Source organism: Spinacia oleracea, chromosome 2, assembly GCF_020520425.1.
Source record: "Spinacia oleracea cultivar Varoflay chromosome 2, BTI_SOV_V1, whole genome shotgun sequence".
Taxonomy (NCBI): domain Eukaryota; kingdom Viridiplantae; phylum Streptophyta; class Magnoliopsida; order Caryophyllales; family Amaranthaceae; genus Spinacia; species Spinacia oleracea.
In genome coordinates, this window is record NC_079488.1 from 87,286,768 (window position 1) to 87,358,856 (window position 72,089).

The 72,089-nt window shown below is 37.3% G+C and overlaps 4 protein-coding genes across 6 annotated transcripts; 1 reads left to right on the top strand and 3 right to left on the bottom strand.

The window, feature by feature from the left end:
- Positions 1 to 19,672: 19,672 nt before the first annotated feature.
- LOC110777400 (uncharacterized) lies at positions 19,673 to 21,387 on the bottom strand. 2 transcript variants are annotated; one of them, XM_056837219.1, is made up of 2 exons: positions 21,191 to 21,387; positions 19,673 to 20,999 (listed from the first exon to the last, which is right to left on the bottom strand). In XM_056837219.1, exons 1-2 carry the CDS (start codon positions 21,322 to 21,324, stop codon positions 20,300 to 20,302), a joined length of 834 nt encoding a protein of 277 aa, XP_056693197.1. In that variant the 5' UTR covers positions 21,325 to 21,387; the 3' UTR covers positions 19,673 to 20,299. The 2 variants fall into 2 exon arrangements, with proteins under 2 accessions (XP_056693197.1, XP_056693198.1); XM_056837220.1 differs by having other exon boundaries at positions 19,673 to 20,987; positions 21,191 to 21,386.
- Positions 21,388 to 24,374: 2,987 nt separating this feature from the next.
- On the top strand, positions 24,375 to 25,592 carry LOC130467612 (uncharacterized). The gene has a single exon (XM_056836168.1). The coding sequence runs from the start codon at positions 24,375 to 24,377 to the stop codon at positions 25,590 to 25,592; it is 1,218 nt and encodes a 405-aa protein (XP_056692146.1).
- A 2,178-nt stretch (positions 25,593 to 27,770) lies between these two features.
- LOC110777395 (B3 domain-containing protein At2g36080) lies at positions 27,771 to 33,031 on the bottom strand. Of its 2 annotated transcripts, XM_056837221.1 has the most exons (4): positions 32,132 to 33,031; positions 31,006 to 31,244; positions 28,307 to 28,349; positions 27,771 to 28,143 (listed from the first exon to the last, which is right to left on the bottom strand). In XM_056837221.1, the coding sequence occupies exons 1-3, from the start codon at positions 32,895 to 32,897 to the stop codon at positions 28,308 to 28,310; spliced, it is 1,047 nt and encodes a 348-aa protein (XP_056693199.1). In that variant the 5' UTR covers positions 32,898 to 33,031; the 3' UTR covers positions 27,771 to 28,143; position 28,307. The 2 variants fall into 2 exon arrangements, with proteins under 2 accessions (XP_056693199.1, XP_021837692.1); XM_021982000.2 differs by lacking the exon at positions 27,771 to 28,143 and having other exon boundaries at positions 28,231 to 28,349; positions 32,132 to 33,029.
- Positions 33,032 to 38,868: 5,837 nt separating this feature from the next.
- LOC130467613 (uncharacterized) lies at positions 38,869 to 45,845 on the bottom strand. Its single transcript, XM_056836169.1, has 9 exons — positions 45,437 to 45,845; positions 44,316 to 44,505; positions 42,601 to 43,633; positions 41,442 to 42,085; positions 40,836 to 41,013; positions 40,625 to 40,747; positions 40,386 to 40,529; positions 39,351 to 39,563; positions 38,869 to 39,228 (listed from the first exon to the last, which is right to left on the bottom strand). The coding sequence occupies exons 1-9, from the start codon at positions 45,582 to 45,584 to the stop codon at positions 38,869 to 38,871; spliced, it is 3,033 nt and encodes a 1,010-aa protein (XP_056692147.1). The 5' UTR covers positions 45,585 to 45,845.
- Between the last annotated feature and the right edge of the window lie 26,244 nt (positions 45,846 to 72,089).

Sequence of the window (72,089 nt, forward strand, 5' to 3'; positions counted from 1 at the left end):
ATTTAGGTCAAATATTGATGTAGTGTTGTAGATAAACTTAATGAATCTTTTCACTTTTATGGACTACATTTAGGACAAATATTGAGCTGAAAAAGAATCTCGAAGTTTAATTATTCAAATTACGGGGCATCACCAGCCTATGTCAAAAAAAAAAAAAAAAAAAAAAAAAAAAACCCCGAAGTATCGCCTGAGCTACACACTAATTAGTAGTCTATTGAGAATCTAGACGCACTTTTGCCAAAAGAAAAAGAAGCCTCGCATAAGTAGAAGCGGACACATGCAAATTACAAACATGAAAGTATGAAACATCTAACAGTTCACTTAATAATTTTAGCCCAATGGGCCTCGTTAAGTGACACACAACACAACTATACAAGTCCAAAAAAGATTATATAGGAGTTGGGCTGGTAATTTCAAACCGATTTATTTTTGCAGTTTTGCCAATTCTATTAACTACGACGCACTTCGTATTAAAAATGGGCATTATTCCCAGCTTCCAACAGCGAAGACCATCTATTCATATATGGTGATCAACCTTGTCATCAATGGATTACTCAGTACTGCATAGTTTGATCATTTTGTGATGTATGCTTTTCAATAAATTTATCATAATGATAACATAATTCCTTCGCCCTAAACAATAAGCCATACATTTGATTAAGTTCATTCTAGAGTAAATAGTTACATTGTATTCCACAATATTTTGGCATGGGTTCAGTCCACTTATTCCACAAGTCCGTTGTCTTGTGCTTATGAGCCTAAATATTGGATTATGTTTTAAGTCCACAAGGGGGCTAAATGGGTTTAGCTTATCTTAGAAATCTTTGAGTTTTTTTTATGTATGTTTATGATCTAAGAGGGAGTTAGGTCATCTTAATAAATCATATCTAAAAATACACACACAAAAAGAGAAGTTGGTTGCTCGTTTTTCAAGGACATCTTCCACGAAACTATCGTTTTCCATGATTTCAACTGTTGGATACTGCTTGTTTGGGCTCCCAATTGGAAACCAATTGGGCCTCTAAGTCCAAAGCCCAAAGACTCTATACAGCAACATCAACCCACGACCAACTCCTTTGGCTTGTCAGCCACCCTAGAGGCCCAAGGCCCAAATAGTAATAAATGAACTATGGGCACATTTACTACTCAAACACTATAAATAAGCCGCCAAGGCACACACCCCAAGGTACGTCCATTTCACGCCTTAAGACTACTCTTCTAGAGAACTTCTCTCTCTAGAATCCGAGCATTGTTCTTACTTAGGCATCGGAGGGGCTTTCCTCGGAAACACCCCCGAGGCTAGTAACTTGTTTATTGTGCAGGTTGATTTGGACACGACACATTCGAGCTAGCAATATCTTCAACGCACACAAAAGAGCCTTCATTCGAAGCCCATTGTTTCATCCACTTCAACACCGGAACAATTTGGCGCCGTCTGTGGGGAAGAACACTTGAAAGGCTCCGAAAAACACTTCACTTCTCACGTAAAAAATGGAAATTCCCAACAATGACAACCAGGTGGGAGATGTCCTTGTCCAAACGGATTCGGAATCCGATGGAGGGGAACAACTGCACTCAGTGGCGAGATCGCAGCCAACAAGGGCTACCGCCACAACCAGCAGACCACTCCCTTCTCGAGAAGAGCTCGCTGCGGCCATGACCATCATGCAGAACTTCCTCTTCAACGAGAAAGAACAAGCCCATGCAGCAGCACGACGAGAGGCGAGGAGAGCTAGGCGACAGGTCTTGCTGAACATGCCCTCGACTGACGAGGACAATGTGAGGCCCGAGCAAGATCTCTCCACAATGTCAGGAACACACCTGATGACAATGTGGAGAAAGAGCACGTGGGACACGCAGCAGAGAGCTGCACAGCAGCCAGAGTGGTTCGCAACGCCGTCTCCAACACCGCAAGCTCTCCAAAGCGGGGCAAGTGATCGCACTCGGATCCGAAGCTCGGTCCATAGCAGACTGCGACCTTCAGTTCATGATAGGCTGGGTAGCCCCTGTGGGTCCAGTAGACAACCCGAAGGCAGTGGCCAGTCGAGAAGGAGAAGAAGAAGTGACCGAACTCCTAGCCCCCTACACGCCCCCGAGCAATCCCTTAGAGGGAACTCGAAGAGTGAAGGTATCAGGGCGAGGCTAGGAAAGAGGATCATAACTCCAGCATCGTCCCCATTCTCGGATGACATTGTCATGGAGACGATCCCCAAAGTGAGGCTGCCAGCACACTTGACATACAGCGGGATTACGGATCCGAGGGATCACGTCATCTCCTATGAACAACAGATGTTTCTAAGTCCCTACTCCGAACCTTGTTGGTGCAAATACTTCCCAACCACGCTGACAGGAGTCGGGGGAGAATGGTTCAGATCGCTGCCGAAGGGATCGATCAAAAGTTGGAAGAAGCTGAAGAAAAGGTTCTGTGTGCAGTTCGTGAGTGACAATCACCCAGAACGAACCACTGCCGAGCTAACTTCTATACAGCAAGAAAGGGACGAGAGCCTGCGAGACTTCATGGCCAGATTCATGAAAGAATCCACCAACATCCCGAACCTGCAGCCAGACGTGGCAATCTTCGCCTTGAAGCACGCGCTACGGGAGGGAAAATTCCGAGACAAACTGACAATGAAAAACCCCTCCAAGATAGCGGACGTGCTCCAAATGGCATATGCGTTCATCAGAACAGAAGAGTTCAACAAGACCGCAGCAAAGCTAAGAGGATCCTCGGATCCGAAAGATAACAAGGCAAATCAGAGTAAGCCCGAGGGCAACTCGAGAAAGGGGAAAGAGAAGGTGGGTGCGAGAGAGGCGAGCCCAAAGAAGGATGGGAAAAAGGGTGAATTTCAACCCAAATACACCAACTACACTCCACTCGCCATACCCCGAAGAGAAATATTCAATCTCCACAAAGATGATGAAAAGTGGAAGCTACCAGACAAGCTCAGATCCAACCCCCTCCGTAGGAACAAGAACAAGTGGTGTGAGTTCCACGATGACTTCGGCCATACCACTGACGAATGCAACTCGCTGAAGGACAACATCGAGGACCTCATTCGTCGAGGTTACCTAAAGCAATATTTGCTCGACCGTAGGACGGAGAGGGAAGAAAAAGAGAAAGCAACATCTGGAAAGCTACAAGAGCAAGCCCAGAAAAGAGTCCATGAGACCGAGGGGCAAAAGAAGAAACCAATTCTCGTGGTGTTCGGAGGACAGAGGTCCGGCCACGCCAGCAAGAAACACTTAAGATCTCTCTCCCACCGAGTCAACTTCGGCAATGTTGGGGAGAACCAGCCTACCCCCCCGAACATGACCTTCACTGCTGATGACTGCCTCGGGACCCAGTACAAACATGACGACCCGTTGGTGATCGAAATGGATCTCAACAACCACAATGTCCACAGAGTACTAGTCGATGGAGGAAGCGCCGTCAATATCATCTTCAGGAACTGTTTCGAGCAGCTCATCCTCGAAGAGGGAGAAGAGTCACTGACCAAGGTCAGCTACCCACTGATCGGATTCAATGGATCCGCAGCTATTCCCCGAGGAAAGATCACCCTACCCGTCACAATCGGCCAAGGCCTGGTGGCGAGAAACGTCCGAGAAGAATTCCTGGTGATGGACTGCGACTCAGTGTATAACGTCATCATGGGACGAACCATGATCCACAAAATACAAGCAGTCCCATCCACATACCATCAGATGATGATGTACGTCTCGGATGCAGGCTTCGCCGAGCGGATAAAAGGCGACCAAGAGGTGGCAAGATCAACCTGTCACACGGCCATCCGAAAGCCGAAGCTAGGAGGCAGGCCTGAGGACGAAGATGAGAAGAGCCCTCCCCCAGGTGGAGAAAAAGAGGCCAAGAGGAGAAAGGCAGAGCCGAGCAGTCTGGTAAAGCCCGCAGAGGTTGATGCTCGACCAGAGACCCTTTCCCCCGAACCAGACCAAGAAATGGAAGATATTCCCCTAGAGGATGATTCAGACAGAAGTATCCGAATAGGCAAAGGCCTAGGCTCAGGACTTCGAATAGAGTTGATTCAATTGCTGAGGGATCACAAAGACATTTTCGCGTGGTCGGCGGCTGACATGCCAGGGATAGATCCAAAAATGATCTGTCACAAGCTGGATGTCAGTCCCGAAGCTCGGCCAATCAAACAGAAGAAAAGAAACTACTCCTCGGAGAAAAACAAAGCTATCGCCGAAGAAATAAAGAAACTACAAGAGGCAGGCTTCATCGAGCCATGCATGTACCCCAAGTGGTTGGCCAATGTGGTCATGGTCAAGAAAGCAAATGGCTCATGGCGCATGTGCGTCGATTTCACTGATCTGAACCGAGCCTGCCCAAAAGATTTCTATCCCCTCCCGAGGATAGATCAGCTAGTGGAATCAACCAGTGGTCATGCATTGCTGAGCTTCATGGACGCCTTTTCAGGTTACCACCAAGTGTTCATGCACCCTGACGATAGAGCGAAGACCGCCTTCATCACAAGCGCGGGAGTGTTCAACTACAGAATGATGCCCTTCGAATTGAAAAATGCCGGAGCCACCTACCAAAGACTAGTTGATCACGTCTTCGCCGATCAAAAGGGAAGGAACGTCGAGGTTTATGTGGACGATTCCATAGTAAAAAGCGTGAAAGAAGAAGATCACATCAAAGACTTGGCTGAGACCTTCGCCAACCTGAGGAAATACAACATGAAATTGAACCCAAAGAAATGTGTCTTCGGGGTAAAGTCAGGGAAGTTCCTCGGATTCATGGTGAGCGAAAGGGGAATAGACGCAAACCCGGACAAGGTCCAGGCCGCGCTAGATTTGCCCGAGCCGAAGACAAAGAGAGACGTGCAAAGGCTAACAGGCAGGTTTGCCGCACTGTCAAGATTCATATCGAAAGCTTCGGATAAAGGGGCACCCTTCTTCAAAGCTCTCAAACCTAAGACCCTCCCAGGAGGAGAAGCAGAACCCATAAAAAAGAAAGGCGTCCCGAGGAAAGTGGACCCCGAGTTGACATGGGAACAAGAGCAAAGAGACGCATTCCAGCAACTTAGGGCTCACTTAGCTCAACTGCCGACGCTAGCCAGGCCAAAAGAAGGGGAAACTCTGTACTTGTACGTCGCAGTCAGCCCCGAAACCGTAAGCGCAGTGCTCCTCCGGGAGGAGGAAAAGAAGCAGCAGCCAATCTATTTTACCAGCCGACCCCTTGACAGACGCCGAAACTCGGTACCCGCTTATTGAGAAACTAGCATACGCGGTGGTGGTAGCAGCTCGGAAACTGAGACCCTATTTCGATTCCCATCAAATAGTGGTGCTAACTGACCAACCACTGGAGAAAGTGCTAGACAAAATAGAGAGATCGGGAAGATTGGTTGCATGGGCTTTCGAGCCATCTGAGTTCGGGATCAAGTATCAGCCAAGGACAGCCATCAAAGCGCAAGCGCTCGCAGACTTCTTGGCCGAATGCTCGTATCAGGAAATGCTAGATGACACCAAAAAGACATGGGAGGTCTACACTGACGGATCTTCCACTATGAACGGCTCGGGAGCCGGAGTAGTACTGATACCCCCAGTGGGAAAGAGCATAGAGTACGCCCTAAAGTTCGGTTTCAAAGCAACCAACAACGAGGCCGAATACGAGGCCGCAATCGCAGGAATAGGGCTGTGCTTATCTCTGGAAGCCGAACATGTTTGTCTCAAGACTGATTCTCAGCTCGTAGCCAACCAGATCCGAGGGGAGTATGAGACCAAATGGCCAAGCATGACAGCTTACCTAGCAAAAATCAAATCCTTAACGTCAAAGTTAAGATCCTTCGAAGTCATACTCATCCCCCGAGGTCAGAACGCACAAGCAGATGCACTATCCAAACTTGCAAGCTCAACGCTCACCGACCTAAACAGGTCAGTCCATGTGGAAGTACACCAAGAAAGAAGCATCGACATGCCACCCCCAACAGTGTGCAATGTGCGTCCAGAGCCGAGCTAGATGGACGCAGTCATCGCATACAAAGAGAGAGGAGAACTTCCCGAAGACAAGTTGCAAGCAAGGAAGCTGAAAAGGTTCAACCAGTGGTTCATCATTGACGCCAACGGAGAGCTCAAGAGGAAGTCATTCTCAGCCCCACTGCTGAAGTGTGTAGGCCCAACCGATGCCGATTATATCCTAAGGGAAATCCACCTCGGCATATGTGGAAATCACATCGGAGGCAGGGCACTGGCACACAAGGCACTAAGGGCCGGATTCTGGTGGCCCACCATGGTCTACGAAGCAAAGGCGCTGACAAGGAAATGTGAGAAATGCCAAAAGTTCGCACCTGCAATCCACCAGCCAGCCCAAACCCTGCAAGCAACACTCTACCCCTTACCATTTGCACAATGGGGCTTGGATATCATCGGTCCATTCCCTTCGGCTGTGAATCAGAAAAAGTGGCTGATTGTAGGGGTAGACTACTTCAGTAAGTGGATTGAGGCCGAGGCAGTCTCATCCATCACGTAGCAACAGGTCCGCAAATTCATTTGGCACAATATCATCACAAGGTTCGGAATACCGAGGCTAATGGTCTTTGACCACGGGAAACAATTCGACAACACACCACTGCAAAGATGGTGTGAACAGTTCGGTATCCGCCTCGCCTACTCAGCAGTGTGCCATCCTCGGAGCAACGGCCAAGCCGAAGCCGCAAACAAACTCATCCTCAATGCACTCAAGAAGAGAGTCGAAGACGAAAAGAGCAAATGGCTAGAGGAGCTCCCTGGGACACTCTGGTCCCTTCGGACCACCGAGAAAGAGGCCACAGGACAAACACCCTTCCACTTGGTTTACGGTTCCGAAGCTGTCATCCCTGTAGATATCGGAACAGAAAGCCTAAGGGTCCAAGCATACAACAAGTATGATGGAATCCATAGGCAAAGCAACAATCAACTTCTGTCCGAATCCTTGGATCTACTAGATGAGGCTCGGGACGAAGCTAGGACTCTCAACGCAGCCTACCAGCAAAGAGTCAGCAAGCACTACAATCGAAGAGTCAACGCCAGACCTCTAAAGGTGGGTGACCTAGTGCTTAGAAATGCTGCTGCAGTTCAGAAGGGAAAGATCCACGGGAAACTCTCGGCAACATGGGAAGGACCATACATCATCCACTCTGAAAAGAGGACTGGCACCTTTATGCTTAAACAGTTAGATGGAACAATCTTGAAGAACCATTGGAATGCCGATGTTCCCAAGAAAGATTTTGTATGATCTCACCCCTCCTTTTGTACTCCAAGTAAGTCGTTTAATGAGAAGAGGAAAGCCACTGGCACCATGTGTTTCATTAAACATATCCCTATGTCTTTTTATTTTTCTATCACTATGTTTTTATACGAATACATGCAACTTCGGATCTGATCAATCCGAAGCTAAAATCAACCCGAAGTAGCCATTTCCTGGGGTCAAAAGGCCCAAGAAATAGCTAATTCGAAACAGCCCGCAAGGTACCGTCCAGAATCCTCGGATTCGCGGTACCCACGGACATTCCGTTCGCAAAAAAGTCTTGAACAGTTATAAAGAGTTCGGCTCAGATCCACGGATCCCCGAAACTCATAACTAAATCAGACTTGCGATTTCTTGCCCAGGTTTCCGAACCACAAGACGTCGGAAGAACAGAAGTGGACATCAAAAGAGCTCAAAAGCAGACTCAACAGATCCACGGATCTGAAGAGCTCAGAAGCAGACTCTAAACATGTCTACAAACATTAAAAGAGCTCAAAAGCAGACTCAACAGATCCACAGATCTGAAGATCTCAGAAGCAGACTCTAAACATGTCTACAAACATTAAAAGAGCTCAAAAGCAGACTCAACAGATCCACGTATCTGAAGAGCTCAGAAGCAGACTCTGAACACGTCTACATACGTTAAAAAGCTCAAAAGCACTCTTAAAACAGATCCACGGATCTAAAGAGCTCAGAAGCAGACTTTAAATACGTCAACAGGTGTTAAAAAGCTCAGAGTAGCCTCCTAACAGCCCCTCGAATCCGAGGAGCTCGGAAACGAAACTCCAAGGAAATCAAAGACAAGTCTAAAGCTATCAAATCCACCCGCAGAGCCTAAGCAAAGCTCGAAACGAGTCTCAGAAAATCTACGGATTGGGAGAGCTCGCAAACAAGGAAACAACTTAGCAAAATGGTGGATTCAAAAGCAAAAAACAGATGCTTCGGTAAAAATACGAAACAACAAAGTCATTTTTTATTCAATATTTGGGGGGGACAAGTATAATCATACCAACTAAAGCTCGGCACAGCCCGATGAGCCCTCAAAAATTGAAAACAAAATGACCTAAGAGCTAAAATCGGCAGCCATCAACAGACAAAATGTCGGCCTACCGAAGTACTAGGAAAGCAAAAAAAGAAATTATTAAAGTACAACGCAGAACCGAGGCAAAAGGGGAGAGTGTTAAGCACAAGTTCGGAGAGCCTCAACTGGAGCCAACCGACTCTGAAGAAGACGGCTGCCCGAGTTCCTAAGGGACTTCACCAGCAGGCCCCTGAGGAGTAGCTTGGGAAGCACCACCAGCAGTGGTGTCACCTTCCGAAGCAACCTCCCGAGCTTGCGCCTCCTTAGCAGCTGCCTCCTGAGCTTTGGCAGCGTCATCCCTGTCAGCTTGGCACTCCACCTGGTTGTCCTCGGCTGCGAGCCACCTGGGCACATTCTCTGCCCACTTAAAATCAGGCATGTTCTTGGCGAACATCTTGCGGCAGCCGAGGATCCCCTCCTAGTACATGTCTTGACACTGCTCGACAGTGTACATATTGGAGCCCCTCTGCTCAAGGTCACGAACCTGCTCCTTCAGACGCTTGATGTCATCTTCGAGAACAGGAACTCGGTCGACAGAGGCCTGAAGCTTCGTGTTACTCTCCCGAAGACCGACAATCGTGGTATCTTTACCTTGGAGTTTGCTCTCCATGTCAGCCTTCTCAGCAGCATGCTTCTTCGACTCGGACTTGTACCTCTCAGCGTCCTCCTCTACTTGGAAAGCGAGAATGCCAACCTCCTTTCCAATCTCCATCAGGGCATTCCCCCCTTCCTTGGTGAATTCGGCAACCTCCTCCCTTGCCTTCGCAAGTTCGGAGACGACCAAACTGAACTTTTGGTCAAGGTTGGGAATGTCCCGAGCATAGAGCGCCTCGAACCTTTGGAGCCTTCTCTTGTCATGAGATTGGCATACAGCAGATAAAGAGCTCCAATAGGCGACCTAAAAAGAGGAAACGAACTCAGCTGACGACAAAAAAAGAGGGAAAAGCAATAAGCAAAAATAAGCAAAGTATAAATCACCTCGTTGAGATGGTACTGAGCCATCTTGGTGGGATGGTTCGACACTTCCCCGGGAATGCGAAACTGCGGAACCCCGCGCAGCAAGTTCTCATGGGCCGCCTTGGGGCCAATCATGGAGGTCGCATTGGCAGCAGGATCTTCACCCAAGACCACAGGGCGAGCGTAGCGGGCCATAGTCTCCCGAACCTCCAAAGGAATCCTTTTTAAAGGAACTTCGGAGCACGGATCGCCATGAACCAACCCCTCCAAAACAGAGGTAGAGGTGGAGCCCTAGGTCTCACGGCGCCGCTTCGTACCACGCCCCTCCGAAGCACCCCCTTCAGAAAAAACCAGAGCTGAGGGATGTTCAGCACCCTCCGCCGCCGAAGGGACATCCTCAGCAGCATCTGAGGCGGTGAGATCCACGAGCACCCTTGGAGGAGTCTTAGGATCCTCCTCCAAACCTACTGCATCAGCCTCCTCAGAAGCATGCACCTCGGCGGAAGCAGTCGGAATATCCTCCTCCTCCCTCTCCATTTCAAGGGTGATGTCCTCAACGATCACCCCCAAAGGCTTCAGCGGCGAAGGAATGGTAGCTTCCTCGGCCAAAGGTTGGTCCACCTGTTCATTTGGCACCAACACAGCAACGCTCTTCAGCTTCTGGCCCAGAACAGGGATGAAGCGACGCAAGTTCTCAGGAAGAACCATCTCCTTCACTTGCCGAGCAAGATATCGCTCTCCTGGTTCAGCGAGACTGGGATCCGAGGCAACAACCTGTTGAATCCTCTCCTTAGTCAAAAAAGGTCGCTGGCTCAGAAATTCGAGAACCTCGGGGCCGGGGGTTACCTTAGAGAACTTCGAAGACTTCTTCTTCTTCCTCCTTGGAGACTTCTCCTTAGCAGCCGACTTCCCTTTTCGAGAAGCTTCGTCCTCCGAAGACTTCCGCTTTTTCAACCTCTGCGACTCCTGGAGAACACAAGAAGGTAAGAACGCAAGAAAACCCGCAGAAGAACGAAAAACGAGAAGTGGACACTCACCTCGGGAACAACGAAGGAAGGAGGAGACGAAGCAGATGAGACAATTGGGGCAGCAACTGTCCTTTCGGGACCCTACACGAAGATAAAACGAGATAATCCCCCACATCGGAAAAAAGGCGGAGTACCACACAAACAAACAGCAAGAAAGTTACCGGATCAGAAGTACTTACCAGTTCAGGGAGAACAGTCTGTCTCGGAACCGCTTCACCAGGACGATCAGCAGACCAAGGATCGGCCCGAACGTCGTCGATATGGGCCAAGGCGTGAGCCGAAAACCGGGCGTTCTCTAACCTCGGTTGCCGAGGGTTGCTAGCCTTGAAATCGTAAGGAGGGCAGTTAGAAAGAATCTCCCCACCTTCCAACTTGTATCCCAACACCTCGGGATCAAGAGCGGCCTCACCAAATGCTGCACGAAGAAAAGGAAAAAGGTCAGTCACAAACAAGCCAAGAGAGAGACGAACACCTCCGCCGAAGCACGATCTCAGCACAAGAATTCTCACCCCTATCGTAGATCCTACTGAGACCGGCAGCAGCAAGGATAGCCTCCCGAGTGATATAATGAAAATTAGGAAGCCAGTGCATAGGCTCCCTAGTTGACTTCGCTCGGAACCACTCCAACAGAGCTACGTGATCCGGATTTCCCAGATCCACAGGACCGACCCTTGTCATCTCCGGGTCCACCCTCACGAACCACTTCGGCTGGGAATAGTAATGAGGATGCTTCGGATCCACAGGCACCCGCACTAGAAGCCATTGCTTCTTCCAGTTGTGAACCGAGGAGACATAAGGAAACGCAGTTATGTACTGTGAATCCCCCTTCCGAAGCCTTTTGTTGCTAATCGCCCACCAGCCGTGCTCCGCGTTTTGGTTCCTCACCAGCTCGTGCATTTCCTTGAAAACCTCGATAGATGGAGGGTAACCGAGGAAATCGCACGTCCAGCGGTAAGAGATTATGTGACGCATGGACTTCGGCGTCAACTGGGCCAAGGAGATATTATACTCCTCCAACACGCGGGACACGAAGGGGTCCAAAGGGAACCTAAGCCCGTAATCAAAATGGTGGAGATACACCGCTATCCTGCCTGGAGGCGGCCTCGTCACCCGAGCATGTGGCTGAATAGGAAGCTCGCACCAGTAGCCCAAGGCATACTGAATGCCGTATAGATCCTCGGCGAGCCGATCATAACGCTCCCGCCAAGCGGCAACCAACCACTCCCCCTCAAAAGAAATACCGTCGGGACCAGCGATCTCGGTAGGGTCGTTAAACAAAGCTGCGAGCTTACCCTCGGGATCCGCCTCCTCCCACCTCCTCGGGAAGAAAGGATGAACCACAAATCGACCAGTGGCCCCAGTTCGTTGGCTCGACCCGGCTTGGGCTCCGCTTCCCGAACGTTCCTCAACCTCGGAAGGAATGTTCCTCACATCCTCCTCCGAACCACTAGAGGAGGACGCTGTGTTGAACTTCCTCTTCCACCTTCCTCCGGCCATGACAAGAACTTCGAAAAGGGCAGAATGCCGAAGATACAGAGAGCGGGGGAACGAAAGAAACAAAAGGGAAACAAATTACCTTTTTTGGAGCGGAAATTGCCGATAAATCGAACTGAGTGAAAATCCGAAGCTGATTCTCGACGAATTCACGAAGATCTGAAGAAAACTCACAAGAGATGTCACCGAATTTCTGGGAAAGCTTGAGAGAGATTTGGGTGAATAAAGTTTGAAATGTGGTTTGGGTCGAGTATTTATAGACCTTGGCACGAAAAACCGCCCAACTTCCGCTTTATCTTGGACCGTACGATGGACACCGCATCTGAAGCATCCTTTGGACACCTGTCCCACTAGCGCACGGATTCAAACGCCCCTTTTTGAAAAAAAGAGGGGGAAATCTTTCGACTTCTGGAACTTGGAAACCCGTCCATTTATTCCTAAATGGACCAGGTCTGGGGAGCATGTTGTTTGGGCTCCCAATTGGAAACCAATTGGGCCTCTAAGTCCAAAGCCCAAAGGCTCTATACAGCAACATCAACCCACGACCAACTCCTTTGGCTTGTCAGCCACCCTAGAGGCCCAAGGCCCAAATAGTAATAAATGACCTATGGGCACATTTACTACTCAAACATTATAAATAAGCCGCCAAGGCACACACCCCAAGGTACGTCCATTCACGCCTTAAGACTACTCTTCTAGAGAACTTCTCTCTCTAGAATCCGAGCATTGTTCTTACTTAGGCATCGGAGGGGCTTTCCTCGGAAACACCCCCGAGGATAGTAACTTGTTTATTGTGCAGGTTGATTTGGACACGACACATTCGAGCTAGCAAGATCTTCAACACACACAAAAGGGCCTTCATTCGAAGCCCGTTGTTTCATCCACTTCAACACCGGAACACTGCTTATTTTTGGTCATCTTGTTGGGGATACATAGGCCCTTGTTTTGAATAGTTGGATTGTTGTTTTGAGCTCTAGTTTTCTATGGTCGAAGCTGGACATAACTTACGAAATTGAGTGATATTCTTCATCTTTTATCTCTCAATTGTTCTTATGTATGGAAGTATTCGTGGGTTGTGAACTTTTGCATGAATGATTTGGGTTCTTTTTCCCTCAACTTTATCATAATACAGAAATTGACAAGGGTGGACTCATCACAAGTCCCGTGGTTTTTACTCTTCACTTCGAAGGCATTTTCCATGTACAATTCGCGTGCGTTGATTGTGTTTTATTCTTTTGCATTTGATTATCAATTGTTTTCCATTGTTGGTTTTTTTCTAGGTTGTTTGTTTGGGGGATTATTTGTGGTATATTGGAGTTGTATTGTTTGGTTGATTGTCTTGGAGATGATCCTTGTGGGTAGTTGATATCTACTCGGGTCCTATCAATTGTTATCGGAGCGAAGGCTCAATAGGAGTGAAGTAAGTCTCGGGCGAGCAGGTTTAATTTGATCATTGTTATCGAGTCTACTAGTGGGTAGTCAAGGTAGTTCAATGGTAAATTTACATCAACCAATTATCCATTTGGAGACTGGTGATAGAGGATTTGCTATATTGCAAAAATTTGCATGATCCAATTAAAACAACCACAAAAGTCGATGGCACCATTTATAAACTTGCAAAACCAGAGAAAGTGAAAGAGAAAGATTGGGGAAAGTTAAAGAGGAAAACTGCATTGGGTTGATATTAGAATTTTAAACCAAGTGGCTCAAGAGTCTGACCAGTATGATTTGTGGAAGAAATTGGAAGATCTTTATGAAAGGAAGACCGCACATAACAAAGCTTTATTAATCAAGAGACTTGTTAATTTGAAATTAAAAGGTGGAAAGTCTGTTTCTAAGCATTGAGTGACTTTCAAGATATTTTTAAGAAGCTGACTACTATGAAGATTGTTCTTAATGATCTATTGCAGGCTTTGTTCTTGTTGACTTCTTTGCCATATAGTTGGGAAACCTTGGTTGTGACTATTAGTAACTCTGCTCCAGAAGGTGTTCTATCTTTGTATGTGATCAAAGAAAGCATGTTCAATGAAGAGATAATAAGGAAGGATATGGGAGTTAACAGTTCACATGCTTTTGTTGTTGAGAATCGTGCAAGAAGAAAGATTAGGGGTCTCAAAGGTCATGGTAACTCAAAAGGGAGGTCCAAGTCTAGAGACAAAGAGACTAGGACATGTCACTACTGCAAAAATCCTGGCCATATCAAAAAGTTTTCTTAAAGTTGGACGAAAGAAAAAGGTAAGAAGCATGACTCGCAAAAAGAGGGAGATGATAAAAAAAAATACTGCAACAACCATTTCTAAGAGTGATCATGAGGTCAATTTGATTTGTACAACTAGTGAGTGTCATTATGTAGAGAGTTCAGACACAAAGTGGCTTTTAGATTCATGTGCTTCATATCATTGTGTTTCCAAAAGGGAGTATTTCACAAACTATCAATCTGGTGATTTTGGTAGTGTGAAGATGGGACACACTAGTGTGAAGACAAGTGATGGGTGCATTCTTACATTGAATAATGTGCGTTATATTTCTCACTTACGCCTTAACTTGTTGTCTGCAAATGTCCTTGATCAATAAGGGTTCCGGCATACCTATGGTGATGGTAAGTGAAAATTCTCTAATAAGGGCTCGATGAGATTTTCTCGTGGCGAGTTGTGTTGCTCTTTGTATAAAAAAAACATGAGTGTATGTTCTAGTGAGACGAATGCGGATAAAGAAAAGAATTCTCCAAATTCGTAGCATCGAAGGATAGTGAATATGAGTGACAAGGGAATAAAATTGATGTAAATCTCTTATTCCTCTTGATAATATAGTTTCTCTTGACCCTTGTTATCATTTTTTGGTAGGTAAGCAACATAGAGCTTCTTTTTCTAGGAAGTCCACTAGAAGGTAAGAAAAGTTGAAATTAGTTCACTCCGATGCTTGTGGTCCTGCATTGAAGTGGAGTCTCTTGGTGGTAATAGATATTTTGTCACTTTTACTGATTATGCTACTCGAAGAACTTGGGTGTATATGTTGAAGACAAAAAGGCAAGTGTTCAAGATTTTCAGAAAGTTTCATGCCATGGTATAAAGGGAGACCGAAAGAAAGTTGAAACATCTTCGATCTGACAACGGTGGTGAGTATACTTCGAATAAGTTCAAGTATTAGGTTTAGGTCCCTTAGAAACAGGTTTATTGAATTTCTTCTTCCCCGAATTTCCATGCCCATAACTCCCACAGGCTACTAACCCAGCAGCCTAGTTATCTGTACCTATACCAGTCGTCGTATGGCTCAACTCTCTAGTATGGAGGGACGATCTAACCTCCTCTAGAGAAATAGTATCTCTACCAACAATAAACGATTGCACGAAATTTTCATACGATAATGGTAAAGAAACTAACAGAATTAAAGCAACATCATCATCTTCAATTTTAACATCAATATTACGCAATTCTAATAAAATTGTGTTTAATTGATCTAAGTGATCTCGGAGAGGCATACCTTCTTGCATTCACAGACTTAACAGACGTTGCTTCAGAAGCAACTTATTGGTTAAGGACTTTGTCATATACAGACTCTCGAGCTTAACCCACAGACCTTGCGCGGTTTCCTCCTCCGCGACCTCGGTGATGATATAGTCAGCAAGGCACAATAAAATCGTCGAGTGTGCCTTCTCCTCCAGAACGACCATCTCATCGATGATTGGATCTACCGACTTCCCAGCAAGCGGCGCCCACAACCCTTGTTGTTTCAACAAGGCTCGCATCTTGATTCGCCATAAACTGAAACTATTGCTCCCGGTAAAATTTTCGACCTTCACGTTAATACCAGGCATCTTTCTCCACGAAATTTCAAACCCTAGAACAGATCCGGCTCTGATACCAGTTTGTTATAACAGATGGGGGGAAAAAGGAGGAAACAAAAGCTCACTAACATAGCCCAAGTGAGGTTACATCCTAAAGCCAATTAGGGGAAACAAGGAGGAAACAGAAGCCCACTAACATAGCCCAAGTGAGGTTTCATCCTAAAGCCCAATTGATTTTAGGATGGAACCTCACTTGGACTATGTTAGTGGGCATCTGCTTCCTCCTTATTTCTCCCGTCTGTTATAACATCAAGTGTGGCTAAAATTAATTTGACTATGATGATCATCATAGTAAGAGTTCATAATGATAACTTGTCACTTTGTCGGATAGAGAAAAACTAGTTACTCCTTAGTTACTACTACATCCGTTTTAAAATGATTTTTTTATTGTTACTATTTGCACAAATATTAAGATAAAGTAGGAAAAATATGTAAAAAGGGGTAGATATAATGAAATATGGATAAGGTATGGTACACAGGTAAAAAAAAGATAGACGAGTGTAAGAAAAAATGAATAAAGTAAGAGAAAGTGAGTGGAAAGTTGTAAATGTAGTAGGGTAAGAAGGGTAAGATAGTAATTTTTTATGTCCAAGAATAGAATAAAATATACCCCCTCCGTCCCTTAATACTCACACCGGTCAAACCGGTGCGGAGGTTAAGACACTTGAATTGACTTATTAATTTAATGGGTGGTAGTTGATAGTGATGTATTTTTTTAATATAGTTAGTGGAAAATGTGTAGGGGTAGAGGTGTGAATTTTTAAATGATTTTTTGTAGGGAGTGGGTTAGTAGGTAAGTGTAAGAAATAATATAATATTGGTAAAAAAAGTTCTATTTATAGAAGCGGTGCAAGTATGAAAGGACGGACCGAAAAGGAAAACGATGTGAGTATTAAGAAACGGAAGAAGTAACAAACATTATGAAACATACTAAAACGAAAAATGTAAATATCATTTTAAAAAAGGTACTCCGTAGTATTATGTATTTATGTACTCTTAAGACAAGGTGATCTACATTATTCATTTATTCCTAGTAAGTACGGGATAGTGCAGAAAATTGATGGCATCGTCAAACTTTTGTTTTTATTTTTTACATTAATTAACTCTCAGTTTCATTAACAGTAACTTGACAGAGTACTTTCCTCTTTTTACCCCATTTGTTACTTAGTTTGTGGGAGGGGGCAAAACATGTGTCGCATGATAACAAATGATACACTACCTTAAAATGCATATATTTCAACTAACTATACTTTTTTACTTTACCTGCACATGAATCTTTGTTTGTTCATCTTCGTATAAAATTCACTATTCACTTTTACCATTACTTGTACTCAAATTAATGCAGACATCAGGTCAATTTTATTTTTTTCTTTAGTACAATCGTAGCAGTTTAAAGTAGGTGGTTTTTTCTCTGTTACTGCAGATCAGATCATAATTTCAGTCTTCTCAAAAATCACAGGGATTTCGGTACTCCCTTAGTTCGAAAATTATAATTTTTTTATTTATTTTAAGTGTACTAAATTTATAGTCTTATTTTTTTTTTACATTGTTTTTCTTACTTTCTTATACACTATATTCCACTTTTTACACTTATATACTCCCTCCGTTCCTAAATACGTGTCCAGTTCCCATTTATGGCGTTCCATTTTATGTGTCCACTTTCCTTTTTTGGACATACACCTTTCCCACTTTTTTATACACTTTTCCCACTTTTCCATACACTTTTCCCACTTTTCTATACATCATTATTACCTTTTCTTACACATTCTACACTTTTCCCACTTTTCAATCACCACCTCCACTTTTATTTATACTTTATCAATAAACAATTATCTACTTTTTCCTTTCCAAAAAAAAAACATTCTCAATCATTACCTATTACATACCATTCAATTTTATTAATTACCGTGTACATGTCCAAAGTGGACACGTATTTAGGAACGGAGGGAGTACTATACTTCTTGTAAATCATTACGAAGTACGTATCTTATTTTGAACGAATCAGCATGAATCAAAATAAGCAAGTGTGACACAAAGGTCACGGGTTTAAATTCATCCACTCCCCTTTTCAAAGTAGAATATTCAGAGTTGGGCATGGGGCTTATGATGCATTCACACTTCAACCTCAAATGACTTTCATGTAAGGGGGTGTGATAGAATATAAAACTAATTTTGAGGCTTCAACTATCAACTTAAGCTTTTGTTTGAATTGGTCATCTGATACCAACTTCAACCGACTTGACCAAAATGAACTGAATTATAGTGTTAAAACTAGTCTATAATTATCCGTGCGATACACATTTTATAATGTAAATGAAAATTTATATAAAATCTAAACTTTATTGGTTGTCAATTATAATCAAAATAAAGCTTATAGATAATCTCCTAATTAAAATTAATGATGGAGCAAGTACTACGTGGATATGACTATTTGACACTGTAGTTTCCTATTCCTACACAAACTTATATTAGGAAACATAATATCTCTATACTCTAGTAATATACGATAGAATCTATTACATTGTATTAAAACCGACATTAGGAATGACACGTATCATTTCCTGATGCAAATTTTTTCCGCTAATTTTTTTTAAAAAAAAACCTACATTACTTTTTTTTAGGAAACTAAGATAAAAATGAAATAAAAATGTAATTCAATTACCATAAATGTAAGGAAAATTTGTCAAAAAGGTCCTTTTAAAACACAAAAATTGTGAGAAAGGACCTTTTTAAAAAAAAAGTTGTCAACCAAGGCCCAAATTGGATTTTTTTTTTTTTGTCAATCAGGACCAAGTGTCAATTTCCGGCAGTCAACCATCACTTTCCGGCGTTGACTGGCGCGTGACAAGCACGTGATTGACTTTTACCCCCTTTTTTTTTTAAGATTTTCCCTCCAAATTTAATTCCCCACCCCACTTGCCCCAACTAACTTATTAAACTTTTTTTAAAAAAAAATCGATCCTTCTCTCTCCTGCTGAACCCCTTCTCTGCCTCTTCCCCCATTTCTTTCTTCCTTCCAAGCTCGAATTTCTGGTGGAAATTAATCAAATTCGCGAATCCCAATTGTTATTCGGTGATTTTCGTACCAGGTAAACCTTAAAGCCCTAATTTTTTTTTTGTCTCAATTCTCCAATTTTTAGAAACTTGAAATTAGGGTTCTTTAGCTTAATTTCTTACCTACTCTATTATACAGGATGAATGTGACCAAGAGAAAGGGTAAGACATGTGGATGTGGTTTTCCTGTAGTTCAAAGAACTTCATGGACCCATGAGAATCCTGGACGAAAATTCTTGGGCTGCAAGTTCTATGATTTCGCGACTGGGAAGGCTTGTTGTGATGCGTTCGATTGGGTGGATGAAGAAATTTTGGAATGGCAGAAGGATGTGACTAATGTACTCATTGCTGAGAAACAACGATTGATTGGTGAAGTGAAAGCCCTCGAGGCAAGGATTGATTGTATTCAACGTGATAATAACCGGGTGCACGAGGAGCATGGGAAGATGAAGGTTAAGTACGTATGAGAAGATGAAGAAGATGAAAGAAGGTGGTGTGAAGGAAGGGATTAGGAATGATCATTTGTTAGTTATGATATGTGTTTGTGCTATCGTTTCAATTATCGTTAGTGCAATGTACGTTAAGGTTGTTGGTTAAGCAATGCTTAAGAATGTTGTGGTCACTAGTTGATTTAGTTTGTTGGTTAAGATTAAGATGCTTGAAGTGCGTAGTTGTAAAAGTTTAATGAAAACTTTATGTAAGCGTTTGTGTTTTGATGAATAAATTCTAGAAATATTATCGTAAAGTATGTTTTTAATCCTAATTCTTAGAAAAAAAATAAAACTAGGAAAATACAAAGGATGAATGGTCTTGGGCAAGCATTTACCAAAAAAACGAGAGCAACAAAATAAAAAACCGATGACAACACAAAAAACCGAGGACAACATAAAATATCGAGAACAACATAAAATACTGAGAACAACATAAAAACCCGAGGACAACATAAAATATCGAGAACAACATAAAATACCGAGAACAACATAAAAACCCGAGGACAACATAAAAAACCGAGAACTTAATTAAAAACCGAGAACTTAATAAAAACCGAGGACTTAATAAAAAACCGAGAACTTAATTAAAAAACCGAGAACTTAATAAAATACCGAGAACTTAAAAAAAACCCGAGAACTTGAATTATAGATGGAGTAACCAAAGTTGAATTTTACAAAGTCACCACAAAATAACTTAAAAAGTTGATTGTTTTAAACTAACCAAAAGTACACAAAATAAGGCAAATGTTGACTTTTACTACATAACTAAAGTTGACTTTTACAAACTTAGATGTTGTTTTGAGAGATGCAACTCTTTTGGGAAGGTTGTGAGCCTTGTATGGCATTCACAGAGGCTGTTTTCTTCTTTTTAGGGACATATGCACTCTTTCCTTTGTTTTGGGAGGTGGTAGCTGTTGTGGCCTTCTTCTTGCCTACAACATGCTTCTGCTTCATTGGCCTTGGTTGTGGCCTAGGTACTGCATTTGTGGGTTGGGGGCTAGGTGCTGCAGGCTGTGATGGATGTTGCTGTGCAGGCTGTGCTGGCAGTGGCTGTGCTGGCAGTGGCCTTGTTCTTGGCCTCCCCCTCTGTTTTGAACAACACCATCAGCCATGGGGGGGTCTGATACAGCTCTTTTGGTAGTGGCCCAATCCACCACACCTCTTGCACATGTTTTGCCTCTTAGGTCTCTTCACCCAACTGCTTCCCTTCCCCTTCTTTCCTTCCCCTGGATCCTTTCTTCTCTTCCTCTTTGATGGCCTACCAGGCATAATCTTATAAGATGGGGGGAGAGGTTGTGGATATGGTGTTACTTCCCATTGATTTTGTCCAGGCATTGCATTGAATTTGGGTGCATAAGTTCTGGCATAAGTTGCAACATGATAGGCTTGATGAACATAATCTTCATAATCAAGTCTCCTTTGGGCTAAACAAGCCAAGGCATGCCAACAAGGGATCCCCATCAATGTCCACCTGTAGCAACCACATAATTTGTTCTCCAGATTCACCACAAAACAGTCTCCACCATGTTGAACCTCAAAAACATGCAAATCTGCTTGTATCAGCCTCATGTTGTATATTTCCTTCTGCCCCCTTTCTATCATTTTCACAACTGAAGGCATGATTGTACCCTCAAAGTTTTGCAAGCCTTGTCTCTTTGCACAGCATCTCATCATCACATATCTCCTGATCCATTCCATCAGAGACAAGATAGGTTTTGTCCTTGCATCCTTCAACACATTGTTGAAGCTTTCACAACAATTATTCAACAGCATTCCTGACTTGGCCCTAGGACTAAAACCATGCCTAGACCAATTACTAACAGGAATTGCAGTGAGGTACGTAATTGAAAGCATCAACACTAAGCTTCTTAATCTCAGCCATGTTTGCTTGGAATTCATGTTGTACATTAAAAAACAAAAAAAATCCAGAAACTAAGACCAATAGATGACTCACTAAATCTCAACAAAAAAATGGATGTGAAGGTATTAGTTTACCTTGGTTGATGACCTTGCTGCCTTCCAAAAGAACTCCTTGTAAACCTCCCCTGGGAATTTAAGTATGAAGTTGGCCCATATATGCCTACAACAGAACCTTGTTTCAGCATTTTGGATGACTGTTCTGAAGGCATCAAGCAACCCCTACATTGTCACAGAGATGCATTAGACATATCTTTAGTTAAGTTGACTTTCACATTATCATAGTGACCTAAGTTGACTTTTACAAAGAACCATTGATACAAGTGTGAGTGAAGCAAGTGTGAGTGAAGCAAGTGTTAGACTTTTACAAAAAAATGGATTAGTTGAGACATAAATAGTGAGTGAAGCAAGCAAAGTGTAGTGAAGCAAGTGTGACTGAAGCAAAGTTGACTTTCACATAGTGACCAAAGTTGACTTTCACATAGTGACCAAAGTTGACTTTCACATAATCCCAAAACCAAAGTTGACTTTCACATAATCCCAAACCAAAGTTGACATAGTGAGTGAAGCAAGTGTTAGACTCGGGTACGTGTCCAAGTGTTAGACTCGGGTACGTATCCAAGTGTTAGACTCGGGTACGTATCCAAGTGTTAGACTCGGGTACGTGTCCAAGTGTTAGACTCGGGTACGTGTCCAAGTTTTATACCATTATAAGTCCAGCTAATAATAATAAGAAATAACTTCATCTAATAATAATAAGAAACAACTTGCTTCACAACTGAAAACAATAAGAAACAACACAACCAGGCATCAAGTCAACAAATTTAAGAACAAAAACAACCACATACCTTCTGCCTGTCAGATATGAAGGCCACAGTATCATCTGCTCCTTCCACAGCTTCATCTCCTTTCTCATGCACCCAAGTAACTGCATCTGCTACAGAACCAAGATCCTTAACCAGCAGCTCCAAAAACCAGATCCAAGTTTTTGAGTTCTCTGTCTCAACCACAACCCAAGCAACTGGGAAAATGTTGTTGTTCCCATATTTCCCAACAACAGTCAGTAATATCCCTGGGTATGGACCTCTAAGGTGACACCCATCCACACCCAAAATTGGCCTACAACCATCCCTGTACCCTTCTTCGCAAGGTTGTAAGCAAATGTACATCCTTTGGAACAGGGGAGAGGGGTTATCAAAGCTCTCAAGCTTGACCACAGCTGTGCTACCTGGAAAGTATGTTCTAATTGCCTCAACATAATCCCAAACCCTCTTGTACTCATCTGCTGCACTACCATTAATCATGTTCCTAGCTAATCCCCTTGCATTGTAACATTTATAGTATCCCACATCTGACTTCACCTCCCTCCTGACTCTCTTGATAAAGTACTCCATGCTCATTGAAGGTTCATCCCTAAAATCTTCCAAATATCTCTCTGCTAAATACTCAGCAGTCACCTTATCATTGTCATGTTGATGACCACATATATGCTTTAGGTTTAAGCTTTTGATTTGTATGTCTCCTCACCCTTCAATTTCCTACAATGAACCTTAAAGGGGAACTTCTTCTTCTGCTTGCAAGTACATTTCACTATCCTACCAGCTTTCCTAGGGCATCCACACTTCTTTTTACAGTAAACACTCACTCTGTGGCTCTTGTTATGCAAAAGATAATAATTTCCACCAGCATATATCTGATGGTGCCTCAAAGCCTTCCTAAAAACCTTATTTGAAGGAAATTTTAGCCCAACAGTTAGGTTAATCTTGTGCTTAAAAATCTACATCTGGGTTAAAAAGTGGGTATTTCCCCCCTCATCATCAGATCCAGCTGGACTATTTAGTTCCTCATCAGTGTCATTCAGATCCTCATCACTGTCTAAGTGATATTCCTCATTATCACCTTCCCCTACAACTGGATCTTGCACCACTACCTGCTCCACTGGCACCTCTCCCTCAATTGGCTGTCTGTTTTCAACCCCACCAACTAACCCACTAGACAAAACCTCCCTCACTTCTGTGTCAACAAACTCAGCAAACAAGTCATCATCACTCTCATCCTCATAGTCTCCCTCACTCAAATACACAGACTCATCAGTGCTAGACCCAATGTCATACCCAAAATCTAGGTCAGACCCAAAACCACCTGGTTCATCAGTTTCTGGGATTGCATCAAGCCCTAGATTAGCCCTACTAGGAACAAATTTCCTTTTGCTTTGATTTGCCTTAGAAGGTGCAGATGTTTTTTTTAGTTTCTGGGATTGTTTGTGAGGTGGGAACTGAATCTGCAGGGGTTTGAGTTGTCTGTGGGATAGTTTCTGGTGTGGGAATAGGGTTGGTTGGTGAAGGAAATAATGCCCTTGGTCCAAGTATGCATTCTATGTTAAGTCTAATAAATGCGGTTCAGTATTAATTAACAAGTTAATAATTCAGTGAGATCAAGTGAGCTGAATGCCTAGCTAGAGGCCGCTTCAGTTCAAGTGGAATTAATGATATTAATCCACAGCTCACTCTTGACTGAACCCGTAGGGTCACACAAATAGTACGTAAACGGATCAAGTATTTAATGTCATTAAATACTCCATCTATGGATATTCGGAATCGACGGATCTTGGTTTCAGTGGGAGCTGAGATCGTCACAGGCAAGAAATGAATACTCCGGAAACGATGATATTGCCGAAAACGGAAATATGGATCGTATCGGAAATATAAATATTATCCAAGTCGTAGATGTTGCCGGAAACGGAAACATGGTACGTATCGGAAAATATTATCGGAAATGGAAATATTGCCGGAATCGGAAATATTGCCGGAAACGGAAATATTGTCAGAATCGGAAATATTATCGGAATCGGAAAATAATTCCGGAAACGGAAATATTAAATATTTGTTCGAAACGGAAATTAATTCCGGAATCGGAAATATTAAATATTGTTCGTATCGGAAATGAATTCCGGAACCGGGAATTTAATCGGAAGCGTATCGTACGAATAAGCATCGGACGAGGCCAGCCGGACGAGGGCCCAGCACGAAGCCAGGCCATCGCCCTCTGGCGTGGCATATGCTCGTCCTTCTTGCTGCACCCTAAGGCAAAACAACTAGCCTTAAGTGGCATCCGCAAAAGAGTGGGCGATGGATCAAACACCCTCTTCTGGCATGAAACTTGGCTGGACTCAACCCCCTTAAAAGCCCGATTCCCTCGTCTCTTTCGAATTGCAATAAACCAAGATGCAACAGTGGCCTCCTATGCGGCCTGGGATGGCCTTATGTGGGCATGGAGTTTCTCATGGACTCGCCATCTAAGGCCAAGTGACATTGCTGCTAAAGAGGAGTTGTTATTCCTTCTCCAACAGGCACATCTATCATTGTCAAACTCCGATATCTTGGCCTGGACACATGACAAATCAGGCACCTTCTCATCAAAATCCTTCACAAAAGAACTGGCAAAGGCAACCCCTCACCCCCAGGGGGATGCAATTAAAGGCATCTGGTGTGGACTAGTACCCAATAGAATCGAGATCTTTGTATGGACTGCCCTCCTTGGCAAAATAAATACAAGAAACAAGCTTGCTAGATTGGGTATCATCCCAAACTCAGAAAACGTATGCGTGCTCTGCAACTCCAATGTCGAAAGCCACGACCACCTTCTCCTTCATTGCTCGTTCTCCGGGCAATTATGGGCCGCTTGGCTCGACCTATGGAATATCAAATGGGTCCAACCCAGCAGCATTAGAGTTGCTTTTGATCAATGGAACTCCCCCATCAAGAACACATTTTTCAAAAAGGTTTGGTCAGCCGGTTTCTTCATAATCATATGGACCATATGGAAGGAAAGGAATGCACGAATATTCAATAACTCGACCAGCAACATCACAACCTTGCATGACCTAGTTCTTTTGCGACTAGGATGGTGGATCAGTGGCTGGAACGAACCCTTCCCATATTCCCCCTCTGATGTTCAGCGAAATCCACATTGTTTACTATGGGGTGGAAACAAACCATCCTCACAAAGCCACAATATCACTGCAGCACAACAATTATGGACTCCTCCAGATAAAGAGCAATTGAAATTGAATGTCGACGCTTCTGTTGACCCAACCTCATCAAAGTCGGCAATCGGGGGTGTCTTACGTGACCATCAAGGCAACTTCAAATGCTTATTCTCTTCTCCAGTCCCCCCAATGGAGATTAATTGTGCCGAGGTTCTGGCCATTCATAGAGCCATCACCATTACGTTAGCAAGCAGTCAATTCTGTCATTCCTCTTTCGTGCTAGAATCCGACTCCGCAAATGCGGTGGCATGGTGCAATAGAGACACGGGCGGTCCATGGAACCTGAATTTTCACCTCAATTACATCAGGAACACAAGCAAATATGGTCCAACCTTTGCTATTGTCCACAGGGGACGTTCATCAAACATGGTAGCAGACTCCCTGGCCAAACAAGGCCTTCATCGCAGCTCCGAGTTCATAGCATGGACTTAAGTCACTATTCGTACTAATATCACATGATTTACATGATTTTTGTACTATAGCTGCTAGTTTGCTACTCTAGCTTCGTTCCCTTGAAACTCTGTAATCTTATCATTAATAAAGATTACAAATTATCAAAAAAAAAATACAATTACACAACTATAATCCTTAACTTTGTATTGTAATATGCAAATTTAATTCATTTAAATATTTATTATTTTTTACACTTGCGTACTATTATTTGGAATAAGAACATGAAAACAATATTCTATAATTATTCTGGTCCTTTTGGATGTTAACAAATAAAAAAAGTCTACTTAGTACACTGAAATCATGCTGGTTCACATACACACAAAATACAAACTCGACTTAGTACACTGAAATCTTGCCACAAGCCAGCTTAACTAGTGCGCGCCATGCATCTTTAGCACAATGTATATATATTATCTAATTAATAACCTCGCTCCTTAATGTATATTTTGGTTTGTAATATATAAAAAAATATAAGCAAAAAATTGACATAATGAACATGAATAATGAGAAGTTTAGGTAAAGAGTTAAGAGTATGCATGTAGTCCGTACCAATCTATACTACAAGGATCGAACACCAAACTTTTTTTGTTAAAAGTTACACTTCTTACCCTCTTAACCAACTACAACTTATGTCATATCTTTCTATATAAACCTATATATATTCTTTTTACAATGAACAATACATTGAATAAAAGTGAATGCAAAAAACAGAAATGATTACTTAATTCATAAATTTACAATTATTACTTTGAAGAAAAGGATCCGACTTTGTTTATATTTTGGATGTGGGGTTTAATCGGGGAGGTTGTTGATCGGCCACTAATCTTATGTCACCACCGTAATTCGATGATGACACCATCTCTACGTGCACATATTTTTAAAAAAAACCCGAATAAAAGTCAAACCCGAGGCAACACCCGAATTACATACTAGTTGTAATTAAAACTTGGCAAGATAGAGAAATATAGAGATGGATCAGAGCACAAAAGGGACAAAAGTTGTCCAAATTCTTTGGTTGTAGGATAAAAGAGGAACCCTACAAAAATAATCCATAAGAAGGAATCCATATCTGATATCTGAAATAGTGGTGATTGGTGAAGATAATCAACCAGCAATCATGATTCATGACTTGTATTGTTGTATGTATTCATGCTTTAGTGCAAATTATTCATGTATATTCTTTGAAGGGCCGGGTATCGTATATTTTAGGGACTTTCGAGTCTCCTCACTACACCCAAATTAATCTCAAATCTATTGATTTTTGCCGACAAATGTATTTGCCATCCTTTAACAGTATTTGGATTCGGACAATGCCCCGAATTATTATGTGTATAACTAATATATTTTTTAGGAAAATTATGTTTGAATTCTTTTTCACAAGATAATTATTTAATATTATATTAATAATAATTTTGTAAAGATAACATGAAAAAAGGTTATATCTCAATTGGTAAAGCTCTTATGTTTGAAACTAGATTGAGGGAAGAGCGACACGTGCTATATAGACAGACGTTTGTATAAACACCTTTTAATATATAGTAATATATGGGCCCTCGTCGATAATCAATCACGTACATGCAACTATGGTAGTTGAACATTACCAACCGATCGAGACACTGACTATTGCTACTGTACTATACACTTACACCTCAGGTTGTAATCATTTTCACAAAGATATCACATCTCTTTCAATTTACACCACATTTTATTTACATTCACAATAACCATACTTTAATATATTTTCAAACAAATTCCGATCATTTTTTCTTAAACATCTAAGCCAACTCAAACTATAGATATGAATTACAGAGGATAACTTTCTTATGTGTTTAAATAATAACACAGATGTTAGTTGACGAAACTTGGCTGTAACCTTTTATTTGAAAGAAAGAACAAGTTCAGTTGCATGATAATCAACTCTTAAAACGTCAATATTATGTGGTTTTGCTACCCAGTGATGTAATCTTTTTTAGGAAAACCGAGTGATATAATCTTATCGAGTTAGGTTGATGTTTTTCTCAATAACTACATATTCAACACAAATCGAATTAGTACCCGTAAACTTTAGATGAATACTCCACGATAGTTCATTTTGAAAATTCCTATATCTTAAAACTAAAATAAAAATGATAACAGAAATAACAAAAACAAAGTGAATCTACAAGATTACTTCTCATTTCTCTGGGAAGATAATGTTAGAAACTAAAAGTGGGCCTTGAAACTATTTTGGGTTCTCAAAAGTACAATTTATACTCGCGTGTTCGTGTTACGGAGTATTTCACCGATGCTAATTAATTCACCCTCCTGAATCAAAAAATCTGGAGGCAAATAGATTCTTTGGAAGGTATAGAACCAAAGTGCCACGTGTTGGAAATGGGCAAATTGTACTTATAAGCCAAATATCACAGATATCGATGCAACAAAAAGTAGGGCCCACGCCATACCTCTTCTCCTGTGCTGTCAATTTCTCCTCCATTCCTTTGCCTTTGGGACTCTCTTTGTCAGAGAAAAATGAGTAGTGTACTACTCCCTGTTATAGGTTTTTTCCAAAATTAAATTAACATTAAAATTAAAAAGAGAATATGCCTGAAATTATGGGATTTTCTCTCTCCTTCAATTTTTTTTTTTTTTTTTTTTTAATAATTTGGGGTGTGTAGTAAGTTTGACATCTTGCAAGTTGGGATAGAGGGCACCTCACATCCTCATCTGGTTGACATCTTGTGGGTAATTCATATCCTGTTACAGCCACATGGTCCAATTATTATGATACTTAATTAATAGTAATAATAAAAAAGAATACAGTTGATCTTTGTAGAGATTAAAATATAAAGTGTATAAACAGGAAGAAAACAGAGTTAAGCATAACATATTGTCTACTCTAAAAGTTATGCCAAATCCAATCAAGTATCACTTCAAAGTGTAAATTTTCAGCCCTGTTTATACAACTCATTCATGTGCCAAGCATTCTCATTGGTCCACAAAGAAAATTAGTGCACCTTATCTTGGTGCAATTAGAAAATTTTCAACTATCCTATACTGAATATTAGGCTACTTTTATAAACTATTCAATTCCATATTAATCTATTTATCTTGGTGCCATTGCAAATTGGCAATGTCAACTTTTACGGTGAACTTCCAACTTAAAACCTAATGTAATTCCACAAAAAGGACAAAGATGTTGGGGCAATATGGTGGTTTTTGTTAAGGTGTTAAAATGACGTATCAACGAAAACCAAGGCCCAATTAAAAATAGAGATGGGTTAAGGACTAAGGAACATGCATGTATAGGCTACCCCAAACCCAATGTAGTTGCTAACGAGTACTTGTTAATGGACCACCTGGGACCAAAACAAAATTAAAACATAAACACTAGTAATAATTTGTAAGTTGATGAAATAATTAAATTAATAAACTAGGGGCCAGCTACGTAATATGGATGGTATCTGTGGTCCATGGCCAAAGGCAAGGAGTGTAGAAAACAGGCACATGATAATGTAACCCCGCCATTTACATTTATATTGGTACGCGTGATTTAATATTGTCAACACTAAACTTGGAAATTTCACATGCATGCTTCCAAACTAACCTCCCTTCACAACAATACAAACCTTTTTTTAATTCTTCTGCTTTTCCCTCTATCCAGGGAAATTTATTTTTGTCACTATAATTTGGCCCATCATCTACAACACTACAACTACCATTAATTACCAACTTGATGAAAATTATAAATTATATTCACCTGCTTCATGTCATGCAAATTTAACCTTTTATACTCTACTCAACATTGCTTAATCATTAAGGGACAACTTGAAGGTAATACAAACTATTTATTACTCTCTACCAAATGTAGCAATAAAAGTCGGGGTTGAATCACCCCTCTGATTATTAGATATCTCATTCCCATATAATCTTAATCCTAATCCTAATCATGTAATCTTGTACAATGCCCCACAAGTCACAACCCTGACCAGCGACCACCCCTCCATCTCACCCTTTGAAAATGACACCTTCTGATTCTTCCGCTATTTATTCATTCATCATTCATCATTCATCATTCATCATTCATCATTCATGTAGAAAACTCACACACGGCAGATATACAAACTACGTGTAAATTGACACTTTCAAGTCCAACAAACTTTTATTTTAACAATAAATAAATTATTCTTTAATTAAAATTTCAATTTGTGTTAGTCTTGGTCTGCAGGTTTGTTCGAGCAGTATTATAAAGTAAAGAGTAGTACGGAATAGTAGTAGGAGTATTCAATTCTCCTAACATATATTTGTGGCAAAATTCTCCTCGTTCAACGTGAATCGTGATAGCTCACCGTCCTTGACCCCCGGCCTCTTTTTCTCTCTTACATATATATTTGGTCTGCAAACCAAGACAGTGACCAATCCTCGTGCTAATCATCATAATAATCCTCATCTACGGAGTATATTTTTTTTTATTATGTCCATCCTTTTCAATCGGGACCTTCATTTCCCAATTCCAACCCACACACTACTCCTACTAATAGTCTACTTTCTCATTACTTCATAATTAGATCTCCTTTATTTATCTTCTAATCCCTCCAAAAACACGAGCAAGGTACACGTATCCGTATTATTTAATTATTTAGTTACGTGCACGGTGCACCTAACACTCATTTCAAAAGAATAATATGGACTTATGGAGTACCTAAATCATTAATTACCTATTATCTTCCCTCTTAACCATCACCACTTTTGCACAACTTCTGAAATTTACCAACTTGGAATTATTTAGTTTTATCCAGAGGCAGAAATATTTATTCTAAAGAGTAAAGAGTAAAGAGTATAAACTAAGACTGCACTTGATCGGTGTAAAACATTAGATTTTGTTACATGCACCTTACGCACATTTCAAAATATCCTAACCGTACCCTTACTCGTACCCTTGATTAGAGACTTCTATTACTTAATTATTTATTTAACTTTTACACAACTTCTAAATGTACCGACATGGAATAACTTAATTAATTCAACGGCTAGGATAAGCGAACTATTTAATTATAAGATAAGACTATACTTAATCAGTCTAAAACAGGTTATTATAATTAAACAAATTGATATCGCGGTAATCTAGAGATTATATACACAGGTGCAGAGATAATGAAGACAGCAAGACCACATTAGTCTACGTTGAAAGTCAATAATACATCCCCTAATGCACACTATTAGTGTTTACCACTTTACCAGATATGAGATATCCCATTATAGTAAAACCATCTTCATTTTGTCTCATTAGTGGGAGCAAATAATTAGGGATTTGAGCAGGAAGATTCCAGGTAATTAACAGTAAAAACTCCCCCATTTATTATTAATTAATAATTAAATAATTAATAACTCAGATTTAAAGAAATCAACGCACCATGTGAGAAGAAGGGTAATGGTTGTTATTCACGTAGTCAAAGTAATTGTATGCAGGGGGACCCACGCCAAAAACCTGACCTTGACCTTGGCTTGATAAAGATGACCCATCTGAAGTTTGAGCCTCCTCATCTTCTTCTTGTTCTCCATCAATTTGGCATTCCAAATTTACCCCAAATAATCTCACGCTTTTTGAATTCCCACCCCCTGATTTTCTTCCCTTTTGCCTAACTTCTGTCCCTACAAAATCAACCCATCATTTAATTAATCAAGCAATTAAATATTTAACTAATGCCTTTAACTAACTGTTATGAACGTTTAAGCAGAAATTATATGGAGTATTATTTAATTAATGTTATCCCACGTGCCTGTTTCATTATACGTCACCATCTAACTGATCGAGTTAGCACGTAATGATTAAGCTACGGAGTACTGTAATAATTCAGGAATATTAGGGTTAATCACACATTGAGTGATAAAATTTGGGTTCAAAGTGACTTTTCAGATAACTACTCCTCGTAACTAATTTATCATATCAGATATTATTTGACAGACTTGAAAGATAAAAGTCAGAGTTATAGTTGTACTCCTAGAGAGTACAAGGAGGAAATGGTTATTTCCAGTTTATGATGCTTGTCTCGGCCTATCCTTGTCCCGGGACCGTTGATGAACATATAGTTCAAAAACACGAGAGCTCCACGTAGCGGAGGACTAGAAAACAATGTACTACGGAGTATGTAGGAATGAGGCACATTCCTCCTAAGTAATTGGAGGGTGTCAGTCACGCACTCCCATAAGCGTCACCGTACATTTACTCATTTTAACAATTTTGGATTTACACGAATTTTACGGGGAAGTTAAAAAAAAAAGGGCTCGAAATCTTGATTTTAGTTTCTTGGGGAAGTTTAAAAAAAGGGATGAAATCTTGATTTCATTTTCTTTAAAAAAAGAACAAACTTAACAAAAAATAAGGGAACAGATAAACAAAAGAAGTCCAAACACTGGTTCATCTGAGTTGACGATTGCGAAACGATACAGTTCATGTTTTCTTTTATTTTTATTTTCACCTCTTAAAAAAATAAAAATCAAACGAAGCTACACTCAATTTTTTATTTTGAGGGGTTTACCTGTATGAAGACCGTCAGGTCGGTAAGACGGAAAAGAAGCAATCTGGTGTTGCTGAGGTGCACCATTGTAGCTCTGCGACTGCACAACGCCGTAATTCTGACCATTATTATTATTATTATTATTATTATTATACCGAACCGGGTTACTCTGAGACAGCGGTGCAGAACCGCGACGGCGCCAACCAATAAAAAATCGGTCAGACTCAAGCCGATGCCGTTGAAATAAAACGACGTCGCCGGCGTCAAGTTTCTTCTCTTTAACGTAACGACTCCAACCTTTGGTTAACACGTAGCTTTGACTACTATTCCAGTAAGAGTACCTAAACTTCCAGCACTTTCCAGACTCGTCTTCAAACCCTAACAAAACCCCGCCGCCTCCAACTCCGCCGGTGGATTTATCTCCGACCGAAGAGGTAGATGAATCGACGGTGGAAGAACCGGCGAGAGGGAAGTACTTCTCAGCGTGCTGTTTGGGGATAACAAGACGGTTTAATTTGCCGACGTCGCTTGGAGTCAAGGGTTTTTCAAACATGTATTCTTGGTCAGCAGAAGAAGGAGACGACGACGTGGTTTCCGATCGGTCAATGGCATTGGTGGCGGCGATGTTGTTAGTGGAACTGTTGTCGGAATCAACGTCATCATGTTTGGAAGAGAGAGAAAGGGAAGAATGATAGAAGAAGGGTAAGGATTTAGGATGGTGTTCCATTGTAGTAGGGGTATACCAGAGTGTATCGGAAGAAGGGAGGTTTAAGGAGAAATGGTTCATTAGGGATGGGAAATTGAGAGAAGAGAGAAAAGGGGGGAAATGTAAGGGAGTAGTTGGAATTGGGGGATTATGATGGGAATGAGTATTTTTGTGGGTTGAGGAAGGAGAATATATGAAGGGGCGGGGGAGAGAGAAAGAGATGGTTCAGATGGACAGATGGTGATATTTAGCCAGAGGAAACAAAGGGGTAAAAAAAAATATTTCTCATGAAAATTCAGAGACCCAATTTAAGGTTTTTTACGTGATCAACTCAAATCTTTACCCATTAGTCATTAGTATTACTGGTAGTGGTACTCTACAAAAATTAGATATTTTCTTTTGAGGGGAAAATATAATGGTTGTACTCCCTTTGTCCCTTAATACTCGATCTGTTTTGATTGGACATGCTTATCAATGCACAACTTTGACCACTAATTTTTTTATCTACATATTAAAAAAAACTTATAAAAATATTAATATTTTGAAAATCTAATATAATATATATACAATTCCGCTTGCATGGACCCGGTCCACCATTAAGGTTACCATGGACCAGGGTAATTAGGTAATTTGCAGCGCTGAACCGTTTGAAATCACGTGTTCCAAAATAACAGAATGCGCGAAACCCTAAAATTGAAATCTCTCTCCTCCAGCAGCAACTTCTCTCTCCTACAGCAGCTTCTCTCTCCTCCAACAGCTTCTCTCTCTTCGAGTTTCAACAATGGAGGACGATTTAATCGATTTGAATATCGATTTAAATCGCGCAATAGAAGAAAAATTGTATAATTATGATGGTAATATTCGAATCCTAATAACTAACTACGAAGAAAATTATAGTAACGTTCATACTCATTGAGTAATTATTATTATTTTAGAAAACTTAGAGAATCATAGAGAAGTATATGATGTTGAAGATGAAGATGAAGGCACATCTCAGCAAGTTATGGTTGCAAATCAATGTATTGAAGAAGGTATGATATAGTATCTTTTAATATATATATAGTAACTGTTATATTGATATAGTTAACATATTATAATTGCAGTAGTGTAACTAACATAGAAAGAAGAATTATATTTAACGCAGAGTAACTATAACATACAAAGAGAAACTATGTTTAATGTAGAGTAAATATCTCATATAGACAGGACTTATAGTAACTGTAGAGTAACTATAAACTATAGAGACTAACTATATAAAATGAAGAGTAACTATCACATATAAAGAAGAACTATATACTGTAGAGTAACTATCACATATAAACAGGAGTTATATTAACTGTGAGTAACTATAATATATAAACAGTAACTATATAAAATAAAGAGTAACTATCACATATAATGATAACTATATTTAAAATAAAGTAACTATAATTCATGAATGGTAACTATATTAATTATAGAGTAACTTCACATAACGAAATAATATAAATAAGAAATAACTACATTTAATTTATAGTAACTATAACATATAAAGAATAACTATATTAACTGTAGAGTAACTATAACAATCAATTGATCCTAAGTAAGTATGTTAAATATAGAGTAACTATAACATGTAAAGAGTAACTATATGAACTGTAGAGTAACTATAACAATCAATAGATCTTAAGTAACAATGTTAAATATAGAGTAACTATAACATATAAAAAGTAACTATATTAAATGAAGAGTAACTATCACATATAAAGAAGAACTATATACTGTAGAGTAACTATCACATATAAAAAGGAGTTATATTAACTGTGAGTAACTATAATATATAAACAGTAACTGTATAAAATGAAGAGTAACTATCACATATAATGATAACTATATTTATAATAAAGTAACTATAATTTATGAAAGGTAACTATATTAATTATAGAGTAACTTCACATAACGAAATAATCTATATAAGCAATAAACTACATTTAACTTATAGTAACTATAACATATAAAGAATAACTATATTAACTGTAGAGTAACTATAACAATCAATAGATCCTAAGTAAGTATGTTAAATATAGAGTAACTATAACAAATAAAGAGTAACTATATGAACTGTAGAGTAACTATAACAATCAATAGATCTTAAGTAACTATGTTAATTATATAGTAACTATAACATACAAAGAGTAACTATATAAATATTAAGAGTAACTATCACATTTAATGATAACTATATTTGTATTTGTACAGGTTCAATAATACATTCAATTGATACAAACCACAACATCTTTGAAAATCCAAATAATGAGCAGGAAGAAAACATTGATAAAGAATTAGATGGCAGTTTAATTGGAGAAGCAAGGAAAACAACCGATGAGATTTATGATCTATATTGCAAACATGCTGCTATTATTGGTTTTAGTGTACGAAAAGGGAAGAATAGATATAAAGAAGGAACCACAATTGTTAATGGAAAATACTTCTACTGCTCTGCTGCTGGAATAAGAGACCCTCCTAAAAACAAAAAACTCAAAAATGAAGATGATCAATCAGATGCAAAAAAGAAAGAAAGGAGAAAGAGGGTTATGATAACAAGAACAAAATGTGAAGCTCAAATATTTGCAAAGAAGAATGAAAATGGAGATTTTGAAATAGAAAAGCATGTAGTGGTACATAATCACCCATTGACAAGAGAAATAAGTAATTATCTCCACCGATCGGAACGACAAATGACAGAACCTAAAAAAGAAGCTATTGAGGCAATGTCAGAATGTGGTCTAAGACCAATGGAGTCTTATAGGTATATGTCAACAGAAACTGGCGGAGACGACTGTGTAGGTCATACGATGATTGATCATCTAAACTACTGCTACAAGTTAAAAATGAAGCAAATTGATGGCAAGGATTCACAAACACTAGTGAACAAACTGTATGACATACAATCAATAGATCCCGAGTTTTTTTTTCAGAGTAAGACTCAATGCTGAAGGAAAAGTTGAGTGCCTATTTTGGAGGGATTCTATGATGAGAGAAGATTACAAAATATATGGAGATGTTCTAGTTTTTTATACTACATTCAGAACCAATAAGTACAATCTCATATGTGCACCATTTGTTGGTATCAATAACCATTGGAAAAACACAATGTTTGCTTGTGCTTTCATTGGGGATGAAACCACATAATCTTTCGTTTGGGTGTTTGAAACTTTTCTGAAGGCTATGGGAGGAAAGCACCCTATATCAATCTTCACTGATCAAGATGCAGCTATTGCTGCTGGAATAGAACATGTACCTCTTCATATATTATACTTACTATTTTGACAATATAGTAACTCTTTATAAAATATAGTTACTATTTTAACAATATAGTAACTCTTTATAAAATATAGTTACTATTTTGACAATATAGTATCTCTTTATAAAATATAGTTACTATTTTGACAATATAGTAACTCTTAATTCAATATAGTTACTATTCTGAAATTATAGTAACACTTTATAAAGTATAGTTACTATTTTGACAATATAGTAACTATTTATAAAATATAGTTACTATTTTGAAAATATAAAAACTCTTATTAAAATATAGTTAATATTTTGACAATATAGTAATTCTTTATAAAGTATAGTAACTCTTTATAAAATATAGTTACTATCTTGTGGAACTATATATATTCATTATTGTTTTTCAGGTTTTTCCTTCTTCAAGACACAGTTTATGCTTGTGGCACTTGAGTAAAAATGCAAACAGTAGGTTTGGTTTATTGAAGTCTGATAAAAACTTCAAAAACAAATTCTACAAGTGTTTAAGTGGGTGTATAACACCAAATGATTTTGAAGAAACTTGGAAATCTATGATCAACACTTTTAAGCCGGAAAAAGATGACTGGTTCAACAGATTGTATGGTCTTAAAGAAAAATGGTGTACAGCTTTAAGTAAAGATTTTTTTTCTGCCGGTATACTTTCTTCACAAAGAAGTGAAAGTACAAACCATGCTGTTGGTTTTAAAGCAAATAAAAGTACAACATTAACAGAGTTCTATAGTATTTTTCAAGCTACAATAAATCGATGGAGAAAAACCGAAGAAAAAGACGACTTTGACTGTACAAGGGGAATACCAACTTCAGAGCTAAGTATGAGTGCTATATTAAAACAGGCAGCAAATGTATACACAATAACACTTTTCCGTGATTTTGAAGAAGAGTTCAAGCTTTCTGTGGCAAGTAGTACAATGTTCAAGGGAAGTGTAGGAAGAACAGTATTTTTTGAAGTGTGGATAGAAGGAATAACAGGTAAAAAAACCATAAATCTTTATTTAATATTTAGAGTAGATGTTCTTTTGAATAATATTACATTATATGTAAATAATCTAACAGGACCAAGGCAAGAAGTTCAATACAAAATGGAAGATTCAACCGTCACTTGCACATGCAAAAACTTTGAAGAATCTGGATGGTTGTGCTTCCATTGTTTAAGAATATTGCATTTACATTCAATCAATACAATTCCAGATCGTTACATAACAACAAGATGGATTAGATATGCAAAGAAACAGATATGGGAAAGGGTTGATACAATAAAAAGGGAGAAAGGTGAAATCAACAATTTTACTGGTTGGAGATTACATATGATCAGAAGGTAATTTTTTCAATATACATTAGTTCATTTTCATATAGTTACAATTACAGTTGATATTTTACTTAACACTTAAACTCTATACCACAGATACTATAACTTAATTTTGAAAGGGCATAAGATAGCAAAGGCCAGAAAATTTATCGAGGAGAAGTTTAAAATGGATAATAAAGCAGTTGATGAAATCATAAAAAAGGAAGAAGAAAGAAAGGCAAAAGAAGAAGCTGCAAAGATAGCAGAACAAGAAAAGGCAAAAGCTGAAGCACAACGAGAAACACAAGACGGGGAATCAACTAATTCTGAAATAACAATTGTGCTTGATCCTGATCGTGCTAATACTAAAGGAAAGAGTAAGAAGAGAATAAAGGGTCAATATGACAATTACAAGCAGCCATCAAAGAAAGGAAAAAAGAAACACAAAGAATTTGGATCCAAGACACCCAATATTCAATTATTTACACCTAAAGAACAACTATTTTAGTGATGTTCTTGTTTTATTATCATATACAGTTACTTCAACATTTTTAAACAAATTTATTGAGTGTTTATACTATAGTTCTCCTTTACAATACATAGTTACTATACATTCAGTATAGTAACTCTCTATAAACACACAATTTTTATTTATAGTAACTCGTTATAATATAGTTACTATTTTGACAATATAGTATCTCTTAATACAATATAGTTACTATTCTGAAAATATAGTAACTCTTTATAAAATATAGTTACTATTTTGACAATATAGTAACTCTTAATAAAATATAGTTACTATTCTGATAATATAGTAACTCTTTATAAAATATACTTACTTTTTTTACAATATAGTAACTTTTTATAAAATATAGTTACTATTTAAAAAATATAGTAACTCTTAGAACAATATAGTTACTATTCTAAAAAAATATAGTAACGTTTTTTATGCAATCAAAATGACTTATAGTAACTATATGTTACTCAAATAATAAAATACCATAAAAAAGAGAGTAATTGTATCTTATTAAAGATAACTTTATCTGTAAGATAGTAACTATTTGAATTTATACACAAAATTATTCACTTTTTATATATACCAACTCTTCACATTTAGTGGTCACCCTTCTTTTCAAATAGTAACTCTATATAAAATATAGTTACTATTTTGATAATATAGTAACTTTCGTTATGCAATCATATGACTTACAAATTTATAAGAGTAACTATATTTGAAGAAAGGTAACTATTTCATTCAAATAGAAACTATATTTAAAATAAGTAAATTGAACAATATTACACAAATACTGCAAAAGTTATAATTACTCTCATATATCAAACAATTAAAAACCATTGAGAGTAACTATATCAAACTTAGAATTAATTGTACATTCTAAGTAGTAATTCGACTACATACAAACACAAAAAATTAAATTGTTTTTTCAGCAATAATTATTAACCACGTGAAGCACCTCGTCCACGTGCCTTCCCGCGTCTGCCTCCTCGGGTGCGTCTCCCGCCTTTGCCACGTCCTTTCCCTTCAACATTGACATCTGTCTCAGCTTCATCTTCTGTTTCAACATGTTTGGATTTCCTTGCTGAACTATTTCTTGCAACAATTTCAATTTTTGAAGCATCATTCATGTATTTCTGCGTCAACTCTTCCCTTTGTTTAATTAGGGCATCCAAAACATCTTGTTTCCTGTATTTCCTGAATGCAACCATTCGTTTCAGATATTCATCTCTGTAACAATTCAAATCTGACAACACAATGGTGCCACAAATACAAGCCCTGAGAAACTTCCTGAAATCTTTCTGCAAATATTTGAGCAGTAACTATTAGAATAAAAACAGTAACTATGATAACAAAACAATAACTATAAAGAATGAAAAGAAAAATATGAATAACATTAATTATTTTTAACACAAAAACTTACATCTGCCAAGGGATCAAAGTCAAAAATCCCAACACCATCTTGTACCGTTTCAACACCATGAAAAACCATCATAAACATCATCAAATAGACACAACAGTCTTTGTCATAAGCACCTCGCTTCCAATTACCACCGACCGGGATAAATTTGAAGCTTTTAATATCTTCATGATGAATGTTATCCATATTTTTCAGTAGTTTTTCCAATGAAGAACACTGTACAAAACATATAGTAAGTATTATCAACATATAGTAACCTTTGAAATCATATAGTAACTATTACCAACATATAGTAAGAATTAAAATCATAGAGTAACTATTAAAAGGAAAATTTGGTAATATTAATCCAACCTTTTGCCGGTTTTCTTTTATTAATCCCACCTACGACATATTTTTTAATAATCTCACCTTTACTACCCAACGACTTTTATTGGGCTTAAGTGACCGATAAACTTGTGAAAAATCATCGAGATGGTGATGAATTGATTATGATGACGGAATATATCGAGAGAGAGTATTTCCACGTAGGGACATATTACCGCCTATAATAGGTTTATGACGTGTTGGGCCCAATAAAAATCGTTGGGTGGTAAAGGTGGGATTATTAAAAAATATGTCGTAGGTGGGCTTAATAAAATAAAATCGGCCAAAGGTTGGATTAATATTACCAAATTTTCCCTATTAAAATCATATAGTAACTATTACCAGTTGGTTAAAAATCATATAGTAACTATTAAAATCATATAGTAACCATTAAAATCATATAGTAACTATTAAAATCATATAGTAACTATTAGAATCATATAGGAACCATTAAAATCATATAGTAACCATTACCAACATATAGTAACCTTTGGAATCATATAGTAACTATTTTATAAAGATAGTAACTATTTTAAAAACATAGTTACTGTTTTAAACAAATAGTAACCTTGTCAAAAATATAGTTCCTCTAAAAAAGAAAGACTAATATAAAGGTAACTATAACATTTATAGAGTAACTACAACAACAAAAAAGGTAACTATAAAAAAACTTACCAAGACAGAATAAGCTTTCTTCCTTTGTTCCATCTCTTTTGGTTCCAGAAGCATATTATCAAAGAAATAGACACTTTTGTCTTTCATACTAATGACAAACAGGTAATAATGCTTCGGGTCTTCAATCAGAACAGGAGCAAAAATCTATATAAAAAAAGAAAAACAACAGATTACAACTACAAGAAAGGAGACAAAAAAAAAAAGATAATATGGTTATATAAAGAAAATATAAATCATACCATATTACAATCTTTCAACGATTGAACTCCATTTACATCTTTCACACCATAATTAAGACAAACACACAATTCAGACAAGATTTTTTCATTGCCTGGTTTCTCAATCAAATCAGCAACATATTTCTGCAAATCAATATTAAAAGAAAAATTAAACAAAGGCCAAAAAAATTTAAAATAATTAACATTTTATATTATTAAAAATATAACTTACACAATATGTGCCACCTAAAAACAGCTTCTGAGGAGAACCGGCAGGATTCCTTTCATTTTCATTCAATAAAAAAGCCCAAGCTTCAATATGAATCAAAAGAATATCAAATGTGGAAGGAAGGGTCCACATGTCATCTCTTCCTACCGCAATAAAATGATTGTATTCTATAACTTTATCACTGAAAAACATAAAAAAGAAACAATAAATATGTCAGAAGAATTATAAAGGTTACTATAATAAATAAAAGGTAACAATAGAATATAAAAGGTAAATATAGTAAACAAAAGGATACTATAGTATACAAATAGTAACTATATTATATGAAAGGTTACTATAAAGTTAGGGCAACAACTTCACTTTTAAGAAAGGTAACTATATTATATGAAAGGTAACTATATTATATGAAGGGTTACTATAAATAATGAAAAGTAACTATATTATATGAAAGGTAACTACATTATATGAAAGGTAACTATATTATATGAAAGGTAAATATAATATATGAAAGGTAACTATAATATATGAAAGGTATCTATTTTATATGAAAGGTAACTATATTATTTGAAAGGTAACTATAAATTATTAAATGAGAAAACTTCTACTTACTCAGTCAAAATACCCTCTCCATCAGTCAGAGCAGCAAAGTCCACAACTTCTTGAACAAATGCTGGAAGATGCCTCATTAAATCTTCAAATGCTATCATAAACGGAGACATAAACATCACATTTTCCTCTATGCCATAGACACTGACATTCACTCTTGATACAGCATGGTTGTTAATGATGCATTTTTGAAATGCAACCCACACGCGCTCATATTCTTCTATTTCTTCATCATCATCCTCCGTAATTTCTTTAGCTTTGCTTTTCAAAGAATCAAGAACTGCATTTATTTGAGTGTCAGGATCAACTTCTCGAATAATTGCTTCGGTAGATGTTGTTGCATCAACAACAGCAGCTGTAACAACTGCAGGCTCAGTTGGAACAACGACAGAAGGTTGAGGGGCAGCAGTAACAACTGGATTGTTACTTGAACCAAAAATGTCATCCCAACCATTTGGTAGATTCTTCACCAATTGATGAATCTCCACCAACTCATCAACCATCTTTTGATAAGTGGAATTTTCCAAAATATCATCGCCATGGTTCTGCGAAGGCATTGAAGCCTTTAATTTGAACAGCTCTTCAGCATGGATGGCTGAAACTACATCCAGATCTCTCTTCATCAACAACCACTGACCATGAAAATCCTAATAACAAAATACATAAATTTAAATATGGAACATAATATGAAAATTTAACTAAAAATACAAAAAATATTATAAGAAAAGGTATCTATAGTATATAAAGATAACTGTATAAAAGTTAACTATAGTATATGAAAAGTAACTATAGAATATAAAAGATAACTATAGAAAATAAAAGATAACTATAGTAAATAAAAGGTAACTATAGTATATAAAAGATATCTATAGTATACACAAGATAACTATAGTACATAAAACATATAGTAACTATTTATACCATATAGTAACTGTTTAAAACATATAGTTACTATTTATCAAAACAAAGTAATGGTAACTTAGTGTATGAAAGATAACTATAGTACATAAAAGATAACTATAGAATATAAAAGATAACTATATATACCTACATTTACTAAACCAAAGATAATGATAACAATAGTGTATAAAAGATAACTATAGCATATAAAAAATAACTATACTATATATTGACAAATATATCAATAATAAAGTAAACTTACATCAGTGGCTTTAGAGAAAATTTCTTCATCTGTAGGATGAGAATTAGGGATTTCAAACTGAAGAATCCTAGGACGCCGACTTGGAAGTCGACGCCCAACATAGGGCTGTTCAGCTCTTCCCCCACTGCTGCCAGCTTCATTTTCTTTCGAAATAGATTTGATTTGGGTCAAATCTATTTGACCATCAACAAAAACAAACTTTTTGGAAATTGGATACTTCTCCTTCTCCAATATACCAGAACCATATAATGCACTCATATTGGCATTTTCAGCATGAATCCGATCGGTTACCATCTTCGATGTCCAATGCTGAATAAGAGGTAATTGATCAGGAATACCACTGGAATTCCTAAACTTAATCCTCTGAAAATACACAAGTTGCAAAAACACAACACAGCCTCCAAATGTCTTTTGATCTTTGCCTTTCAATAAACAATTTTTAAATTTCACTGTTTCCTCACATAATACGTCAAGAACGTATTTACACCAATTGTATTTGGGAATCATTTTAGGATCTTCCAAAGCCTTAGCCAATCTCAAATCTACAGTCCTATTGGCTGTTGGAGTAAAAAATGTAGAGAAAGCAACAAAAACAAATAATTGTTTAAACAGATCACCACCATCTGTCAACAATTTAATCTTGTCCTCGAGCAACCTTATAGGAATTTGAGCATTGACCTCTTCAAAACCGAACTCTTTTCTCCAGTTGATCTTCAAATCAAAATCAGGATTAGTGGAATTGCGCCCACGTTTAACCCCTTCAACCTCCAACTCAGAAAGGGGGAGCATAAACAAATCGTACACATCATAATCAGTGATTTCAAATTGCTTGGAATCACTGATTGTAAACAGAGAACTCACACCATCAAAGCACTTGATGCACCAGTACATCATTTGAGTGTTTTTTCGACTTAATTGAAGGCCTAACAATCCTCCAAACCCTATCTCTTGAACAGCTGCCTTTTGATCAGGAGAGAAGTCTTTAATTAATTTACACAATGATCCTCCTGAACATTGTGTATCAAAATTAAACCTGAAAAAAATGAATAATGAAAGTAAGTCAGCTTTATATATCATATAGTAACTATTTAGAACACATAGTAACTGTTTAAAACATGTAGTAACTATTAGAAACATATAGTAACTATTTAGAAAATATAGTAACTATTTAAAACATATAGTAACCTTTCAAATAATATAGTAACTATACTACACATAGTACACATAGAACCTATTTATAACATATAGTAACTATTTAGAAGATATAGTAACTGTTTAAAACATAAAGTAACTATTTAGAACATATAGTAACCTTTGATATAGTCACTATTGTAAACATAGTACACATAGAACCTATTTAGAACATATAGTAACTGTTTAAAACATATAGTAACCTTTGGAATCATATAGTAACTATTGTAAACATAGTACACATAGAACCTATTTAGAACATATTTAAAAACATATAGTAACTATTTAAAACATATAGTAACCTTTGGAATCATATAGTAACTATTTAAAACATGTAGTAACCTTAGGAATCATATAGTAACTGTTTACAACATATAGTAACTGTTTACAACATATAGTAACTATTTAAAAAAATATAGTAACTATTTAGAACATAGTAACTATTTTGAACATATAGTAACTATTTAGAACAATTAACTAAATTAAACTAACACTTAAACGATAGGCAGGCCATCAGCGCCAACTTCTTTAAAACTTGTGAATGAAGTTGATGAGATTCAGGCTGTGGAACGTCAACCAGAGAAGAATTTTGTAAAACTAGTTGATTAGGTTGTTCTTCTTCAATTGGTTCTTTTTCAGGTACAAGCTCAATTGCTTTTGATTTCGGATTGCCAGCCTTTTTGTACTTCTTTATAGACACAGATTCCTTAGCAACTGAAACAAAACAATTATAAAACAAAATATTACTATATAGTAACCATTACAATCACATAGTAACCAATAAAATCATATAGTAACCTTTCAAATAATATAATAAATACATAAACATAAAGTATCCATTTAAATCAGATAGTAACTATTTATTAGACATAGTAACTGTTTAATTTTATAATAACATTTAAGAAAGATAGTAACTATTTATAACACATAGTTACTGTTTTAAAGTTATATTTACTTTCTAAAAACGATAGTAACTATTTATAACACATAGTTCCTATTTTAAAGTTTATTTACTTTCTAAAAACACAGTAACTATTTATAACACATATTTACTGTTTTAAAGTTATATTTACTTTCTAAAAAAGATAGTAACTAATTATAACACATAGTTACTATTTTAAAGTTAATTTACTTTCTAAAAAGACAGTAACTATTTTAAAAACATAGTTACTGTTTTAGAAATATAGTAACCTTTTAAAAATATAATTACTCTGAAAAACTACGAACAAACCAGTCACTAATAAAAACACTTAAAAACTTCGTAACATAAAATAAAAAGTAACTATATCTTTGAAACAGTAACTTCAAACAAAAACCACAAACATTTCAATAATTCAAAATCAAACAAAAATAAGTTCGAATTACTAGAAATTTCTTCAGAAACAGCAAATAAAAGGTAACTATATCTTTGAAACAGTAACTGCATGAAACACTAAACCTAATTTCAGCAAAAACCACAAACATTTCAATAATTCAAAATCAAACAAAAAATAAGTTCGAATTAACAGGAATTTCTTCAGAAACAACAAATAAAAGGTAACTATATCTTTGAAACAGTAACTGCATGAAACACTAAACCTAATTTCAGGAAAAACCACAAACATTTCAATACTTCAAAATCAAACAAAAAATAAGTTCGAATTACCAGGAATTTCTTCAGAAACAGCATTTGGCCTTCTTCCTCGCCTTCGAGGAGCTTCAACAGCCATTTCAGCGACGGAATTGTCGAATTCAAGTTTCTTCGCTGCCGGTTTCTTCGCTGCCGGATTCTTCGGTGCCGCTTTCTTCACCATTTTTTAGAAAAAAGAAGATCGGAAGAGTAATTTGATGCAAATGGATGAAAATAATCACTGAAATTAAATTTGAAATGGAGAGAGAAATTCAGAGAGAAGTTCGAAAGCAGTTTAGAGAGAGAAGTTGAGTGAGAAGTTCAAAAGCCGGGAAAAAGGAAATTAAAAAAAAACATATATATAATTAGGAAAGCACGTGGAAGTTACACGCAACTTCTCGCACGCAACAACGCAAAGACTATAATACCCTAGTCCATAGCATGGACCAGGTTTACTATAGTGTAAATGATATATATATATATATATATATTGTTAGGTTATGATACATATGACAATTCATAAATCATGCGGAAAAACCATAAAGCCAGGAAAACATATTATTTACACATAATCATTTAGCATAGTTTAGATGCATACTCTTTGTTGCGTGCCTTCCCTAGCTGCGCCCGAACCGAACAAGAACAAGTCTTTAGGACTCCAAGTGTCGTCCCTCCGTAGATAGTCCACAGCACGTCCGGATCCGCCTTAAGATTGACCAACTAGAATCGCCCTTAAGGTACTATTAATTTCGGCACTTTATAGGCAATTGTGTAATTGAATTTTGCTCTCAAAAACTCACTTTGAATACTTGAATTCTCGATGTAAATATGTGACCCTAGGCACCTATTTATAGAGTTATGGAAAAGGATTTGGAATCCTATTAGGATACTAATTTATTTAATTATAATCCTACTAGGACTCTAATTAAATAAACTAAATCTTTTAGGATTAGATTTAATCATATGACAAATCCCGGTAGCTTTAGGATTCGAGTAGCACACAAACACACACGCACGCACGCACAGCAGCCCACGAGGGGCGCTATGCGCGCGCGCGCAGCCCGCGAGCTCGCAGCCCACTGCCGCAAGCCCACACGCTGCCGCAGCCTTGGCGCGCGCTGGGCCTGCCTTGCGGTGGGCCTGGCGCAGCCTTGGCTGGTGCGTTTGTGGCGCGCTGGCTTGCTGGGCGATGGCCTGGCTTCGTGCTGGGCCTTCGTCCGGCAGGCCTCGTCCGATGCTTATTCGTACGATACGCTTCCGATTAAATTCCCGGTTCCGGAATTCATTTCCGATACGAACAATATTTAATATTTCCGATTCCGGAATTAATTTTCCGATTCCGATAATATTTCCAATTCTGACAATATTTCCGTTTCCGGCAATATTTCCGATTCCGGCAATATTTCCATTTCCGATAATATTTTCCGATACGTACCATGTTTCCGTTTCCGGCAACATCTACGACTTGGATAATATTTATATTTCCGATACGATCCATATTTCCGTTTCCGGCAATATCATCGTTTCCGGAGTATTCATTTCTTGCCTGTGACGATCTCAGCTCCCACTGAAACCAAGATCCGTCGATTCCGAATATCCATAGATGGAGTATTTAATGCCATTAAATACTTGATCCGTTTACGTACTATTTGTGTGACCCTACGGGTTCAGTCAAGAGTAAGCTGTGGATTAATATCATTAATTCCACTTGAACTGAAGCGGCCTCTAGCTAGGCATTCAGCTCACTTGATCTCACTGAATTATTAACTTGTTAATTAATACTGAACCGCATTTATTAGACTTAACATTGAATGCATACTTGGACCAAGGGCATTATTTCCTTCAGTCTCCCACTTGTCCTTAGGGACAAGTGTGCATTTCCTAATTCCTTTGTCGCTCGATGCTTGCTCTTGAACATAAGGTAAGAGTTGTCATCCTTATTATGTCAAGAGGTGTTCCTCGGTTTCAGAGTTCAACTGATCAAATAAACAGATAATCATAGCCTATGATTCATCCGAGCACGGCCATGCATTTCACAGTTTCTAGCTCTCCGAGTGGCCTTGTACAACTTTTAAGCATCTCATCCCGATTTATGGGAGGACAATCCCAATCTTGCGATCTTGAGATTAGACTTTTTTTGATAGGTGATTACCTGAGCGTTGCCTTTATAGCCTCCTTTTACGGTGCGACGGTTGGTCAACGTCAAAGCAACCAGTTCTCAAAGAAGTAATCTCAAATCACTCAGGTATTGAGGATTTAGTGTCTAATAATTTTAATGAAATTTACTTATGACAGATTTTCATCTCTTACAGTAAAGTTTCATAGGTCTTGTCCGATACTAGTCTTCCCAAAGTAAGTATCTATGCAAATGATTATGACATTGCCATGTCCACATAGTTCAAGAAACAGAACTACTAGTCATCTTGCATTCTAGTCGTCTAACGTTTTCTATGCGTCCAATTTTATAGAAAACTCCGACTAGGGACCATTTTCCACCTTTGACATTCAAGTTCACTTGATAGACATTTCTTAGTCACAGGACTGGTCCTGACAGTCTATCTTGAATATATTGTCAAATTGAAGGGACTCATCATTTAATAAACCACAAATTAAATGGAAAAATGAATTCTTTTCATTTATTGTGAATGATTAACCAATAATGTTTTACAAAGATTTAAACTCTAAAACTTTAAAACATTAAACAGGGACATCAAAGCCATTCTCCAATATGCTTGATTCCCATAGCTGCAGTGTGCGAGTTGTGCTTCGCCTGCGGCAGAGGTTTAGTCAATGGATCTGATATGTTGTCATCAGTTCCAATTTTGCTTATCTCGACTTCTTTTCTTTCAACGAACTCTCGTAGAAGGTGAAATCTACGAAGTACATGCTTGACTCTCTGGAGGTGTCTAGGCTCCTTTGCCTGTGCAATAGCTCCGTTATTATCACAATACAGGGCTATTGGTCCTATAATGGAGGGGACTACACCAAGTTCACCTATGAACTTCCTTAGCCATATAGCTTCCTTTTCTGCTTCATGTGCAGCAATGTACTCCGCTTCAGTTGTAGAATCCGCAATGGTGCTTTGCTTAGCACTTTTCCAGCTTACTACTCCTCCGTTGAGGCAGAAGACAAACCCAGACTGTGATCTGAAATCATCTTTGTCGGTTTGGAAATTTGCGTCCGTATAGCCTTTAACAATTAATTCATCATCTCCACCATAGACCAGGAAGTCATCTTTGTGCCTTTTCAGGTACTTCAGAATATTCTTGGCAGCAGTCCAATGCGCCTCTCCTGGGTCTGACTGGTATCTGCTCGTAGCACTGAGTGCGTACGCAACATCCGGGCGTGTACATATCATAGCATACATTATTGAACCAATCAATGATGCATATGGAATCCCATTCATTCGTCTACGCTCATCAAGTGTTTTTGGGCACTGATTCTTGCTTAGAGTCATTCCATGAGACATGGGTAGGTAGCCTCGCTTGGAGTCCGCCATCTTGAACCTATAAAGCACCTTATTGATATAAGTGCTTTGACTAAGTCCAATCATCCTTTTAGATCTATCTCTGTAAATCTTGATGCCCAATATGTACTGTGCTTCTCCTAGATCTTTCGTCGAAAAACATTTCCCAAGCCAAATCTTGACAGAGTTCAACATAGGAATGTCATTTCCGATAAGTAATATGTCGTCGACATATAATACTAGGAAAGCAATTTTCCTCCCACTGACCTTCTTGTATACACAAGATTCGTCTACGTTCTTGATGAAACCAAAGTCACTGACTGCTTCATCAAAATGTATATTCCAGCTCCTGGGTGCCTGCTTCAATCCGTAGATTGACTTCTTTAGCTTGCATACCTTTTTAGAATTCTTTGGATCCTCAAAACCTTCAATCTGTGTCATAAACACAGTTTCTGTTAAAACGCCGTTTAAGAAAGCAGTTTTGACATCCATCTGCCATATTTCGTAATCGTAATATGCAGCGATTGCTAACATTATCCGAATAGACTTTAGCATTGCAACTGGTGAAAAGGTTTCATCGTAATCCACACCGTGGACTTGCCTGTAACCTTTTGCAACCAATCTAGCTTTGAAAACTTCAAGTTTCCCATCTTTGTCCTTTTTCAGTTTGAAAACCCATTTGCTTCCAATGGCTTGGTAGCCATCTGGCAAATCGACCAAATCCCATACTTGGTTTTCAGACATGGAGTCTAATTAAAATTGCATGGCTTCTTGCCATTGCTTGGAGCTAGGGCTCGTCATAGCTTGTTTGTAAGTCGCAGGTTCATCACTTTCAAGTAATAGAACGTCATAGCTCTCGTTCGTCAAAATACCTAAGTACCTTTCCGGTTGAGATCTATATCTTTGCGATCTACGCGGGGTAACATTTCTAGATTGACCATGATTCTCACCAGATTCTTCTAAAGGTCTCTGAGTTTCAACTTGAATGTCATCTTGAGCATTCTCTAGAGTTTGTTGTTCGACTCGAATTTCTTCGAGGTCTACTTTTCTCCCACTTGTCATTTTGGAAATGTGATCTTTCTCCAAAAAGACACCATCTCGAGCAACAAACACCTTGTTCTCAGATGTATTGTAGAAGTAATACCCCTTTGTTTCCTTTGGATAGCCCACAAGGATACATTTGTCAGATTTCGGATGAAGTTTGTCTGAAATTAATCGTTTGACGTATACTTCACATCCCCAAATCTTTAGAAAAGACACATTTGGAGGCTTTCCAAACCATAATTCGTATGGAGTCTTTTCGACAGCTTTAGACGGAGCTCTATTTATAGTGAGTGCAGCTGTATTTAGTGCATTCCCCAAAATTCTAATGGAAGTTCGGCCTGACCCATCATTGACCTGACCATGTCTAGCAAGGTTCTGTTCCTCCGTTCCGACACACCGTTCCATTGTGGTGTTCCAGGAGGAGTCAATTCTGATAGAATTCCACATTCTTTCAGATGGTCATCAAATTCATAGCTCAGATATTCACCGCCTCTATCAGACCGCAGTGCCTTAATCTTCTTGCCTAATTGATTCTCTACTTCACTCTGAAATTCCTTGAATTTGTCAAAGGATTCAGACTTATGCTTCATTAGGTAGACATAACCATATCTACTGAAGTCATCAGTGAAAGTGATAAAGTAGCTGAAACCACCTCTAGCATTTGTACTCATTGGTCCACATACATCTGTATGGATTAAACCCAATAGTTCATTTGCTCTTTCTCCAACTTTAGAGAAAGGTTGCTATGTCATTTTGCCAAGTAAACATGATTCGCATTTACCATAATCCTCTAAGTCAAATGGTTCTAGAATTCCTTCCTTTTGAAGTCTTTCTAAGCGTTTCAAGTTTATATGGCCTAATCGACAATGCCACAGATAGGTGAGATCTGAATCATCCTTTTTGGCCTTTTTGGTATTTATGTTATATACTTGTTTGTCGTGATCTAATAAATAAAGTCCATTGACTAATCTAGCAGATCCATAAAACATCTCTTTAAAATAAAATGAACAACTATTGTCTTTTATTAAAAAGGAAAATCCCTTAGCATCTAAGCAAGAAACAGAAATGATGTTTTTAATAAGACTTGGAACATGGAAACATTCTTCCTGTTCCAAAACTAGCCTAGAGGGCAACGACAAATAATAAGTTCCTACAGCTAATGCAGCAATCCGTGCTCCATTTCCCACTCGTAGGTCGACTTCACCCTTGCTTAACCTTCTACTTCTTCTTAGTCCCTGCGAATTGGAACATAAGTGTGAGCCACAACCTGTATCTAATACCCAAGAAGTTGAATTAGCAAGTATACAGTCTATAGCGAAAATACCTGAAGATGGAACGACTGATCCGTTCTTCTGATCTTCCTTAAGCTTCAAGCAATCTCTCTTCCAATGCCCCTTCTTCTTGCAGTAGAAGCATTCGGATTCAGAAGTGGGTTGACTGACCTTCCTCTTTACAGATTTGGCGCCAGTTTGCTTAGTTGGGCTGGCCTTGTTGCCACCTTTCTTAGCATTCCTCTTCTTTCCAGATTTCTTGAACTTGCCCCCACGCACCATAAGCACATCCTGCTTATCACTTTTGAGCGTCTTTTCAGCGGTCTTCAGCATACCGTGAAGCTCAGTGAGCGTTTTGTCCAGACTATTCATACTGTAGTTCAGTTTGAACTGATCATACCCGCTATGAAGAGAATGGAGGATGGTGTCTATAGCCATTTCCTGAGAAAATTGTTGATCCAGCCGACTCATATTCTCAATGAGTCCAATCATTTTGAGAACATGTGGACTTACGGGCTCGCCTTTCTTAAGCTTGGTCTCAAGAATTTGCCTATGAGTCTCGAATCTTTCGACTCGAGCCAGATCTTGGAACATGTTCTTCAACTCACTGATGATTGTGAAAGCATCTGAGTTGATGAACATTTTCTGCAGATCCGCACTCATGGTGGCGAGCATTAGACATTTCACATCCTTGTTGGCATTAATCCAACGATTGAGGGCTGCCTGAGTGACCCCGTCGCCTGCGGCTTCGGGCATCGCCTCTTCTAGGACATACTCCTTTTCTTCCTGCATAAGAACTATTTGCAAGTTCCTTTGCCAGTTAAGGAAGTTCTTCCCGTTCAACTTCTCCTTTTCGAGAATTGATCGAATGTTGAATGAATTGTTATTTGCCATATTTAAAACTACAATTGAAAAGAATAAACAAATAAATAACCATTCACAGTTTCTCTTAATAAACTTAAATTCTAGCATACATGCATAATTCAATGTTTATTAAGCATTTTATTCAAGTTATGTGTTCCGGCAGGTGTGAATAAAATGATTCCAAGATCCTAAAATCATTGAAGAACTAAGCACAGTTTGTCGACTTAATCCTAAAACATCTTAGGTAAGCAAAAGCCTTTTGCTAATAGTCTAGAAACTATTCTTGGTTGATAGGTACGTCTAAGAACTTATTAGGTAAACCTATCGATTTTGCTACGACATAAAAGGACTCCTTACTTATATCGTTGAGTTTCACCAAAACTAACATGTACTCACAATTATTTGTGTACCTTGCCCCTTTAGGACCAATAAGTAACACCTCGCTGAGCGAAAACTATTACTAGATTGATGTAAAGGATATCCAAGCAAGTGTATATTTTGGCATGGCACCTTTTAACTCAATTTTTTAAGTTTGGAACTTAAGGCTCTTACTATGTTGGTTAGATTTTAAGTGAACTAAAATCCTTAATCATGCAACATAATCAAGCTTTTGATCTCATGCATTTTAAGACATATTTTAAAACTATAAATAACTTAAAACATGCATAAGATAAATGTGATCTAGTATGGCCCGACTTCATCTTGAAGCTTTAACTTCAAAGTCCGTCTTGAAAATCTCCGTGGGAGGCACCATTTTCTTCAAATAGGATAAGCTATAATTAAAACTAATTACAACTATTTGATGGTACGCAGACCATATTTGAATTGAAAAACAACTTTGGTACTTTAGACCAATTACATTCAAATTAATGGTACGCAGACCATATTTTACTAGTCACTTCATAACCTGCAAAACAGTACATATACAATATATACCATTCACCCATTCATTATCATGAATGGCCCACATAGCTGGTTAGTAAAACACATTATGCATCACGTAAACATTTGCAGCAATTAATCAAGGGCACCAATAATCTACCAATTATTCAGTCCTTATTAATTCTAATCAAGTTGTTTTAACCTTAAGGATTTGTAGACCTAATCAAGAGTTTATGACTAAAAGGGCTCCCACTTAACCCAATAAATTCATATGCTTTACTAATTTTAAACATAAAAATGTATTTCTAGTCTAACCGGAAACATACAAATTTAATTAAAATTTAAAGCTCATATAAATTTATAATTGAATCCAAAAAGTTTAATTTAATTTCAGTCGTATTTAAATTAATTCATGATTTTAATTTTAGTAAAATAATTAGAATAAATAAAATTTATTATAATTACAAGGAAATTTTGGAATTTACTACCTTTAAAATACACCACTTTTGTATTTACTACCTTATGAAATTTTTATTTTAAATTACTACCTTAAACTTCCAGATTTTTTTCATTTACTACCACTTTACAGTTTTCTCATTTTAAAATTAAGATATCTATTTCGTTTCTTAATCGTTTAAAGTGATTCAAAGTTCATTATTTTCCTTTTTCTATAGGGATTTCATTGAAAACGTCATTTTAAAAAAATTCGTTTGATAATTCATAAATATTTTAAACTTTTAAAAATAATATTTAATTTGTTTAAACTTTTACGAAATGTTAAAAAGTAAGATCCATATGGAATCCTTACATATAAATGAGAAGAATGAGTTTTGAATCACTTAAAATGATTAAGAAACGAAAGAGATATCTCAATTTTAAAATGAAAAAACTGTAAAATGGCAGTGAATACAAAAAAAATGAAACTTAAAGGTAGTAATTTAAAAAAAAAAATTCATAAGGTAGTAAATACAAAAGTGGTGTATTTTTAAGGTAGTAAATACCAAAAAATCCTAATTACAATATTCAAAATTAAAATCCAAGAAAATAATTTAAATTATTAAAATTAAAATTAATTAAAATTACGTAAACTGAAAATTTCAAATTAAAATTTCAAAACGATCTAATCGTAACGTAACAACCCCACGCAACGCACGCCCATGGGCCACACGCACACATCCATCGCTGGCCATGTGCGCGCAGCCCATGCGCTGCGTCGCATCGCTGCTGCTGCTCTCCTTCGCAAGGCACCACGCGAGCTGGTGCTCGCTGCGCGCGCCAGCATTCGATGCACGCGAGCCATCGCTCGCTGCGCTCGCTCGCCAGCGCTCGCTGCATGCGAGCCAGCGCTCGCTCTATGCGGGCCAGCGCTCGCTTTGTGCGAGCCAGCGCTCGCTGCGCGCGCTTGCCAGCGCTCGATCCTGCGAGCCATCGCTCGCTGCGTGAGGCTTGACGCTGGGCGTAGCACTCGTGGCACGCGAGCTTGCGCTCGCTGCGCGCGAGGCTCCGCACGCACACGCGACTGCTATGCCTTGCTTTCGCCCTCGCCCATTCGTCCATTGCTCACAGCCCACGACACAAGGCAGGGCTGCTGCCTTGTGCTCGTGCACCATGGCCTTGCTCATTGCATTCGTGCCGCATGGGCGACGAGCTCCCTTGCTCGTCGTCACATGCCCGCACTATACAACACCCCTTAAGGGTAACACGTAGCGTCCATTGCTTTGTGCGTGCAAGTTATATGAGCGAATCGCATAAAATTTAAAAATTTATATTTAAAATTAATGACAAATTAATTAATAATATTAATTTCATAATTTTAGGGCGAAAAATCGAAAATTTATTATTCAATTGATTTCCGATTAACATGGATTCAAGTCTAGGTCATAAAAATTTAAAATTTATCATAAATTTACAAATTTTTATGGTGGTTTTTAATCATAGGTATCTAATTAAATTATAATTAATTATGAAAATCAAATTAATTCTAAATTATTCTAATTTTCAACAAATTAATCATAATTACAAATTAGATTCAATAATTAACAAGGCTAGGCATTCAAACTTGTTAAACATATACAGTAGGTCAATCAAAAATTCAAGATTTATCAACAAGAATCGCAAATATTTAATTTAACATCTTAAATTTACGAAATTTTGCATTCGAAAAACTAAAACCTCCGAAAAGTCATAGTTAGGCTTCGAATTTGAGAATTCTGGGTTCGGTAGAAAATCACTCGATTTGGATGAGTAACGAAGAAACTGCCGAAAAACTGCGTACGTATAATTAAATAAACGCAATTTGCAATTAATTAACAATTACGAAAATTAATCACCCCTTTTAATTCTTGCAAATTTGTAATATTTAACCATGTTCATGCAATTTAGATTATGAAAATAATAAGAGGCTCGTGATACCACTGTTAGGTTATGATACATATGACAATTCATAAATCATGCGGAAAAACCATAAAGCCAGGAAAACATATTATTTACACATAATCATTTAGCATAGTTTAGATGCATACTCTTTGTTGCGTGCCTTCCCTAGCTGCGCCCGAACCGAACAAGAACAAGTCTTTAGGACTCCAAGTGTCGTCCCTCCGTAGATAGTCCACAGCACGTCCGGATCCGCCTTAAGATTGACCAACTAGAATCGCCCTTAAGGTACTATTAATTTCGGCACTTTATAGGCAATTGTGTAATTGAATTTTGCTCTCAAAAACTCACTTTGAATACTTGAATTCTCGATGTAAATATGTGACCCTAGGCACCTATTTATAGAGTTATGGGAAAGGATTTGGAATCCTATTAGAATACTAATTTATTTAATTATAATCCTACTAGGACTCTAATTAAATAAACTAAATCTTTTAGGATTAGATTTAATCATATGAAAAATCCCGGTAGCTTTAGGATTCCAGTAGCACACAAACACACACGCACGCACAGCAACCCACGAGGGGCGCTATGCGCGCGCGCGCAGCCCGCGAGCTCGCAGCCCACTGCCGCAAGCCCACACGCTGCCGCAGCCTTGGCGCGCGCTGGGCCTGCCTTGCGGTGGGCCTGGCGCAGCCTTGGCTGGTGCGTTTGTGGCGCGCTGGCTTGCTGGGCGATGGCCTGGCTTCGTGCTGGGCCTTCGTCCGGCAGGCCTCGTCCGATGCTTATTCGTACGATACGCTTCCGATTAAATTCCCGGTTCCAGAATTCATTTCCGATACGAACAATATTTAATATTTCCGATTCCGGAATTAATTTTCCGATTCCGATAATATTTCCGATTCTGACAATATTTCCGTTTCCGGCAATATTTCCGATTCCGGCAATATTTCCATTTCCGATAATATTTTCCGATACGTACCATGTTTCCGTTTCCGGCAACATCTACGACTTGGATAATATTTATATTTCCGATACGATCCATATTTCCGTTTCCGGCAATATCATCGTTTCCGGAGTATTCATTTCTTGCCTGTGACGATCTCAGCTCCCACTGAAACCAAGATCCGTCGATTCTGAATATCCATAGATGGAGTATTTAATGCCATTAAATACTTGATCCGTTTACGTACTATTTGTGTGACCCTACGGGTTCAGTCAAGAGTAAGCTGTGGATTAATATCATTAATTCCACTTGAACTGAAGCGGCCTCTAGCTAGGCATTCAGCTCACTTGATCTCACTGAATTATTAACTTGTTAATTAATACTGAACCGCATTTATTAGACTTAGCATTGAATGCATACTTGGACCAAGGGCATTATTTCCTTATATATATATATATATATATATATATATATATATATATATATATATATATATAAAGGAGGCATATTTGCTGAAATATTAGAGCGCCACCTAGGATTACTAATGGTTTCGACCAATGAAAAATAAGATTTCTAATTTATTTTTGAAGTAGATAATTAATTAGGTGCCACATAGATATTATAATTAATTAATTACTAATGTATACAACTCCATCTAAAATCAAACACTCTAATAATTAAAAAATAAATCTAAAATAAAATTCATCCAAAATCAAACACTAATCTAAAATAAAATAAATAAAATTCAATTTAAAATCAAACATTAATCCAATAGGCATATTTGCTTAATTATTAGAGCGCCACGTAAGATTACTAATGGTTTCGGCCAATGAAAATAAGACTTTTAATTTATTTTTGAATTAAAAAAATCAATTGTCACGTAGATATTTTAATTAATTAAAATTCATCCAAAATCAAACACTAATCTAAAATAAAATAAATAAAATTCAATTTAAAATCAAACATTAATCCAATAGGCATATTTGCTGAATTATTAGAGCGCCACGTAAGATTACTAATGGTTTCGGCCAATGAAAATAAGATTTCTAATTTACTTTTGAATTAAAAAAATCAATTGCCACGTAGATAATTAGTTATGTGCCACGTAGATAGTTTAATTAATTAATTACTAATATATAAAACTCATCTAAAATCAAACACTCTAAGAATTAAAAAAAAAATCTAAAATGAAATTCATCCCTAAAATAAAATAAATAAATTCAGCTTAATCAAACATTAGTCCAATTTTAGAGCGCATCGTAGGAAATATAATGGTTACAACCAATGAAAAATAAGATTTCAAAATTATTTTTTGATTAGAAAAGTCGAGTGCCATGTAGATAAATAATTAAATGTCACGTAGATATTTTTATTGATTAATTATTAATATTAGCATATATAATTTCATCCAAAAACAAACACTCTCATAATTTAAAAAGAAATCTAAAATGAAATTCAATGCAAAATAAAAAACTAATCTAATCTAATAAATAAAATTGGTATATACATAAGAGTTTTATTTAAACATAACAATTTATTAGAATCCGTGCATCGCACGGGCTAAAAATCTAGTATACATATATAAAGGAGGCATATTTGCTGAAATATTAGAGCGCCACCTAGGATTACTAATGATTTCGGCCAATGAAAAGTAAGATTTCTAATTTCTTTTTGAATTTAAAAAATCAAGTGCCACGTAGATATTTAATTAGGTGTCACGTAGATATTTTAATTAATTAATTATTAATATATACAACTCCATCGAAAATCAAACACTATAATAATTAAAAAATAATCGATTGCCAAGTAGAAAATTAATTAGATGCAACATAGATATTTTAATTAATTAATTAATTACTAATATATACAACTCCATCTAAAATCAAACACTCTAATAAGTAAAAAAAAAATCTAAAAAAAAATTCATCCAAAATTAAACTTTAATCGAAAATAAAATAAATAAAATTCAATTTAAAATCAAACATTAATTCAATATTAGAGCGCCACGTAGAAAAATCTAATGGCTTCGGCCAATGGAGGAATATTTGCTGAAATATTAGAGCGCCGCCTAGAATTACTAATGGTTTCGGCCAATGAAAAATAAGATTTCTAATTTCTTTTTGAATTAAAAAAAATCAAGTGCCACGTAGATATTTAATTAGGTGTCACGTAGATATTTTGATTAATTAATTATTAATATATACAACTCCATCGGAAATCAAACACTCTAATAATTAAAAAATAATCGATTGGCACATGGATAATTAATTAGGTGCCACATAAATATTTTAATTAATTAATCTAATATATATATATATATATATATAAAGGAGGCATATTTGCTGAAATATTAGAGCGCCACCTAGGATTAATATTGGTTTCGGCCAATGAAAATTAAGATTTCTAATTTATTTTTGAATTAAAAAAACCGAGTGCCATGTAGATAATTAATTAGGTGCCACGTAGATAATTTAATTAATTAATGATTAATATATACAACTCCATACAAAATCAAACACTCTAACAATTAAAAAATAAATCTAAAATAAAATTCATCCGAAATAAAACACCAATCTAAAAAATAAGATTCATCTAAAATTAAACACTAATCTAAAACAAATTCAATCCAAAATCAAACACTAATCCAATATTAGAGCACCACGTAGAAATCAATGGTTTCGACCAATGAAAAATAAGATTTCAAATTATTTTTGAATAAAAAATGTCGAGTGCCACGTAGATAAATAATTAGGTGATACGTATATATTTTTATAAATTACTTATTAATATTACGCGTATACAATTTCATCCGAAGTCAAACACTCTAATAATTAAAAATAAATCTAAAATGAAATTTAATCCAAAAAAAAAAAAAAAAACTAATCTAATATAATATATAAAATATAGAAGTTAGTATATATAAGAGTTTTATTTTAACTCAACATTTTAGTAGAAGCCGTGCATCGAACGGGCTAAAATCTAGTATATATTAAGATGAAGCCAACAATATATTATATATTTACATTTGTTTTCATACACTACGAATAAAATAGGGTTAAAGTGAATTATGTGAATAGTGCAAAAAGTCAAAACAGGTCGAGTATTAAGGGACGGAGGGAGTACCACGTAACGTTATATATATATATATATATATATATATATATATATATATATATATATATATATATATATATATATATATATATATATATATATATATATATATATATATATATATATATATATATATATATATATATATATATATATATATATATATATATATATATATATATACACACTCCCTCTGTATTTATTTAAGGGATATACTTGTCTTTTACGGCCGTATTTATTTAAGAGATACACTTGCCATTTTTAGTAACTTATCAACTACACCATCTAATTCCCCACACTCCTTAAAATGACATGGTCCACACTTGTCTTTTTTATTAAAATATCTACTCAACTCCACTTGTTTTATTACTTTATTTCATTCAATTCTTTTTCTCAATACACGTGCCTGACCAAGTGTATCTCTTAAATAAATACGGAGGGAGTATATATTTTTTCCTGTAAAAAAAAAGTTATATTTTTTTTATATTCTATTATGAGGAGTTCCCACTACATTTGGTGAGAGAATTAATATTTTGCTGGAGTTTGTATGGGTATCTCGATGGCACATCCCTCTCCTTTGAGAATTTTTTTGATAGTTCAGTAGGAACACTTGACAAGAGGGGGGTGAATTGTTTCTTGGGAACTTGAGTAAGTTTCTTGCGAAATTTAAACAATAAAGAGACTGAGAATAATGAGCGAAGAAAGATATAAAACTGAGGAACCTTCTTGATCCTAATCAAGAAGAACCTCACAACTCTTTTGTATTAATGTAATAACTCTATTACAAATACACTCTTTAACTCGAGTTCCTCTCGAACACGAGTTTCCCACAGCAATCCCCTTCGATTACTGTGCTACTCTTTCTCTCTTTGACTTAACTCTAAGTCGCTCTTTTTCTCTTTGACTTAACTCTAAGTCGCTCTTTCTCTCTTTGATTAAACTCTTAGTCGCTCTTTCTCTCTTTGACTTAACTCTAAGTCACTCAAGGATCACTCAACCCTTAAACCCAAAATACAATATGATAGATAGATTCTAGTACATAATAAAGCTTATAGTAATAAGGAACTCAAGGAACACTCTATTTTGCAAACTGATTCTTTTAAAACGTTTAAGCTCTTTAAGATAGATTTTGTAGAAATCAGTTGTGTTTTGAACAGCAAAAACTCTTCTCCTTTTATAGGAGAGTTTTACCTAAGGTTGGGTACCCATGTTCTCCTCAACTACCCACTAACTGTTACTGCTCAGTAACATGGGCATAGTTGGAGAGAAACAGGGGAGACCAAATCAAAACACTAAATGCACGTTAAAATAGAAATACGTGGGAGAGTTTTAAGGATCATGGAAAATCTTTTGCTTGAGAAATAAGGAGAATGAAAACAGAATCCTATGTTTTCATTTATTAATTAAATTCATTTTATTTATTAACAAAGATTTTCCAACTGAAAACTCTTTTATAATTACCGTTAATATATTTCAATTTAAAACGTACCAAAATACTTAGGTTCCTTTCGTTCCAAATTACGTATAAACAATATTAAATACTTACATAAATCCTAAACATAAACTCATATGTTGTAGTTTTCATGTTGCACCTTTAGAAGCTTCACTCGAATACTTCCCAATTTGTTCCTTCTCTGGAACATCGAGGATCCACATAATATATGAGGATCTCGCCTTAGGATCTCGCCTTGTAAACTTGCTAGATGATTAATTCTTCAATTGTAGTGTCTGACATGGATCAAGTACTTGCTTATATTCCACGTTGCTTAGTTTATCCAACTCAGGATCTCCTTAACTTAGCATTATCTCTCTAAGGATCTCGGAACCTATTATGCAACATAACTTAATCAATAGTCAGGAGTTTGCTTTGTCATCATCAAAACTTTAGGGTCAACAATATTCCCCCTTTTTGGTGATGACAACAAAAGCAAACTTTCACTAAATGTAACAATAATCAATTAGCATAAATATAAAGCAATAAATTGAATAAAGTATTTTTATAAAAAATCAATCTAAACTTCCTAAATAAAATTAAGGAAAATTGAAATTAATTTTAATAAACGAAAATAAAATTAAAAACGAGAAATAAAATTTTATAAACTTACATCGAGAAGAGAGTACTGAGACGGACTCAAGTGATCAATTTAAGTTAAGTTTACATTCATTTCCCCCTGTTGGCATTAACAAAAAGTAGAAATACACAAGACTAATATATACCGATTAGAGCGCCCTCTGATCAACGGTTGGCAAACTAAGTTAGCCTCAAAGTTAAGTTTCAACGTACTAAATTTGAATATAAAACATAATACCTAACGAGCCAAGTTTTTAGAGATACGGTCATTTATAAGTTCCACAGAAATAAAGGAATAAAAATCGTTATGTTTCCCAACAGAGGGTTACATACCAAAAGAAAAAAAATAAAATAAAAAGTTTCAAAAAAAATCAAAAGCATAATGTAACACAAATGGATAGGATCAGGAAAGATGGCTTGGGTATGTAGCAAGTTTAGGTTGGTCCTTTCTCAACTGCATATCGATCCACACCCTGGCTCAATTTCTACTGCTTCATTTAATTCTCCCACATTTTCAACATTATTCTCATCATCATAAGATATATTAACAAGCAACAAAGAACTGTTCACCTTAGGAACCACCGTATTAACCTTTTCATACTTTTTTTTTTTAACCAACGTCTTCCCCTTAACATATACATCATAACCCAAAATTTTTGTCACACCAATCTGATTAATTTCAAACTCCTTCACCAACTTTGCATCCTCAACTGAAGAAACACGGGATGAGGTACTTTCCCCCTGAGAACGGGCTCCCCCTTTATTTATTTATTTATTTTTCGTGTTTTTGCAACTCCTCATCCTCCTCGGCGAACTGAACAGACAAGAGGGGTCGGGTTGGCGTGCGAACTGGGCGCGAACAGATTTGGGTTTGGAATGTGGGTCGCGAACAGGAGGATGGGCTGTTTTGGAAGTTCGCAGTCACCGGTGGGATGGGAACAAGGGTTGATGGTGACGGATGGTCGGTCACCGGTGGGTGTGGGTGAACGGTGTCGACGGCGGAGTCGGACGGCTGGGAGGGCGGTGATTTGGAGCCACCGTCGCTGGTTGTTGTGGAGAGAAGAGGTGGTGGGTCGTGGCTGGGATTAAGGGCAAAAGAGTGGGGATTCGCGGCCGCCGGTGCTGCGACGCTTGGGGTCGAGCCGCTGCTGTCGGTGGTCGTGGCTGCTTGAGTCCGGCCGCCGGTGATGGTGGCTAGGGTTTCAGATTTGGGGGTTTTCTTTTTCTAGGGTTTGTGGTGTTGAATTTGGGGATTTTTATTTTTAGGGTTTGTGGTGGTGGTATTAGTGAGATGTGAATTTGTGGTGGCCTTGGGTACGAGAGATCCATAGGTGTGATCCATTAGCTTTTAATTTTGGAAAAAATAAATTTTAATGGAATAAATAAATAAAAATATGGATATATAAAAAGAAATAAAAAAAATAAAAAAAAATTGTGGAAAAATAAAAATGAAAAAAAATTGTAACAAAAAGAATATATCCATGATCCTCCTATTTAGTGGAACTGTTTGAATTACGTATCTCATATTATTGACTAATTAAATACACATGTTAATTCTAAATTTTTGGTTGTTCCTTAACGATGGTAAACTTCAGTTATGCTTTACCCACATGTATTTATAATGGTATATAGTTGTTATGCGTAAATCTATAAAGGTAATACCTCGTGAGAAACTGTCCTGCTTGCTTCTCTTGGCCTTGATCATCCCGAGGTCCAATCTCATTTTCCCGTGCTTCTCTCTTCTTACTTACTTTGCAAGTTCCTTGCAAAAACTTTCATTAGTTGTACCAAACAGTATTTTATCAACGTAAATTTCTACAACTAGTGAGTCAGATCCTTTTGATTTTCAAAATAGAATTTTATCAATTCTTCCTTGTTTAAAATAATTTTGTAAAAGAAACTTGGATAATCTCTCGTACCACGATCTAGGAGCCTGCTTTAACCCATAAAGAGCTTTGTCAAGCTTATAGATGTGGTTCGGAAATTCGGGATTCTCAAAATCGAGGGGTTGTTTCACGTAGACATCTTCTTCAAGAAAACCATTTAAGAAAGCACATTTGACGTCCATCTGATACAAGTTAAATCCCATAAAGGCTGTAAATGCAATTAATATACGAGTAGCTTCTAATCTAGCAACAGGAGCAAAAGTTTCTTCGAAATAAATACCTTCCTGTTGATTGTAGCCTTTGGCTACTAACTTGCCTTGATCCTGATGATTGTTGCATGTTCATCGATCTTGTTCCTGAACAACCACTTCAATCCTATGACCTTCTGATTCTTTGGTTTGGGTTCCAGATACCATACCTTGTTCCTTTGGAACTCATTTAACTCATCTTGCATGGTAGTGATCCAATCAACATCTTCCAAAGCTTCGGTGTGGTTCCTTGGCTCGATTGTGGAGAGGAACGCATGAAAAGCACAAAAGTTCCTTAGTTGTGACCTCGTTTGAGTTCCTTTCCTAATGTCACTGATAATCAGATTCATTGGGTGAGAACTTTGATGTTTCCAGGGCTTAGGTTGAAATTGTGCCACTGGAACATCTAAGGTCTCCTTAGTTCCTTCTGTTTCCTGAGATCCTTGTTCCTCTGCATCAGAAGTTTCTTGATCTTCTTCCGGTTCCTCGGGAACAATCTATTTTGCAAACTAATTCTTTTAAAACTTATAGTAATAAAGCTTATAGATTATAGTACATAATAAAGCTTATAGTAATAAGGAACTCAAGGAACACTCTATTTTGCAAACTGATTCTTTTAAAACGTTTAAGCTCTTTAAGATAGATTTTGTAGAAATCAGTTGTGTTTTGAAAAGCAAAAACTCTTCTCCTTTTATAGGAGAGTTTTACCTAAGGTTGGGTACCCATGTTCTTCTCAACTACCCACTAACTGTTACTGCTCAGTAACATGGGCATAGTTGGAGAGAAACAGGGGAGACCAAATCAAAACACTAAATGCACGTTTAAATAGAAATACGTGGGAGAGTTTTAAGGATCATGGAAAATCTTTTGCTTGAGAAATAAGGAGAATGAAAACAGAATCCTATGTTTACATTTATTAATTAAATTCATTTTATTTATTAACAAAGATTTTCCAACTTAAAACTCTTTTATAATTACCGTTAATATATTTCAATTTAAAACGTACCAAAATACTTAGGTTCCTTTCGTTCCAAATTACGTATAAACAATATTAAATACTTACATAAATCCTAAACATAAACTCATATGTTGTAGTTTTCATGTTGCACCTTTAGAAGCTTCACTCGAAGACTTCCCAATTTGTTCCTTCTCTGGAACATCGAGGATCCACATAATATATGAGGATCTCGCCTTAGGATCTCGCCTTGTAAACTTGCTAGATGATTAATTCTTCAATTGTAGTGTCTGACATGGATCAAGTACTTGCTTATATTCCACGCTGCTTAGTTTATCCAACTCAGGATCTCCTTAACTTAGCATTATCTCTCTAAGGATCTCGGAACCTATTATGCAACATAACTTAATCAATAGTCAGGAGTTTGCTTTGTCATCATCAAAACTTTAGGGTCAACATTTTTCTATACCCAAATTTCGAACCCGAGACCTTAGTTAAGAATCAATAGATCCTTAACCATTCATACCAACCTCAATTGGTACCACGTCATGTTATATAGCCTAAGAGTAGTTTATCAATTTTTTTAGTGTTCTCTTGTACTCTCCAAAATAAAGGGGGGAAAATGAGTTGTTTATAACTATTTCTTGTACATAACAATTGCAATGATCGATGGGACTAAATTGGTAAATGATTTACACAAATACTCACTCCGTATTTTTAAAAGAGATACACTTTGACCGGCACATAGTTTTAGGAGAGTGAGTTGAATTTATTAAAATAAGATGAAAATGAGATAGTCAGTGAATTATTTATTATAGCAAAAAAAATGATGTGAGTAAATGTGGGACTACAAAAAAGAAAGAAATATTAATATAATTGAAAGTGGAGATCAAACCATGTTAAAAAAGGAAAGTGTATCACTTTTTAAAATACAGCCGTTTAAGAAAAGTGTATCTATTTTTAAAATACAGATGGAGTAATGTATAAAATTAATCATTTAACCATTTAAGTGTTTATCTATTAATTTTTTAAAAATAATACTTAGTATACAATAAATTTATTGTACACCTTTTATAAAAGTATAAAAGTTAATCAAAACATATTAAAAGTTACAAAAAACTGTGTAAAAGTTATTCTAGTGTACAATAAATTTATTATATACCTTATACGTGCAACACATTTTGAAAGATTTATAGGGGAATTGGATTATAAAAATGTTTTTAGATAAGTTATGAATTTAGTAAAATATCATGGTAAACAAGACGTTTGAAGCGGGTCCATTTGGATCGGGTCATTTGTACTTTGGATTGGTTCAGGTGCGTGTCGGGTCTATTCGAATTTTGTGTTACTTCGCTTTTTTATAATCGAGTCGGGTTTGGTGTGGGTCAGGATTTTAAGTCGATATCATATCGGTTCATATCGAATTGGGTTCTTCGGATTATATTGGACTTTTCGGTTGGATCCACTTTTCAGGTTTCAAGTTTTGAATGGGTTATTTCTTTTTAGATTTGGTGTTCATTCATTAAATAATAGTTAATTATTATTACTTCTTCAGTCTCATAAATATTGCACCATGGTTGGATTTACGCTTCCCAACGCAAACTTTGACTCTTAATATCTCAAATTATGTATAAGTAAAAATTATAAAAAAATTATATTTAACAAATATATATATGTCGATACGAATCTAATGAGATCTAACATGACTACACTTTTTCTTAGGTAGGAATCACAAAAATGAACAAAGGTCTAGTGTAATAGTGTGAATAGTTTAAAAAAAGATGGTGCGATATTTATGGAACGGAAGAAGCATTCTTAATTTTTTTATAATAATTATAATAATTAAAATAATAATAATAATATTATTATTATTAGTAAAATAATAATAATAATAATAATATTATTAGTAAAATAATAATATTATTATTATTATTATTATTATTATTATTATTATTATTATTATGTAACAACGTTTTTTACAAAGAAATTAAGGAATAAGACTTAACCGTATACGGTTCGAAGTTCAATGGTTTATGTATATGAGAGTTATAGTAAACGGTAATTTAATGGTTGAATTTTCACATTTTTACAAGTGATAAATTAGGCAACTCTAGTCTTATTTCTACTAATTTATGGGCGAGAATAAGAGACATAGACAAATATAATACTCCGTAATGTATTTTAGTGATTAACAATAAATTATCATGCTTTAGTAAAGTACTTAATTAGTTTTGAGACCAAATGCTCGGATTACTTCAAGGTCTATTTGTAGGGGAATACAGTTAAACATACATAACATGTGCGGAACATCCCCAAAGCTAGGAAACATGTATAATGCATAGTTTAAGCAAACTTACATTCGAAGCGTGTTTTCCCGAGTATTGTATCAACGAACACGAACAAAGAACTCCACTTGTCGTTCCTCTATTTGGTTCACCGACACGTTCAGATCCATCTTGATTATTGTAGCTTAGACAACGCACAAGATTTTTTCTTTTCGGGATGAACAATTTTTGCAGAGAGAAAAACTGAATAACGTAATTTAGGAATTAGGTTTAGGTTAGATGGAAAACTGAATGTGTGCTGTGTGGGAAAAATATAATAACTGTAGACACCTAATTTGTGTCTCCCCATTGGGATGATGACGATAGCATTATCCTTATTAGGCGATTGGAGCAACTCCGTGCGGAAATCCCAATTGCTAAGAACATTTCCAAAATCCAAGAGCCAAAATCCAATCCCCGAGGTCGTTCTCACTCCGAAACTCGGTACAAAATACATATTCCAAAAATCAATTTCAAGATCCAAGTACAATCTCACCCAATGGACTATCCCATTAGTTTTACAAGACCTTTTCCAGTCGAAATGACACTAAGCAATCCAAATTCGGGCGCCGACCCACAAAACCGAACAAGCCGGGCCTCGTCCCGTAAAACCGAATTCAAAAACCCAAAACGGCTTGTTTTTAGACGCAAGCTAATCCTTAATCATCAAGCAAACACTACGTGCCAACTTCGTACAATTCATACGAAGGTACACCATTACAAGCCAAAACAAGGACGACATCTTTCGTCCTTGTTTGGTAGCTTCTGCGCCACGTCAGCAGCACATGGCGCTGGCAGCTGCGCTGCACGCTGGTGTGAGCTGGCGTTTAGCAGCAACAGCTCCTATTTTAACCCCTAATTCTGAGCATTATGGAGAGGCAAAAATCAAAACACAACGTCGTAATACAAAAATTTCCACTCAAATCAAAATACAAAAATCCCTCAAAATCACATACAATTTCCAAGTTCTAAGCAATTGGGAGCTCTAAAAGGAAGTCTTGCCTAAACCTAACTAGGTAATTCCGAATCCCAACCCTAATCAATCATGCTTATTTGATTTTCTCTTTAAAAAATGATTAGTAAGTTGGCATTTTTAATCCTAAAAGTGTCACTTACAACAATGATACATTCTTACAAAATCCAAACTTTATGTGATACAAAAATGCAAACTTTAAAGATTCAATGATGTTCAAAGTTGTTTGTAATCACTTATTTGAACTAGAATCACCTTCAAAACATGGAGTAATCAAAGATGATTCCTTTCTAATGTTTAAAGGTTTAATCTTTGAGATTCAAGACTCCACTTTTCAAATCTCAAGTTCAAGTTTCAAGATCCAATAATGTTTAGGGTTGTTTGCAATCACTTCCCTAAACTAGGATCATTTCAAAATAAGAGCACATCAAAGATCAAACCTTTTCAACATTAAAAGGTCCAATCTTTGAGATTCAAGACTCTTAAGTTCAATGTTTCAATTTCAAGTTCAATATTTCAAGTTCAAGTTCAATATTTCAAAGTTCAATATTTCAAAGTTTAATATTTCAAGTCCAATATTTCAAGATTCAAACTTTTCAAGTTCGAGTTCTATGTTCAAAATCTAAGACACTTTAGGTCGAGCAACTTGACCTAAAGTAGAGATTTTTGCTTTGAATCTGTGTCGGGCGCACTTATTTTTAAGGAGTCGCTTGGCGTTCGGATCTCATGTGCTAAGATTCAAGTTCAATATCGCACTTTCAATTATGCAAGTTCAATACCGCACTTTCAATTACGCAATTTCAATTCCGCACCTTCAATTATGCAATTTCAATTCCGCACTTTCAATTATGCAATTTCAATTCCGCAACTTTACTTGCCTAGTCCTTCTAGGCAATGTGGTTTTACCTCCTAGTCCATTTCTAGGTGGTCTTGTACTTTACTAATTTTGCACCTATTTTCCATTGTGATGTTGCTTTACTTGCTTATTGCTTTCATCACCTAACATGCTAAATACAACAAAATACAAGGTTACGCCACGCTTAACAAAGATAATTTCTTGGACAAACCGATCTTAGGTTCCCTTAAATTAACTTTAAAGCAAAGTGACCACAATACAAAGTAGAAATTCTATTTGTTCTAAATTCAAACCCACATAGTCTAAACTAGGGTATTTTCGAAAATGTTGTGCCACGCATTTGAATCATTTTTAAAGCTCTCGGAATAAGCATCTCGTTCCCTTGCCCGGATCTCACCCATCCGTTCCTAAGATTCAATGCCTTATCCTAATAGAGTTATTTTTTGGTCTTTCCAAACGAGACCCTAAATAATGTTTGGTGGCGACTCCTTCAAAATACAAAGATACAAAGGTTCTAAAAACCTCCCCCGTAGGAAGGGAAAGCAACGTAAAAAACCCCCCCTACAATAACCTAATTATATTAATGATGTAACCGGCCGAGACCAAAAGTCCTTGACCGCCGGCCACATCCCACACGCAAGCCACAACACGCCCCCAGCCACATTGCAGGCCGAAGCCCACAGCGCGCGCAGCCGAACAGCTGGGCCGTGGGCCTTGCGTGCTCGCTGTTGCGATGCTGTGCGGTGTTGCGCGCTTGAGCCACACCCCGGGCTGGCTTGCTTGCTTGCTTGAAAGTTCGCTGGCTCGTTGGGCCTTGCGCGCTTGGCTCGACGGGTCAGCAGCTTCGATGCGGCTCGTATTCGCGACTAACGCCTTACGACTATTATTTATCGTATCATATGTGATGAATCACCGTTGTATAATACGATTATTCGTTTGCCCAGCTTACGAATATTCGTGATACGATATACGATTCCGACGCAAGGTCGTATCGTATAATACGTTTTCCAAACTAATTCCGGAAAAGATATTAAATGAATTTCCGATTCATTTAATCCGGTGATCTGTTACATGCCATTGGTTTGACCTTATAGGTTCAGTCAAGAGTAAGTTGTGAGCGTATTATAGATTAGAAATCACTGATCGGAAGCATTGCTCCAGCTAGCTGTTCCGATCACTTGATCTCACTGAATTAATTGTTCGCAATTAATCTGAACCTTGGTATTAGACTTAATGTACCTTGGGTGAAGGACATATTTCCTTCAGTCTCCCACTTGTCATTCAGACATGTGTGCATTCACATTCCTTTGTCGCTTAGTGTTACTTGCAAAACATAAGGTAAGATCCAAGTCATCCTTATTAGGTCCAGAAGTGTTTCTCGGATTACAGAGCTCAACTGTTAAACTTTTACAGAAGGTTAAGCCTTAACCATTTTGAGCACGGCCATGCATTTTCACAGTATCTAACTCTCCTAGATGCCTTGTTACACAACAACACCATATCCTATCAAAGATAGGAGGACAATATATTCTTGCAATCTATGAACACTCACTTTGATTCATAGTACGCCCAATAACTGCTTTTATAGCCTCCTTTTACGGTGCGACGTTTAGCTAGTATCAAAGCGCACTAATTCTCAAACGTGCAGACATAATCACTCATGTTATGAGGAATGGTTCTAATCACCATTAATGAGAACTACTTATGACATGACTTTAATCTCTTAAAGTGTTCTCATGGTCAATCCGATACAAGATCCAATAAGTATCTATGCAAAAGATTTTGACATCTAGTCAATCTAGTTCAAGAAACCGGACTAAAATATACTTGCAATTTAATCTTCATTAGTCATAGGTCTTCCACCTTTCAATGACCTGGATTAGGGATCCTTTGTGACTTGAATATTCAAGTTCACTTATGGGTGTTTCTTTGCCGAATAATCCATCTTGACATCCCATTTGAATGTTTTGAATCACATGTACTTATCATTTAATACTAAACCAAATTTAAATGAATATGAAATAGTAAATTTCATAAATATGAAATGGTTAAACCAAATGTTTTAAACACAGATCTAACAGATGTTCTAAAACAAAACTTAGAAAATCAAAGCAATCCTCCAATATGCTTGATTCCCATGGTTGCTACAGGTGCGTTGTGCTTCGCTTGTGGCAACGGTTTAGTCAATGGATCCGCGACGTTGTCGTCAGTTCCAACCTTGAAAATCTCGATTTCTTTTCTTTCAACGATTTCTCGAAGTATATTAAATCGCCGCAGTATGTGCTTGGACTTCTGGTGGCTTCTAGGCTCCTTTGCCTGGGCAATGGCTCCGCTATTGTCGCAATACAAATCCACTGGTCCTTTAATGGAGGGGACAACCCCAAGTTCTTCGATGAACTTCCGAATCCAAACATCTTCCTTTGCTGCTTCTGAGGCAGCAATGTACTCGGCTTCAGTTGTAGAATCCGCAACAGTGCTTTGCTTAGCACTTTTCCAGCTTACTGCTCCGCCATTAAAGCTTGCGTCCGTATAGCCCTTGACAATCAACTCATCTGTACCACCATAAACCAGAAACCGATCCTTAGTCCTTTTCAAGTACTTTAGGATATTCTTGGCAGCAGTCCAATGTGCCTCACCTGGTTCTGACTGGTACCTGCTCGTTGCACTGAGGCGAATGAAACATCCGGCCTTGTAAAAATTATAGCATACATGATGGATCTAATAGCTGAAGCGTATGGAATTCCACTCACCTTTCTATGCTCATCAGATGTTTTGGGACACTGAGTCTTGCTTAGATATGTGCCATGTGACATGGGTAGATGGCCTCTTTTGGCTTCCATCATATTGAACCTAGCTAGTACTTTGTTAATGTAAATGCTTTGGCTTAGTCCAATCATCCTCTTAGATCTATCCCTATAGATCTTGATGCCCAATATGTACTGTGCCTCTCCTAATTCCTTCATTGCATCCACCTTTGCCATGCCCGGCTATTATTATTGGTGAGTTCGTTCTTTATTACGGTTCTTTGCGGGACTTGCTCGCACATCATTCCCGGTAATATCCTTCTCACTCACTTGCATTCTTTGGGATCGGGCATTATTCATGTGGGGCATTGGTTGGATGGGTAGTTGTGCCCCTCCTAGTTTCGTTTTAGGCCTTGAGGACATGGCCTAATTCGAGCTTGGGGGGGGGGGGGATTTTATTGTGTGGATTGCTACTATGATTTCTATGTGATGGATTGCGTGATCTTATGCATATTTATTGCCTAGTTTTTGTTGATTTCATTTTACTTTCTTATTTCTTTGCAAATTTCTTCAAAATAATCCAATTTTTTTTTCTTTTTTCTTTTTCGTCAAAGTAAGTTTTTCTAGCTTTTTAGGATTTATTCTTGATTCGGGCATAATAAAAATGGAACT

Coding starts and splice junctions, on each gene's coding strand:
- LOC110777400 (XM_056837219.1), bottom strand. CDS start 21,324: ATGCCTTCAGAACAGTCATCCAAAATGCTGAAACAAGGTTCTGTTGTA. Junction 21,000..21,190: donor CAGCAAGGTCATCAACCAAG/GTAAACTAATAC, acceptor TAATTGGTCTAG/GCATGGTTTTAGTCCTAGGG.
- LOC130467613 (XM_056836169.1), bottom strand. CDS start 45,584: ATGGTGAAGAAAGCGGCACCGAAGAATCCGGCAGCGAAGAAACCGGCA. Junction 41,014..41,441: donor GGAGAGGGTATTTTGACTGA/GTAAGTAGAAGT, acceptor TATGTTTTTCAG/TGATAAAGTTATAGAATACA. Junction 40,748..40,835: donor TTTTAGGTGGCACATATTGT/GTAAGTTATATT, acceptor ATTGATTTGCAG/AAATATGTTGCTGATTTGAT.
- LOC130467612 (XM_056836168.1), top strand. CDS start 24,375: ATGTGGGCATGGAGTTTCTCATGGACTCGCCATCTAAGGCCAAGTGAC.
- LOC110777395 (XM_056837221.1), bottom strand. CDS start 32,897: ATGAACCATTTCTCCTTAAACCTCCCTTCTTCCGATACACTCTGGTAT. Junction 31,245..32,131: donor ACCTGACGGTCTTCATACAG/GTAAACCCCTCA, acceptor TTGATTTTGTAG/GGACAGAAGTTAGGCAAAAG. Junction 28,350..31,005: donor ATTACCCTTCTTCTCACATG/GTGCGTTGATTT, acceptor TGGCTGTAACAG/GATATGAATTACCCACAAGA.